This window comes from Elgaria multicarinata, chromosome 6 (genome assembly GCF_023053635.1).
Source record: "Elgaria multicarinata webbii isolate HBS135686 ecotype San Diego chromosome 6, rElgMul1.1.pri, whole genome shotgun sequence".
Taxonomy (NCBI): Eukaryota; Metazoa; Chordata; class Lepidosauria; order Squamata; family Anguidae; genus Elgaria; species Elgaria multicarinata.
In genome coordinates, this window is record NC_086176.1 from 56,799,091 (window position 1) to 56,871,179 (window position 72,089).

At 41.2% G+C, this 72,089-nt stretch overlaps 1 protein-coding gene across 2 annotated transcripts; it reads right to left on the reverse strand.

Moving 5' to 3' along the window:
- Nucleotides 1-16,900: 16,900 nt before the first annotated feature.
- On the reverse strand, nt 16,901-34,796 carry NFIL3 (nuclear factor, interleukin 3 regulated). 2 transcript variants are annotated; one of them, XM_063129451.1, is made up of 3 exons: nt 34,323-34,796; nt 32,745-32,849; nt 16,901-18,788 (listed from the first exon to the last, which is right to left on the reverse strand). In XM_063129451.1, the coding sequence occupies exon 3, from the start codon at nt 18,589-18,591 to the stop codon at nt 17,203-17,205; it is 1,389 nt and encodes a 462-aa protein (XP_062985521.1). In that variant the 5' UTR covers nt 18,592-18,788; nt 32,745-32,849; nt 34,323-34,796; the 3' UTR covers nt 16,901-17,202. The 2 variants fall into 2 exon arrangements, with proteins under 2 accessions (XP_062985521.1, XP_062985520.1); XM_063129450.1 differs by lacking the exon at nt 32,745-32,849.
- Nucleotides 34,797-72,089: the final 37,293 nt, after the last annotated feature.

Here is a 72,089-nt window from a genome sequence, read left to right on the forward strand (position 1 = left end):
CTGTTTATTTGGGCATGAATTTAATACTCTGAAATCTCAATGGCTGGGTTAGTGAATGTCCAGGGGGAATAAGCATGGAAAAAATAGTTTGAGCCTTACAATTGTTTCCCCCCCGCCCCACCAGATCTGAGAACTTTGCTTTCAAATGAAACCAAGTGTGTCATAGGTTGGCTAATGTCTTAACACTATGCTCACTCTGTATGTGTTACACACAGGCTTCCTCCATCAAGGATCTCAATGCTACAAGTTCTCCACATCTTTGGGAGTATTTCCATTCTTCTTTCTCTCACAGGATTTTTTTTTTTTAAAAAAAAAAACTCCTGAGCAGGGCAGTCCTCTTCTGCTGGTTTGAAAACTGGGGGCATGGTCTCTGTTTTAGTAAATTCAATAATCCTATGGTTAAAATCTTCTGAGGACTTGCCCAACTTCTTAGCTTGTCCTTGCTAAAGTGTAGCAGCACAGCATATAGACCACTACTTCTTAATTTTAATTTATTTGTATTTATTTGCAAAAGCCTTGCCTAATATTGCAATTGGAATAGGAAGAAAATTCAAAGAAGAAAGACTGATTTTAGTGTTCATGTCATAGACAAATTAGAAATAAATATTTACTGTTCACATAGCATCTGTTCATGTGTCACTATATATAGTCTGTATCCATAGCCCTTTGTCTGGGAGGTACAACGGGCAAGTTTGTGCAGCTAGCTGGGAAAAGGAAATTGTATCTGCTTTGCAAGAAATTAGATCATGTGCTTTGTTAGAGCTGGCAGCTGTTGGCAAATAAGATTTACACATCCAAACACCTCATTAAAGTTAACGAAGACTGTAAGTAATAAGTGTAGATTAATAGGTTTTTTCACATGATGATTTTGTGCAAACTTTTACTTTCAATATCAACATACAGTGTTTATCCACCATTTTGGGGGCAATTTCATTGTCATTTCCCCTCAAAAAGAATCTGCAGAAGTGGTTAGCTTCTGTTTAATAGGAATTATCCAACAAGAGATGCTAAGGCTAATGTGTAAAAGAAACATGCTATATATTTTTCTGCTGTAGAAAAAATGAGTCATGGGCATAATTGGATGAGCAAGACACGATCAGCTAGTGAGCTGAATATTTCGAATGTGGCTTTATAGTATTTACTCAGAGAATGTTTTGGTAAATTCTGATGTTCCAATAAATTAACTTATTCAGAAGAAATAACTGCTCCACTCTCAGCCTTGCATAGGTTTTAGTTAGGTATAGGGCCACTGCACTATGTTATATACAGAACGTACAGAATATTTCCTTTACACATTCGCCTTAGCATCTATTGTTGGGTGGTTTGCATTACACAGAAGCTAGCCACTTCTGCAGATTCTGTTTGAGGGAAGATGACAATGAAATTGTTCAAAAATGGTGCATAAACACTGGGTGTCAATAAAACGACACATTATACCCTACTTTCTCACCAAGGTTACCTTCATAGATGAGGGAGGACTTGGACCTGCATCTCTTGAGTCCTGGTATCACCAATCCATCTCCACATACCAGTTTTTTCAACAAGAAAGGTGCATTAAAAAAGCGAATTAGGTGCCAGACAAACATTAAACTGGATAAATTTGTAAGCAGCAACAAGAAATAAAAAGAGCAGGCAGGCCGTGTGAAGCATGGGAGAAGGTGCAAGCCAAATGACAGCCTTGGATTCACCGTCTGTCAAAAGCACTCTGAAAATGGGGAAGAAGGTGAGCTCCACAGGATACAATATTAGATATAAATATGTAAATATATTACACGCCCGCTTTTAAAGGTTTATCTTTATGTACTCTTAGGTTCAAATTCCTGCTCAGCCATGAAGCTCACTGGGCAAGTTACTGCCTTTCAGACTTCCTTACCTCACAGGTTTGGTGTGAGCTCCTTGGAAGAATGGCAGCCATAGAGATGTGCACTGCTCTTCATTATAATGTGCTGTTAATAGCCTTAGCTTCCACGAATGTTAGCTTCTGCCAGGAGAGAGTGGGATATGTTTAAATAACATAAATAAGTATTTGAAGTTAAAGTGGCAGTCTTGAAACCATTTGCTCACAAATTAATCCTCTGCACATCACTGAACCTGTTGTACTTTTTTTTCCTGCAGTGCAACTGCTGGTGACTAATTCTTGTGGGTTTGTGGTCAGGTTAGCTGAAGACTGGAGAAAATGTGTGTGTGTGTGAGAGAGAGAGAGAGAGAGAATGTGTGTGTGTATACGTGTGTGTGGTTTCTCACCACCCACTTCCCAAATTCCAGCACTCTTGAAGAAGATGAGACCTAATTAGTTTTGTCCTCAAATTTCTATGATTCATCCTGTGGAATTTAATCTATTTGCCTGAGATAGAATTCTATTTAAAATAGTGAGCTCAGAAAATTGCAAATACTTCAGAAGTGGTTTTTTTAAATAAACTTCTCAGTTTACAGTTTGAGATATTCACAAATTATTAAGGAGCTGACTCAGTTAATCTGCTTTAAAAAGAACTCTTTGTCATGCAGTTTAGCTTTTCACATAATAAACCGTCCTTAAAAGTATCACATTTATAAGCAAGGGCTCTATTTCATCTCCACATCTGAAAGACATCAAGAACCAAATCTCTCCTAACAACCTGCACAATGTATCCAGGAGAAAAAGAAGAATCAATCTAGAGCAGCATATGTTTTCTTATGTGCAGTACAATAGAAATATTAATTGATCCCAGCAAAGGCGGCAGTGAGTTTAGTGTCTAAATCAAGCTATGACAGAGGGCTGCTTTTTGGACAGGGGACAAATAAAATAATTATAGTGACATGGGTTCAAGTTTCGATTGTAACATCAAAGCTGTGTGGAGGAATCCTATTGCCTCCTGTGATTTCTAGTTCTTTGGAAACTACAAGGGCAGTGCAGGTTGGGTCCACTGAGTATAGCAGCAGCAGGGAAGACACCTATTCATCAAGGGTGCCAATCAACAAATTCTGGGAGGTTTAAACTGAAAGTTTCCTGCTGCTAACAATGCATTTACATCAGTTTCCTATCTGAGAGTGCAGACTGGTGTATATTAGAAGCTTTGAAGAATTAGTTCCTCTCTCTCTCTCTCTCTCTCTCTCTCTCTCTCTCTCTCTCTCTCTCTCTCTATATATATATATATATATATATATATATGATAATTTTGATTGTCAATTGATATTGTAGTATTGAGTATTTGATATTGGATTAAGAAAATTATGTGAGTATATATTTATGCAGATAATTTCTTTTGAACAATATTCCTATCCCGTTCTTAGACTTCGGGTGAAATAGTAAGACTCGTGACTGGTTAATTATTCTAGCATTTAAAAAGCTGAAACAAAATTAACATCCTCGAAAGCTAAAGATTTGTTTATATAAAAGTCTTGTGATTCGCATATAAAGCCCTAAACAACTTGGGACCAGGCTACCTTAGGGATTGCCTTACCCCGTTACGTCTCTGCCCAGGCTACTGCAATCCTCGGAGTCATGTTTAGTACTGCCACATGACTCCGAGTGTGACTACCAGTGTTGCAGCACCTTCCCTGTGGAATTTTGTCCCTGTGGATATTATGCAAGCATTTACAATTTTAGGCAATTACTTATCTTTTTACACTGGCTTTCCCTGAAGGGTAAGCCAGCCTTTTATCTTGTTGCTGATTACACAGTGATTCGTACTTTATACTATGATTTTTATGTTGTTCACCGCTTTGGTATGCTTTTAGGAAAGGAACCTCTCATGCAAGCACTGAGTCATTACTGACTCTTGGAGGGACGCCAACTTTTGCTGACGTTTTCTTGGCAGGCCTTATAGCAGGTTGGTTTGCTGTTGCCTTCCCCAGCCATTATTACCTTTCCCCCAGCTAACTGGGTACTCATTTTACCGACCTCGGGAGGATGGAAGGCTGAGTCGACCTGAGCTGGCTGCCTGAAACCAGCTTCCACTGGGATCAAACTCTGGCCGTGGGGAGAGTTTCAGCTGCAGAAACTGCTGCTTTACCGCTCTGCACCACATGAGGCTATATATCCTTTTATAAAGTGATATATAAATGTGTGTGATAATAAATAAAGTGTTTGTTAAGGGACCTGAATTCATTCATTAGCAAACAAGCAAACAAACCTGCACACATACATCAGCTTTGCTTGTGATTTTGTAAGATGTCTCACACGGTTTTTGACAAATTTGTTCTTTGGTGCTCTGTCTAGCTTTTTTGAGTCTCAAAGAAACATCTGGGAAACATACAAGATAAGCCCTTTTGCTAAATGATTATGGGAACATGGACATACACTTCCTGTGCCAGAAGATTATTTATTGATTTAAATACTTGTGCAACAGTTGGCAGATGATCAGAAAGTGTTTCTTCCTGATCTGTTGACAGCATTCTACATGCAAAGCAAAGGCCATCATCCATTGACATCTGACATATAAGCTAAATGCTCTCTCCCCTCCCTAATTCCTCCCCCTCCCCCATGCTGCAAGTGGTTGTGGTTACAATTTGACAGGACGTACTTCAAAAACTGGATTCAACATTTTGTAATGAAAGGGTTTTGTGAAAATAAAAACGTCGTATCTTCCTATTTTCCCTCGTGTAGTTTTTTCCCATGACTTTTCTGTTTACTTAACTTTCAGCCTGATGTTGTAGTTAATCAGCTATGCTGAGAGAAATTCTTTTGATTTCATTATATTTTTGTTGCCATTTCACCCCAGTTTAACATTAGTTCCCATAACCTTTAAGTGCCAGAATTAGTCAAACACCAGAACGGAAGAATTCCCATTGCACTAGTGGAAGCTGAAGAAATGTGCTGAGGCATAAAACAAACAGCAGACCATTTTCAGCAGCCGATGTAGATTTTCCGGGGTGCAGTGGGGGAATGACAGCTGGGAGATGCACAAATGCAGTCCAAGATTTATATATTATCTCAAACCATAATAAAACAGACTAGATCAAATGCTTAAAATTACTCTGTAAATATATATCCTCATCAATTCTGAGGAAAAGGAGGAAATGTTGGGCCTTAAATTTTGTTGTTGTTTTCATTTGCATTCAGTACTCAATGGCCTTGCTACATCTACATTCACAATTTAGACATTTTACATGTCATACAGGGCACCCTAAAAATGCTTGGATCACTTTCCCTGATATAAATAAACTAGGGTGACCATATTTTGGAAACCAAAAAGGAGGACAACATGGTTGTCCCCAAGGGGGCGTGTCCAGTACCAAGGGGGCGTGCCCACCTGAACATAGCCTTGGTCACATGTCTGATTTTACAGCACACATTTAAGACAAATCTGTTCTACATAACATCTTAATGTTAAAATCACTGAAATAAAGAACAAGTGAGAGATTCAATGTATCTGATTCAACTTCACTCACTCCTACTTTTGTAGGTTTTGCTGTACTTTGAAGCTTTTGCTATACTCTGTGTGTTACATTCTCCCTTCCCTCAAATATCTTTTCTGACTGGATCTTCACTCATTGCAAGCTGCTGTTGTTGTTAACAGGGTTTGCTACTGGCCCCAGATCTGTTTCAAATTTGGTATGGCTAAAGCTCTACCTAAAAGGTATCATGGTGCCAACTTTCAGCTCTTTATCTTTAAAAATGACAGTTTAAAAATAATAATTTTAAAACCTCATTTTTAAAAAAAATCCTAAAAAATCAATGGATAAACGGATCTGTTTCAAATTTGGTGTGGCTAAAGCTCTACCTAAAAGCTATCATGGTGCCAACTTTCAGCTCTTTATCTTTAAAAATGACAGTTCAAAAAATAATTTTAAAACCTCATTTTTAAAAAAAAATCCTAAAAAATCAATGGATAAACAGATCTGTTTCAAATTTGGTGTGGCTAAAGCTCTACCTAAATCCTATCAAGGTACAAAGTTTCATCTCTTTATCTTTAAAAATGACGATTTTAAAAATAATTTTAAAACCTCATTTTTAAAAAAAATCCTAAAAAATCAATGGATAAACAGATCTGTTTCAAATTTGGTGTGGCTAAAGCTCTACCTAAATCCTATCAAGGTACAAAGTTTCATCTCTTTATCTTTAAAAATGACGATTTTAAAAATAATTTTAAAACTTCAATTTTTAAAAAAATCCTAAAAAATCAATGGATGAACGGATCTGTTTCAAATTTGGTATAACTAAAGCCCTTCCTAAGAGCTAGCATTGTGCCAAGTTTCATGTCTTTATCTTAAAAATGACGGAGTTATAAGCATTTTTGTTAATTCCCATTAGAGCTTCCCTTTGTGGGGGGGGGAATCCGGATTTCCGCTCCCCCTCCCGGATTTGCCATCAAAAACCTGGGCAAATCCGGCCATATGGTCACCCTAAAATAAACAAACAGCAAAGTAGAGCATAACATTTCCAAGAAAAACACTTCATGTCCCAGTAACTTGCCCTCTTTCTTACAAGTTATGCAATATTATTTTCTCCCCTGCCCCTAGTCACTGCCTGCCCATCATTTAGTAATCAACGTGCTGTAGCAGTTATCATTTTGTCCCATTTTTCTTTCTTTTTTAAAATAGATCTCATTTCATAAAAACCTGACACCATTCCTGACCAGGCCTGGCCCAAGACATTTTGCTACATGAGACTGAGAAGCAAATGGCACCCCACCCTCCCCACACCAATGTGTATAGTACCCATTGTCAACCAAGTTATTTTGGCTGCCATGGGATGCATGGCAAAGCACACATAATCTGCCCAAAAGACAGTACAAAACAGAAGTGGAGTTTGCACCCCAGCAAATTAAACAACTCATTTGTACCCAGTTTTTGGTGCCAACAAAAATCTATTTCACAGCAATCCCAATTGCCAGTAAGAAAATGGGTTAATTAAAAACAAATTGGAAGGGGCAGGATTAGTGCCCCCAAACAGCACATTGCCTATCTCTGACTTAAATTATCTCTAACAAGGTGTTCCTTGGTATAAGCACTTGTTTTGATGTCTGCCAGGCTATCTGTAATTTAGTGTACCTGCTCTTCTCTTAAAACGTTGGCTGAATTTCTGGCTTCAAGGCTGGTTGACAAATGCAATGAAGGTCAGGATTTAAATACAATCTCCATACCTTCTTAAAGCCCTTTTCTGCTTGGTCCTGAATCTGGAGTGGACAACATGTAACTTCCCATATATTTGGGCCTACAACTTCTATCAGCCCTAGCCATCATAGACAATGGTGAGGGGAGCTGTGGTTCAAATCATCTGAGGGCCACAATTCGCCCACACCTGCCCTTAATGGTTACAAAAGAGATGCTTCTGTCCCTCCCTTTATTCTTGCTTATTCTCAGCCCTGCATTCCTTAACTCATACTTAATCCTGCACTCAGTTGGGTATTTATTTATTATGTTTCTATAGCGCCCAATAGCCAAAGCTCTTTGGGCAGTTCACAAAAATTAAAACCCTAAAATACAAAACATCATATAAAAACTTTAGAAATTTAAAATAGAATAAAACTAGAGTTAAAAACAAACAAACAAAAAACCACCAGCAGGGAAAGATGTTCATACACAACAACACACATTCAAAAATAGAACTGAAGGACTAAAAAGCTAGATGATTGCCTTTCACATCACCTTGCTGGCCCAGCTCACATTCCCTGCCACTCACATGGTGACCTTATTCCCTCATGGTACTATTGCCCAGTAGTTTGCTCCTGTGGAAAGAAGGCCCAGCAGTTTGCTCCTCTTAAAAACAACACCTGAGAGAAATATTCCAGCTGTACAATGAATAAACCATCCTGCTTCATATGTTCATTTAAAGTGAGGCCTTAAAACAAATTATATCAGTAGGTAGAGACAGAAAGAATTCTGTAGCGAAGGACTGACCCCTTCTTTGTCTATCCCTGAGCACAGATGTACCTGTATTTGAAACATACATCTTGGATCAGCTTTAAATGCTCTCTAGAAGTGGGGGAGTGAAAGTATGGGCTGATTCTTTCCACTTTATGGAAAATAATAGTAACATATGAAGTAAAACATTGGAGAATATAAATGTGCAAATACCAGACAGAAAGAGTGTGAGTGGTTAAACCGTACAAGTTTTTTTAAAATTTAATACATTGTTATGCTGTAAATGTGGGAAGTGAAAGCACAGCTGACCTTTGGTTCAGCTCTTCCCCTTTTAGATGTCTGTAGTGATTCACATACATTAAAATGGTAACTCTTCTGTTACACCTACTGTGGGATGTGCCTCCAGCTTGAAATTACTTAGACCCAAATAAGGACATTTTCAATATTTTGATTAAAGAATTTGTGCAGAATGATCCAGAAAATAATTGTTGATGTGAATAATCTGGGGAAGCAAGGTAATTAATTTTGTTCTAGGAAATACATGGTTTCAATGTAGCTCCCCATAACAATTTAGGAAAATTACATCAGGGAGCAAATGTATATTTTTAGATGCAATTTACCAAAGATTGCTCTCAGAAAAACAGAAATGGTATGGTTGCCCCATATTGTTCATGTGAATTTGTAATAATTTCCCCTTGCTCTGATACTCCTGTGGCAATGATATTTGGTGTCTTCCAGAGTTGCAATTCATAATTTGTTCAGTCCTTATTGAACACAAGTGAGATGCATGGTCCACCCAGTATTATCTGCAGTGACTGGCAGCGCCTCTCCATGGCTTCAGAAAGGGGTTCCCCCCCCCCCGAAAAAAACCTGAAGATGCCAGAGACTGAATTTGGAACCTTCTGCATGCAGACCTCATGCTCTTCCACTGAGCTACATAATCTGGATGGCCACCAATCTGGATGGCTTAAAAGGGGGGTTGGATATATTCCTAGAGGCAAAGGCTATCAATGGCTACTAGCCCTGTTGGTTGTGTGCTAGCTCCAGTATTCGAGGCAATAAGCCTGTGTACACCAATTGCTAGGGAACATGGGTGGGATGGTGCTGTTGCACCATGTCTTGCTTGTTCATCCCTGGCTGATGGCTGGTTGGCCACTGTGTGAACAGAGTGCTGGACTAGATGGAACTTTGGTCAGATCCAGCATGGCACTCCTTATGTTCTTATGTTCTTACATAAGACATTTAATTCTTTTGAAGACACAGTTAAATTAAGAATACCCGAACATGGCAGATGAAATAAATCATATAAATAAAGAAATGTCAGGAGCATTTTGACACAAAACTTCTGAGAACCAGTGGGTGTTTGCCAGAAGATCTGAGTAATGTATTCTATAGAAATTCAAAATTCTGCTGCACTTATATCATGTCGTTCCAATGAGCTAATTTGGATTAATGGGCATACCAACCACCCAGTAGCCTGCTTTTGCTATGATTTCTGCAATGGTTAGATTTCTCTGGCATTCCCAGGAGTGTTATCCTCCAAAAGATGCATTGCCCCATTTCTCGAATGAGAGGAAGTGCAGCACTATCTATGCGTATTTACCTGGAAGTAAGTCCCACTGTCTTCAATGAGGCTTACTCCCTAGTATGTGTGTTTAGAATTGCAACCTTAATGTCCTAGTAGCCTTTTGCTGTCAGAAAGCTCTGGAATGATGCCCCAGGTTCAGTTTTGCACTTTCTCTTATGCCACATAGCTCTGTAATGGATCTCCAGGATTAGTAAATCCAAACTCCCACATTCATACGTATAGGAGTACATTTAAAATAATATGTTGACACTTTTTTCTCCTAACTCCTCACTCCATTGTGCTTTAAAAAAAACCAACATGATTAGCCTGTGCTGGGGAGAGAGAGAGAGAGAGAGAGAGAGAGAGAGAGAGAGAGAGAGAGAGAGAGAGAGAGTGTTGGAGTTTACACCCCATGTTCTCTTGCAGTCATGGAACCAGTCATTTCAGAATTGTGCATAAAATAAGGATCTCAGCACTTGGCCTTATATCTTTTACCCTTGGACGTGATGTTCTGTACCAGAACACTCATGCTAGTTAAACTTTTGCAACAAAAATTGGTTTGTTGTAATCATGTGGTTACTTAGCTTATGTTGTGCAATGAGCTGTAAAAAGCATTTTAAAAACAATGTGGTAATAAAGGCCATATTTTTTAACTTCGTGCTCTGCTCATTTTACTGGCATTTCTCTAGCAGCAGTGTTTTGTTTTGTTTTCATTTTGAAATACATGTCTATATACCACTATGAAGAAATTAAATCAAACCTTTAAAAATCTGAAATCCTGAAGGAAAGTATTTTTTTTTCTTTAAATGTAATCAGCATGTGGTTGTTTCTATTTTATATACAGTGAAGAAACTGAGGTAATGGTTTGTTTCAATGACTAAAGGACTGAATAGGTTAACAGTAGAAGAAAGGATATGCCTTTTACTCTAGACTTCTGCCTGAGGAGCGTTAGGTAGGATGACCATATGGAAAGGAGGACAGGTCTTCTGTATCTTTAACAGTTGTATACAAAGGGAATTTTCAGCAGGTGTCATTTGTATGCATGCAACTCCTTGTGAAATTCCCTCTTTATCACAACAGTTAAAACTACAGGAGCCCTGCCCTCTTTTGCATCTGGTCAAGAAGGCAGGGCTCCTGCAACTTTAGCTGTTGTGATGAAGAGGGAATTCCACCAGGTGCTGCATGCATACAAATGACACCTGCTGAAAGTCCCATTTCTATACAACTGTTAAAGATACAGGAGACCTGTCCTCCTTTCCATATGGTCTCCCTAGAGTTAGGGCAGTTTCTTATTTGGCACTAGTGCTAATGTTTTAGTGGCATAAGCTACCTTTGACACAATGCAATCGGTTATTCCTGGCTTTCCTCAGAAAACCTGTCCCTCCAGAAAACACTATTGGCATTGTGCTAGAGATAATATATGTCAACACAATATAATTTACATTAGTACTAGTGCAGAATAGTATACTGCCCTTACACTGTAAATAAACTGTACTGGTAGAGTAGCAGTTAACTGTTACTATTAAGAGGTGAAAATGAAGCCAGGTTTCTGTCTTTATATATGGGAAGGCAAGATTGAAATCGGTACCTACCTTCCCATATATAATCCCATCTGATTGGAGAATAACTGAACATTCTCAAGATGTCAATTGGTTCTCCGTTGGCTACACCAAAGCTGATTGGCTGGAGGGTTCTGACTGGACTGGAGGGAATATAAGGGGCTATTGAGAGGCATCTGGGGAGAGTCTGTCAAGAGACAGTTTTGGCCAAAGAAGAGTCATTGTGAGGTGTCTTTGAAGCTGGGGAACCTGAAGAAGACATCAGCCAGGAACAAGATGTGCTGCAAGACTAGAAGTCCAATCTCAGAGCTGAGAGCATGTGAGGCAGAAGCTGAAGAAGGTCTGTAAGTGAAGAGGAAGAGTCTGAGGAAAGAGCTGAAGCCTGAGTGACAGCTGATCACTCTGAAGACAGACCAGCTGCTGGACCAAACTGAAGACTTTGGAGGAAGCCTGGAGAGCAGCCTTAAAGGTTCCAGGTAGAAGTCAAATCTTACCAGAGAGGATTGCCTTTCAAGCCCTTGTTGCTGGGCCTGTGAGATGGAGCTTAATAGGGAAAGTGGCTTAAGTTTGGTTAGAGTAAGGAACTGGGGCTTCTAACACCTGATTGGTGGTAAAAGTAGCCATGTAGAAACCCTGTTTTTAAAGTAGCAACAGCATTCCTAAATACAAACTTTGTTTCATTTTTAATAAAATACTGTTTGTCATTGTTTAGTTTCCAGAAACTCTGATCTGTTTTGTCTCATGCCTAATGATGAGCTACCTTAGGAAAAAAAGTCATATATTAAAGGTGAGTGGTTTAATGTTGGCAGCAGAAGTAAAGGGGAGTGCTTATCTGGTAGTGAGAGTGGAAGTGATGGGAGGGATTACTTGGGTGATTCTCCACATTTGGTGTGGGATCCTCTACCATAGGGCCAACCCACCACTAACACCAAATGAGAAGAATCAACCCTCACTACCAGGTCATCATGAGGTGTCTAGCATCACTTACCCTCATGTCATGACATCATGTTGATCATTTCCATATGCCATCCAGCAAAGCAAATTTTACAGAGTAGGAGCTGGGAAATGCAGAGCCAGCCTTACAATTATGCAGGAGGAAGGAGGTGCAGTGGGCTGAGCAGTTGGTATGGGCTAGAAAGAGCAGTGAATTTCCCACCCACACCCACCCTCTCCCTCCCACTGCTGCCACCTCCTTCCCTAGCTGCCTGCTTGCTTGGACAGCCGGTGAACAGTTTGCAGCTGTGTGGTGGCAACTCCTCCCTCCCCTGGCTGGTAGCTCCCACCTTCTGCTTATTTTGGCAGAGTGTCCCAGCTGGATGATGAAGGGAGGAGGAGCCATCTCCCCACAAGAGTGGGGACCCATGAGCCAGAAGTCCCCACCACAGCACAGAAGGGGGAGCCAGGAGCTGGAGGAGGGGCAAGCTAGGAGCTGCTGCTGCCACCATGAAAGTGCAGGGAGGGGGAGGCACCAGGAGAAGTGGGATGGGGCTTGCTTGAGGTGGCAACTTTGGTTGGGCTGGGCCTGGGGAAATGTATAATGTTGTCACGACATGAAGTAAACATATTACATATTACTACATATTACAGGGGCAAAAGGGCAAACAGTTTTCAGCAGCAGCCCCAGCCCTAGGGCATTCACATGTTGAAGTGGGAGTGCTGCTGTCCCTATCCCTCCCACTGACATCTACATGTTGATCATGGATATTAGGTAGGGTGACCATTTGAAAAGGAGGACAGGGCTCCTGTATCTTTAACAATTGCATAGAAAAGGAAATTTCAGCAGATGTCATTTGTATATATAGAGAACCTGGTGAAATTCCCTCTTCATCACAACAGTTAAAGGTGCAGGAGCTATACTAGAGTGACCAGATTTAAAAGAGGGCAGGGCACCTGCAACTTTAGCTGTTGTGATGAAGAGGAAATTTCACCAGGTTCTCCATATATACAAATGACACCTGCTGAAATTCCCCTTTCAATGCAACTGTTAAAGATACAGGAGCCCTGTCCTCCTTTTCATATGGTCAGCCTATATTAGGAGTGAGGCAAGCCAAGGCAGACAATGTCAAAAACAAAGTCACCAACACATCCTCATTCCTATTTCAACAGCTGAGTGCCCTAATGCATGAACAGGGCTCCTATGTCTGTTGTAACATGCAGTTATGACCTCAAGTGTTTGTGAAGATCAGATGTCCATAGAGCTTTTGTTCTTGGCTGACATAGCAATGTAATAAATGAATGATTAAATGCAATGATAATGTGTTCTTTAAGCACCTGTAGAGGCATCAATTAATACAAGAAAAACTTAGGCATGGCTGAATGGTAACTTCAGTGCAATTACAGCTAGCTGTAATGATGAAGCCATTGCCAAAGTCCTTCAGGTTTAATAAAAATATATATTGTTTATAGCATATTTACTCAGAAGTAAGTCTCACTGGGCCTTTTCAGACAATTCCCTAAGCCATGGTTAGGCCACAGCAAATGATTAGTGAGCGTGTTTAAACCATGGTTATGTAGCCACTATGGTTAGGAATAGTTCATATGACACACTAAGCCATAATGTTTAGCTCAAAATGCTTAACCACCATGGCTTAGTGTGTCATCTAAACAGGGTCACTGTAATTCAGTGGCGCTGATTGCCTGGCAAGTTTGTTTAGGATTGCAACCTTAAAGTATAAGATCTATATGAATATGGATATTTTGTGGTAATTATTAGCATTGCCTATTGTTTCTTTGTTAGGCTGGTATACTGTATTTTTAGAATGTGAAATTATAGCTATACAATTTAAGAGAACGGATATTGCAGAGCTCTACTATTAGAAAAAACAGAGTCTGCTGTTCTATTTACTTATATTCCCTATATTTAACCAATCTAATTACATTATCAGGGGAAATGCATACATTAAATGTTACACTGTATCTGCACCTGTGTCTCTCAATTTTGGTTTGGGGTGGGTGAGCTTCCCTGGACTCAGTTCAGAATGGGCCCATCTAAAATGAGCTAATTTGGGCTCAGTTCAAATCAGGCCCGTATTAGTTATTTTTAAGCTTGGGTCCCTTCTAAATTTCAGGTATTCTTGCATCCCCAATTATGTCAGATTTACATATGCCCAGGCGAGTACTTCTCTTATTGCCTGTTTTGCTGGTAGTCACAATTAATGCACCATGAATGACTGCCAGCTGGATGTGTGAGGTGATTCCATTGAAATGTGTTGCATTTGAAGTGATATGAGGAAATACAAACACACTATCAATGGTATTGGTATTATTTAGGGTGACCATATGGTAAGGAGGACAGGGCTCCTGTATCTTTAATAGTTGTATAGAAAAGGGGATTTCAGCAGGTGTCATTTGTATGCATGCAACTCCTGGTGAAATTACTCCTTCATCACAACAGTTAAAGCTACAAGAGCCCTGCCCTCCTTTCCATAACATTATACTTCGACCAGATACAAAAGAGGACAGGGCTCCTGCAGCTTTAAATGCTGTGATGAAAAGGGAATTTTGCCAGGTGCTGCATGCATACAAATGACAATTGCTGAAATTCCCTTCTCTATACAACTGTTAAAGATACAGGAGTCCTGTCCTCCTTTTCATATGGTCACCCTAATTTACACATGCAAGTAAAAACTTGGTGTTACAGTTAACAAGTGGTGAACATGCATGTGAATTAGCCCTTAGACCAGGGGTGGAGAACTCGGGCATTAGCTAGACCTACCTGAACGTCCGGGGGAGAGGAGGGGAGACCTCGCGGTGCGATTAACATGAGCTCTCACCCCCGTTTACACATAAGGCGCGATGTCCTCAGGAAGAGAGGCGTCGTGCTCGCCTTTTTAAATTTTTTTTAAAGGGGACAGAGCACACTAACGCTCATGCACAAAGGTAAGGGTATTTTTTTTAAAAAAATTAACTACTTTCCCTGCTCCCCCCACCCTACGCCCGATGGGTGTTAGGCCCTGTCCGCAGCTCCCGGCTCCACACAAGTAATCGCGCGGAGCCGGGTAAACATCTACCCAGAGATGTGAACCGCCCAGAGAGCTTTGGCTATTGGATGGTATAAAATGTAATAAATAAAAATAAAATAAAATAAATAAACCCATGGAAACGGGCCACATGCTCCGTGGTCTTGGGCTCAGCCCGAGAACATGGAAAAACTGGGCCCAAAGTGTAGGGCTGTATCCCAGGGCAAGGGAGGGATGATCCCTCCCTGATACCGGGATCCCCTGTGCGTCATCTGGATGCACAGGGACGATCCTGGGGTTCGTGCCGGGATATAGCCTGGTCTTGCTAAGGCCTCAGAGTCAGGGACCAAATACAGCTGTACTGGGAACCAAATTCAGCCTTTTAGGTCCCCCTGGATCCCCCCTTCCCCCCCCCCATCACCACTCATTTCATGGTTTCACTACTTTGGTGCAGGTTTTTTTCCCCATTCTAAGGTTTTGTTACTGGCATTAAGAGCTTTAAGCTACAATACACTGATATTTTTTTGTATTTTTTAATTCTTCCATCCTTTCTGCCTTTGGTACCAGCCCCATTTGGCCCTGAGAGCATCTCCAAAGCTGAACTTAGCCATCAGGATGAAACAGATTCCCCAACCCTGCCTTAAATGCTAACTTTTCTGGGACGTAAAAAAATGGAGAAGACCTGCATGTGTGATTTTGGAAGTACTCAGTGATGGGCAAGGCGAGAGAGCTAGAGAGTTGAAATGAGGTGCCTGCTGGTGATATATTTTCACATAATCATTTTAATATATTTGCAAAGGACAAAAGCTGTTGATATTGGTTGAGAAGGGAGTGATTAGATAAAAAGTTCCAAAACATGGTAAAGTAAAACACATTCCAAAACTTCCAATAACCACTACTAGTGATAAGGAAGATGATGGAAAGCTTAGTACATATTTTATGAAGTGCTGGAACTTCTAAAAACTAGAAAGTGGAGTCCAAATGACATTTAGTGCAGTCTATGCACATTGTTTTCAGTATTTACTTGTACAAGTCACACAAAAATCAATGTGCATGTGGATATATTTCTAATCCATTATAATTACAGTTAATTTGATCACATGAAATACCCATAATCAATCAGCATAGATCATTGCCTCTTTCCATGAAACAAAGGAAGCCACAGGGAAATAAAATAGGCTTCTCATAGGCTAGTTCTCAATGACTACCACTTAAAATAAATTTGAAAATTCATTCTGTCATGATAGGACATATCAATGTTCATTGGCTCTCTTGAAAGAAGATGTAGTGGGGACTAGAGACTGCAGAAAGTCATGCTTGTTTATTATAAAAAATTCAAGTTATATTTATTTATTTGGTGATGATGAGTGTATTTAATGACTAATCCTTTCAAAGAACCATGGGTAAAAATAAGATATTCGCCAACTATCCTGAAGGCTTAAGGTTTGAGGTTCACAACATCTTAAACTACAAAGACATCTCTAATCTGGGAAATAGCTGAGACTCCCATAGGTTGGGGAAGTCAAACACTGATTATCTAATCAGCAGTGTTTGCATCATTCCTATGTATATAATAGATCTTTGTCACACCAATTTGATCTGACAGGTTTTGATTGATATCTATTGAATGAGAATGTCTCCATTCTCTTTATCAAGTCTCTATGAAAAATCTACGATTTCAGTTTTCCAATATCTGTACATCATAAACTGTACTTATTTTTAATTTATATATAAAACTTTTTGTGATCACAGTGGTATAATTTTATACACTTATCTAAAACACAATGACCACAATCCAGAAAGATCCCTGTAGCTTTACCAAGGTCTTTTGCATGTCTTTTGTTCTTGTCTTGTAACTTTCCTCAAGATGTCTCATTTACCTTTCAAACTCTCCTGAGTTTCAGAAGCAACTTGCCATGCAGCACAGGGTTTGGTGGGAAAACGCCCCCTTTAACTAATCCATAATTAGGAACTGTGGTGAGCATTTGTTGTTCAATAGAAATGGACTGACAGCGTACCAGATCTGTGTTTGTCACCAATTGTTTATTAGAACTGGCAACTTTCACACTTTATAGTAACAGAACAACAGAAAAATAATGTTCACTATATACAGCCTTTGCACAGGCTACTTGACTATACACAAGGCATAGTGATCATGACAATCTAATCCCCTTTGTCATCTGTGCACAAAAAGACACCATCCATTAGACATTATGTGAACATTACAGTGAAATGACATCACAAGTCCAGTGAAAATTCAGCATAATACAAAACATATCAATCTACTGCAAATGACATCCTTTAAAACAATAAGCATTTCTTCAGTAGTCATTTAGCCAGAGTCCGAAGCAGAGATGTGTTGTGTACTTATAAGTCTTTTAAGTGAAGCAACCTCTGCTGACAAATTTGCTATGCCCTGCTTCAAATACAAGTTCTCTGTCTCAGACACTTTGTAGGAATTGTCTTTAACATCAGCCACTGCAATTTTGCAAGCAATCTGATTTTTTTCAGTGAGTTCTTTTTGATTTTGCCAGTGTTCTGGCTTCAGAGACCAGTCCTGTATATTAGTTACTTGAACAGAGAAAGGAGTGTGAGAAGAATGTACCAATTTTTGTACATTGTGCTTTTCAAGTTCAAAATGTCTTTTAGATGACATATCAATTGGTGATGATAGTTTCTGGGTAGCATCATACTCATTTTCCAATGTTTCTACTTTGATTTGCATGGCCTTGGCTTTAATTCTAAGCTTATGAGGCAGTGCAGAAGAACTCACTTCTGGAACTTTAACTATAGCATGAGTATTTTTAAGTTCAACAGGAGAGTGGATTGGACCTTTAGGGACTTGCTGTTCATCTTCTCCATCTGACGACTTTCCTACAACACCATCATCAGCCTCTGAAGTTCTTGGAGAGTTGCTGGAGGATCTATTAACTTGCAACAGTGGAGGGGAATGTGAGTAGCCACTAAAGTTGCTTCCAATGAAGTTTGGATACATGGATGTTGTGTAGGAGCCTCTTTCATCTCGTGAAACTCTTGCATAATTTTCCAATTCCATAGGCTCCTGTTTTATGAGCTGGAAATTATTTTCAGGATTTCCGCAATTATTTTGTATAGGGCTTGCTTGAGTATGGTCTACTGATGACACTTCAGATACATCAGATAAAGAGCTCTGTGGTGAGTGCTTAATGACAGATATACAGCTACTGCCCACCAGAGTTGGTTCATGCTCATCAATGAAAGTGTTAATACTTGATTTGGAATTCTGATACTCCTGAAAATAAACAGCCGTTGAATTGTTGAGCTTCTGAACCTCTTGGGCATATACTGAAGAGCTAATTAAACCAAACTTTAGCTTCAGTGAAAGTAACTCAGCTTTTAAAGTGGCATTTTCTTCTCCCAGTGCAATTAGTTTGTTCTCCAATACAAGGTCATTCAGACGCCGCTTTTCACGAGACCTTTTGGCAGCTTCATTATTTTTCCGCCGTTTTTCCCAATACATTGCATCTTTCTTTTCATCAGGAATAAATTCCCGCTTTCTCCGGCATGCTGAAGATTTGTTTTTTGCAATACCTCCTTCAGTGAGTATCATTTCATCCCCAGTACCTAAGTCATCAGACACATCTGTTAATGTAGAATTAAGTACCATAATTTTGTCCACATTGCTACTTGTATCAGCAGGTGCCTGTTCTGTCTTAATGGACTGCATTTTTCTCAGCTGCATCAGAAGCAATTTTTAGTAGGTGTGCAAAAGTAACAGGGAAAATTAATCTTGCAGGACTTCTTGAACCATAACAACTGGGTAAATACAATAATTTTAAATCCATACGCATTCTTCCATTTATTCCATAGTCTCAAGCATCAAGCTGCCTTGGTGAAATTTGCTTCTGAGTAGATTCAATCGGCAATCTTCTCAAAAACCTGTGGCACACAAAAGAATAATAATTATTCAGTTATTGATTTTACATTCCTCTTAAAAAAAACATTTTAAAGAATCTTTTAGTCATTAACTCTACAAAGGGAAAAATACAGATCATAAATCATTGAGTCACTAAGTGATGGCTGATAACTAGCCTCTGCCCCATCAGTCTGATCATTACTAAGGTGGATTGTTTCTTGCTGTAGAAATTTTTTTATACTTCATAAAAAATAGTTTAGACTAAAAACTGTAATGCGTGGCTATCGCGTTCAGTAAGAGAATGGGATTCTATATGTGAATTTAGCCTGAATTGCTTTTACTTGTCATTAAAGTTTTCCATTTTAAAAATTGTTAGTAATACAATGCATAGGTCAATATGGTGGCCTAACTATATTTTCCTTGGCTACCTTTCACATTAACTTTTGGGGACTGGCTGATATCAGAGGACACAATTCACTAACTTTTTCCAAGCCACCTCTTTGTTCAAAATACATCAGCCTACCTCCACACTACAATTGTCAAACAAGAGATAAGGAAAGAATGGCTAAGAGCATAACTACACCTCCAAGTATTGCACATGTAATTTAAAAAGGAAGGTAAGAAGAACAGCATTCTGATGAGTCCCTAGAAGATAAATTATCCTATGTAAACCACCCAGAGAGCCTGGGCTATGGGGCAGTATACAAATTATATTATTATTATTATTATTATTATTATTATTATTATTATTATTATTAGAGTTTAAATATCCACATTCCACATGCCATTGGTGAGACAGAGTATGAATATAAAAGTATCCCCAAAACCCAAGAAATATGAAGGTATCTTGATTGAATATGCTTATTTTGTATATTAATGTTATAGCTATCTTGGCTGGGGGGCAAGAGTAATCATCTCAAACGCCAGGTCTGAATCATGTCAAAAGGTTATGCTTTCCTCACCAAATTAGTTCCTATGCTATATAATGAAAATATTTAGCATCCTTGTTTTATGTGACCTTTTGAACTCCTGCTACACTGTCAGACATCTATGTCAGTATCCTTTCATCTTTATTAGGATAACTATTATCCTAATAAGATTTTAGTTAGTCACTTCCATTACTGTGCTCCCCCTCTGCATTTCATATGCTGATAAAAATTAAATCATTTTCCACTGGAATTTTTTAAAATAGGATTGTGACATCACCAAAGTCCTCAATGATTAAGCCTGTTTGCTTAACTGGGGTTAGTTTGCTTCTCTGCTGATTCATCATTTCTATGGATACAAGCTGTATGTCCACTGCCAACAGACTCAAGAGAGGTTTTCTAGAAGTCTGGTCTGTTAATTCTATTGATGTGCATGGAAGGCAGGGCAGCATAGTTCCATGTTTCTCCTCAAACCACTGCCCCTCAACTCTCTACTTTGCACTCAACACAAGTCCAGTCAGAGCGCCAGACTGTTACAGGCAATATAATCCCCGTGCATGCCTCCAATAACCCAGCCAGCCAGCCTCCTTCATTTGGCCAAAACAAGGAATGTCCAATCAAATATATAACTGTGTCACAATTCCATATGGGACATAAACTTTCACTAACAACCTATTTTAAAATTTTCAGTACAATTCACACACACACACACACACACACACACACACTACAAATGAAGCGATAGGTAAGGTAAGTGACTAATATCTGAGCAAGTAAGGATTGGGCCCTAAATATTTTTCTATGGTTTAGGTTATGTAGGACACAATCCTATGTGATCCACTTTGGGTACTTGTAAGCCTCCAAAGCTAGATGGGCCTTTTCTTCGCCTGTCTAGCGGAAGCTTCAGTGAGGGTCCAGGAAAGAGGCTAGGGTGGCCATAGAATCTGTTGTATGGCTGTCGTCCCAGTCTCCTTCTCTTGCCATACCTCCCAAGAACAATGTCTCCACATTCCATTTCCCCCTGTTTGTGTGAACCCTTTCCCCCCCATCTCCAAACTCAGTATTTGGCTATGAGGGGGAGATAGGAGCCTGCAATCGTTCCCTCTATGCAAGTGTAGCAAGGTGTGAAACAAGCCAAAATAGTCCCCAACCCAACCCACAACTGGGCAGTTTTGCCATTATTGCAGTTGCATCAAAGCACTTTATCTTGGCAGGCCCATTCCTGTAAATGGGGAACTCTCAATGCCCATATCTTAGCACATCCAACAGCTCAACCCTGATACTCAATTGTTTCTAGTAAATAAGAGCAGATCTACATATGGAGGCCTAAGTAATGGCAGCCTGTTGAGAGCCCTGATGTGTGAAGAATGGACTTTCTGAGATGCAATTTGCTCAACATGTTAATGGCAAACTGTGTGGAGTCACTCTGGTGAGGCATGATTGCATCAGCTTTTTATGAAAGGCCCCTCTGTTCCACTCACAAAGGTGGTATCTTGTAGCAGTGACTGCAGATGTTATCTCAATAAGACATTACCATGAAATATGACATCCCATGTCTATTCAAAATTACCTTACTGCCATCATACCATAGTGATGGGTATGTAGAAATCTAGTCCTGTAGAAGGGGAACACTTGACAATGATATAGAAATCCATATTTTACACTACTACAGGTAGGAGCAGATTTAAGATGTTGTTTCAAAGACAGAGACACCCTTTTGTTATGCTACACCTTTAAAAATATAATTTGTATGAAGGAAATGGTAGATGAAGTGACACTTCCTTTGTATTCTTGAGGTTAGAATTGGATTAATTTTCTGATAACAAACTTAATATTTACACTAGCCGCAAAGCTACAGTGGTTTTGTTTCTCACATTGTGTGGGGTTTTTTTTTTAAAAAAGGTCACTATTGTACACTACATGCTTCTGGTAAATCCACCAAAACCCCACAAGACTACAATTTCCTTACCAATATCTACCTTGAACAGTTTGTTATCCAGAAGTTATCCAAATGACAAATACAAAGCCCCTCTCTCTCTTTCTTTATCCTCAAATTCCATCTGATGATAATGGCAAAATGTCCATAAAAAACAAGCTATTTTAACATTAGCTGTTACTTATAATTTCCCTAGAAAACACGAGTATTTACATATAAACTAATGAATTGAAATGACACCTATTACTGTATTTCAAATTCTACCATTTCCCCTTATGATTAATTTTGCAATTACTTTATCATTCCCTCATAAAATAGTCTAAAGCCAACCCTTATATTAGTCACTCTTGAAAGGTCTGAGGCTGTAAAAAAAAAGTGCTATTAAAGTTGTTTGCTGTGCTGAGTATCAGTTCAATAAAGTGCCCTGTTCACATAATATTACAATCCTGCCAACAGGTTTGCATTATTATGATGATGGTAATAATCTGTTCATGGCTGGAGAGGTCTACATCCTCAAGTCATTTGGTGGGGACCTGTTTCTATCCAGGGGATGTAAGAGATGCCAAAGATAAATGCTGGGGCTGTAGTATGATTGGCTTTGCAACAATAGTATGTAAGGCTTTGCTCTGCTCTGATTTGGATAGTGAATCCGGAGCGGACCAACCCAATCTGCCTACTCCAAAGGCAGATCCAGATCAGGTCGGGGGAGCTGCAGATCGAGGTGAAGTGGTTCACCTCCATCTGGAGCTCCAAACACAGGTAAGGGGGGGCTCACCTGGCACTGCCAGCACCGCCACCGTCCTTCCAGCAATGGCGGTGGTGCCAGGTAAGGGGGCAGGGGAGCTTACCTGTGTCTGGCGCAGTCCGGCACAGGCTTCAACTGAGGCCCAGACCTCAGGCCTGGGCCTTAGTTGAAGCCTGTGATGGACCATGATGGAGGCAGGTAAGTGGTGGGAAGGGGGCCTTACCTGGCTCCGCTGCCGCCGCAGTCCATGCGGCGACGATGGCAGAGCCAGGTAAGGGGGCAGGGGGAGGGGGGCTTATTCAACCCCCATTTTGCCCCCCTTTCCCACTTACCTGCCTCCGCCATCCGCTGTGAAGGCAAGTAAGTAGGGAAGGGGGCAAAATGTCGATCCGCCCCTCCAGATCTCGTTCCGCAGAGAGGGTTGGATCGGCCTGAAGTGGATTGGCCCGATCTGAAAGTTGATGATTGGGCCACGAAGTGGTTCGGGGGGTCCATGCACAGCCCTAATAGTATGTTCTCTTGTTTTGTCTTTCCCATAATGCGCAGGTTTGAGGGACCATTGCGTGAAGTGTAGTCTGGTCTCCTATTTTTTACTCTGCTACACATCAGGCAGGAAATTCAGACATAGTTGTGTAAAAGTTCAAAAGCTACCCACAAAACTGAACCTATGATTGGGAAAGAGATTAGGAACATAGGAAGCTTCCTTATATTAGGCCAGACAATTGATCCATCTAGCCCAGTATTTTCGACACCATCTGGCAGTGGATCATTGGGTCATAGACAAAAAAAATTCAAGCCGTATTTGGAGATGCCAAGGACTGAATCTGGGACCTTCTGCATGCCAAGCATGTATACTACCAACTGAGCCATGACTCTTTCCTATTAAAAGCCATATTATCAGACTTTGGTTACAGGCAACAGCCATCAATCTACAACAGCATATGCTTCATATCATCCTCCTACCAGTTTAAAAACCATCACACTTCTGTCCCTGCCATCTATTTCCAGACCATTTGTTGTAATGGCGCTTCAGATTATCATCATCCTAGCTTTGAATGCTGCTCTCTGTTTTGTTCTCTCTGTTCCTACTGCAGGCAAAATTAGAGGGACAATACTACTCCTATTATATACCATTTCCCAGTAAATCAGTTGTGAGCAGGATCAGATTTATAAAACTTGTAATAAAATGAAATAGAAACCAAGACTATCGAAGACCAAAGTTTTCATAAATAATTGATCACCAAGAATTATTAATGGGGCTGGTCTTACACCCTTTACTATTTCTCCACTTCATATTTCCCAAAACATTAGAAGTATTACCATTCCTATTTTGCAGGGGAAATGAGTTAAGTATAATGCCTAGGTTTCAAACACAGGTTAGGTTGCAAACACAGCAGAGACATGCCTAAGCAAGAGGTTTCTCATACCTAATACGGAGACCCCATGCTGTTGGGGACAAAAGCTGATACAGACACAAGAAGTAATTTGCAAGACTAAGTCTATATTAAGTAACAGAAGTTCCACTTCTATTTTACCCAGCTGTAAGATTCAGAAGGTGATGCATTTCCATCATTATGAATAACAATGTGAATGAATATTCTAATACCTGCAATGTAACTAATTGACTGTTAGAGCAATACGACAATGGAACCAATTACCTAGGGAGGTTGTGGGCTCTCCCACACTAGAGGCATTCAAGAGGCAGCTGGACAACCATCTGTCAAGGATGCTTTGAGGTGGATTCCTGCATTGAGCAGGGGCTTGGACTCGATGGCCTTATAGGCCCCTTCCAACTCTACTATCCTATGATTCTATGGGCATGTCTACACCATGCCTTATCCCAAGGATTGTCCTGGGATCATCCCTGTGCATCCACATGATGCACAGGGGATCCCGGGGGCAGAGAGGGATGATCCCTCCATTTTCCCAGGATAACTGGGACAGCTTTTAGCCCAATTTTCCCCATGGTCTTGGGATCATTCCAAGACTGCGGGAGGTGTGGGCGGCTGTCCCAGCTTCATCCCACCTCCTCACAAATAAACATGAGGAGGCAGGAACCGGCATGGGGCACAGAGCTCTTCAGGTGCTCCGTGCCCATTGTGGGTGGGAGGGGGAAGCGGGATTGTTTTGTGTTTTTTTTTAACTTACTTTTGCATTGGAGTACTCATGCGCTCATCTTCAGTAAAAAAAAAATAATGGCAGGCGCAGCATCCCTCATTCCTCCTGGGATGTCATGCGTGCTGATACTCAAATAAAGTTTCTATTCTATTTAAAACAAATGGCTCACTGGTGGATTAAGCTTAGCATATTTCCATCAGTTCAAAAGGCCATGATTAACATGCATCAAACACTGATCTCATGATTCCAGTTTATTTACATCATGGCTGTATGAAAGCCACACCTGATGGACTGTGTCCAGTGCTACCTGATGGACTGAATCCAGTGTTAATTGGTGTGTGCTCAAATGGCACACTGAAGTCAGTCACAGTATATACAAAGCTAGAGAGGTGTCTTCTTCTTTTAATGCATTTATAGTCATGCTAAATGGCAAAATTGTACTAGGACGTGTGCATTTTATGTTAAAAAGGACCCTCCCTGTGAGAACTTATCATCACAAGAAGCTCTACTGACTTCATTAGGTCATGTAAAACTTGTGATCCTTCTTCATAACTTCAGATAAAGTAGCTGTTGGATATCCATTTTGGCCATTAACAATGACAAAATATATCAGCCAACTCTACTGCTTTCTGGGTAATCTATTGGATTGAGTTTCTATTACCTACTGGACTGAGTTTCCATTATTCACTATGGAAAGTGAATAATGCAACTTGCATAACTGAATAACTTGATATGGAGCTATCCTGGATCAATCAAACTTTCAGATCATATCATCCACTTCTCAGAGGCCAGATAACAAAAACCTCACACAAAAAGTTAATTTATGACAATAGCAAGGGAAAAAATAATATTGACAATAGTTTGGTACTGAATTATAACAGTAAAATCTAGAATAGCTACTAAATAAAGCTACTTAAAAACAACCCAAAAAGCCACCTATGCTTGCCTATACTGTGTACTAACTATTCTTTCTTGGAAGCAATGGAATTCAATTTCCCATTCCTGTTATTGAGGCCCTAGCCCTGATGAAGTATTCATTGCTTGATAATAATTGAAGATAAATAAGAGAAATGAGAGGGAAGCTATTCTGTGAATGGAAAAAATCTTTTTGGTTGATTTTCCTAATTACTGCTGTTTTCCATAGTCCAAATTCGAGGAGATATGAAATTGACTGTACCAGGTTAAAAGCCAACCTTAGCCAACTCAATTTCATTCCTATAGGAAATATTTTACTTCTTTCTGGTTTTAAGGACTACGCAAGCAAAAGTGTGGGAAACAAATACATCCCCAATAAGAGTCAAACAAAAATGTACACATGCCTGTTAGTCATGCTACTGGGGGCTAAAGTCAGTTTTTCAGGGTAGAGATTGAAAACCTGAAAAACAAGTTTGATCATAGACTAGGGTGAGAATGTGAGGAATTCTATAGTTCCATCTACAAGTTCCCCCAAATGATCCCACCCATGCAGCTTCAGACTAGAGACTGAAAAACTCCTAATTATGCAAGAGTGTGGTTGAATTACTATCAACTTCCAGAACAAAATACGTTAAAAACTATTATCTCAAAGCATACTTTATCATTTTCAAAAATACCAAAGTGCATGCTTCTAATTATTTGTTAGTCAGTTTCTTTCCCTACCCCTTTTCAGCAAATGGATAACTGTCACTCTATTTCATAATAATCCACTCAGTATCCAACAGTGAAATATTGGAAAAGTACCCTTTTCTGGAGCAAAGGTCTCTTACATAATATCCATGCCAAACGGTGATGCTAATCTGGTCAAAGACCAATACAAATGCAATTTACAAAAACAAAAAGATATAGCACATTATAGTAAAGCTGACAGCTTGTGACAATTTCTCAAAAAACAAAAGATGCAAAGGTTTCTGCAATGCTTTTTGATACTATTGATTTGAACAGAAGCTGAATGTAATTCCACTTTTATGGTGTCTTATTTTTGGCTGTCAAACCTGCCACCATTGTTGTAAATTGCAAATATGGCAATTAAAATGCTTCTACCAAGTGAGCTTTAAACTGAGTATATTATTGATTGAAAATCATTTGAGGTTTTGCCTGAGGACCTGGAAGATTTATGTCTCACAGAAGACTGCACAACCATAGCAAGGTCATCTAGAAGAATCTGTTAAGCTGATGAGTCAGATTTGTTGCTTAACATTATGCAATAACCCTGAAACAAAGCATTTGTTGTTCAGGTTATTGCATCACAGTGATGTTATAATAACAGTACATCAGAACAATAATTTAACAAGACAGCCATCTGGACAAAAGAATGTCATTACATAAATGAAGTTTGCACAACCTTTTGCAACATAAGCCCAGTTTAAAACAAGCTAAAGGTGTATGTTTTGTTTCAAGATAAAGGCACACAGCAGTGATTTATGTCCTGTAGAGATTATATATGCATTGCTAACACTATTTTCCTTCACAAGAAAAGATAAATTCCAAGAAATCTGAGAAAGCTCACATTGCTCATGGGCAGGCTGTAAGCTTTTTAACAATTCTCAAACCATTGCCTTAAAAAAAATCAATTCCCAACAGAACTCTGAAACTATAACCAAATCCAGGAAACTAGAGAGTGTAAAAACTAGTAGGTAGCAATCCTAGAAGATTAAAAATAGAAGGTAATTAAAAATGGAAAGGAGAGACTAATTGTTGTGAAAGCTATTAACACATTAATGACCAATCAAAAGCACCCTCATTGTAAGCATTATTTTATAAATATCCCATAGTACAAAGGATCTCCCTAGGGCCAGAGAAAGTGAGTGGATGGAGGGTTGTAAAATCTTAAATCCATTTTCTTCTCTCAGTTATCAACTCTGACATTTGCCTTGGGCAAATAATTATATCTCAACCTCAGTGTGTGTGTGTGTGTGTCTCTCTCTCTCTCTCTCTCTCTCTCTCTCTCTCATACTTGATGCTTGTGAAAATGAAACGAAGAAAACATTTCAAAGCACTTTGCATAATGAGCATTCTGAAGATTATAAATAATCCTGATTATTTAAATCTTGGAGCCAAAGTCTATAACCATTACTTAGGAAAATAATAATAAATATTTATGATAAAATAAGAACTGTGTTGCTCCTATGGAATAATGGAGGGGTCTGAATTAGAACTGCAAACTTTGGCATGGAGAACTCAGGATTAGAATTCAGTAAATACAAACAGGAATACACCAACCAATAGTCATTCAGAAGTCACAACAAGATGTAATATTAAAGCACAGACTGAAATGCCTGATCAGGCAAAGTGATATGTAGATCCGCCAAAGGACTAGAATAGTAAATGTGACAGCTATGGACAGGTAGGTAGAGGAACTCAGGATGGCAGCAGACCACAAAATAAGAGAATGAGCTCCAAAGATATTCTGATTCTTCCAAGTTTCTCAGGAATAATCCCAGTATTCAGTATTTTATCTGATGATAAAATAAATTAAACCAGAGGACTCTAAGAAACAACTAATGAATAGCCTTTTTGTATAGAAAGGATTGCCCTACATGAAAAGGGTACCTGTTAAAAGGTGCCTGTGAAAAGGGTACCTGTTCAAATGCTATTTAGTACCAGATGATAAACCTCTGTGTGGTTTTGGGTTCAGAGGAAAGGTGCTGAATTGTGCCTAACACTCCTCATGTGCTTGAACCTGAGGAAAATTTCTTATACATAGTTCCTAACTAATATCTGAGGCTTCTGTATACAAAGGTGAAGGGTGTATTTTTAAACTACTGAAGCTTTTTTTCTTTTGTGATCTGATTGAATTATTATGGAAGGAAAATAGGGAGGTAGCATTGTTAGTAGAGTTAGTATTGAGTAAGTTTTACTCTGTTGTTTATATGCTGTCCTCTTTTTTGTGTGCATTTTAGTATTTTTATGCTGTACACTGACCTGAAATCTGATATGCTGAAGGATAGTATTAAAATGTTTTAGATAAATAAATTAGCATGGGCTAATTTATTTCTGTTTTTTAAATTTATCTCTGAGTATCCAGATGCATCCTACACGCTAGTCATCTCTGATTTTATTATTTCCACCAACTGATGTAATGTATTTACAATCCAATTATTATTACTTTTGCTTAACTAGATTGTGATTCATCCTTTTAGTGTACTACTAAACTCCAGCACCCTAGCAATTTGTGGATACCCTATTAATGTCCCAAGGTGGCACAGATAACAATGTTGATATTTATACAATGCACTATATAAGCAATAGAAGCATGAGGTGGGGAAAAGCTGAAGAAGTTTATTAAATCATTCAGTGCACTAGAGTAACTACAGCCATTTAGGCTGCAATTCTACACACACTTGCCTGGGAGTAAGTCCTATTGAACTTAGACATGCATAGGATTGTTCTGTTAATTATCTGATAAACTGCGTGAAGTGCTATTTAACCTCACCACCAGCTCTGCAAGCAAGGTATATAGTGTCAAGTGTGAAGGCATAGTTTGCCAAGTGAGCACATTTTGGGAACTCACTGTCAATCTTAACTTCCTATAATCGTTCCAGAAATAAATATTAAGGAACCTAGATTTTTTTTAACTAAGTTTGTTAATAAGCAAATTCAGTACTATGGCACTACACTGCTGTATAAGAAACCTATGTTCACAGTTTGTTGTCAACTCAATTGATAAACAAAGCCAAAGCTGCATTCCTGCAAGGCTATGCCACTGAAATAGTTTGCCACCATGTGATGAACTTCCAAGAGAAACAAAATTGGAAAGCTGCCAATCTTTTGATTTTATTTATGATACCAAAAGTTAAAACAAACTTCTTAAGCATTTTCTCAAAAGTTATCCTTATGATTACCCAGTGAAAGAGATTAAATTTTAAATTCAAGAGTCCTGAAAAGTACCATGACCAAGATCTTCTGTTATCTCAGACCATTCAAGAAGCTTTAATAGGGATGAGAAGTTGTCATATTGGCTTGGGACAGACATATGGAGTTGGACAGTGTCCCAAGCTCATGTGGAGAATCTTCATAATTCTTGTCTCTGGCCAAACTGTTTATGTGGCACATGAATAAGGTCATCCTTAGCAATGGAACCTTCAACCTCATGCTGTTGCTTTGCTACTTCGTTGCTTTTTTAAGAGCCCATGAAACATTATGAACCATTAAAATCAGATTTTCCAGCACTTGATGATATTTATAGGATAAATGTATTTGCCAACACTGGGAATGCCATGTTCACAGATTACATGAAGTTATACATGTAAAACATTTTCATGTACACATTTTGAAAATAACAAGTGAATGTAACCTTAATCACATGATACTGAGAGAGTCACACTTCCTCTCTCATAATTCCAAAAGGGTTGGAAAAATTAATCCTTAAGTCTTAAGGAAAAAGGCATAGTTTTAAATAGCAACACATTAATGTTTGTTTCAATGTCATTATTTGGGTGACTGACTCAGAAGTGCAGCCTATGTGTTGGCACAAGCACAATGAAATCAGCAGTGAAGCTGCCTACTCAGTTTCAGTGGGCTGTGGATCAGCCCAGAGACATAAATGGCAAAGCATTTAATAAGTCAATACTTCTTAAACTTCTTTACAAGGTTATCAACATTGCCAGATTTTCAGAAAAATTAGGGAACTCACAATCCATGAAAACTGCCAGAAATCCCCACAACAGTATCAGGGAAAGACAGACAGTGGAGGGAAAGATAACCCAAACATCTTCTAATCATTGTAATGTGCTGGGTGGGGGGGGACACATTAAAGGATATATAAACTAAACATTCTAAGTATAGTGTCAGTGGAATGTTTCAGTTTATATAGCTAATAAACTGTCACCAAGTAGTTATTTTCTGCTTCCTCATGTGGTAATAACTACTTTGGAGCTACAATAGCTAATTCTACCTGTGAAGTAACACCTGAGGTAATTAGTTAGGATTGGCTATGAAAACATTTGCCACTGGATTTATTCTCCAGTACCACCATTGGCATATAATTTGTAAGACATAGAAATATTATCAAGGGACACAACTATTATTAGCACAGCTAATAGTTGTTCCCAAGTTTAGGCTTCAGTCCTTTGGGACTTACCTATGGGATTAAAGCTGCAATCCTATGCACACTTACCTGGGAGTAAGGCCTACTGAACATTGCGGGACTAACTTCTAAGTAAACATATATAGGATGGAACTGCAAGTCTCACGTACTTCTGAGTAAACATGCATGGAATTGCATGCTGGATGTTAATGTTTGTTTTTTCAGGCAGCAGTTAACACTGGTGGAGTACCAATTAATTTATAACCACTGCACAAAACAACACTTTCATATATGCAAGGCCTGGAAATGATAGAACTAGTACTACTGGCTGTAGCAGTTAACCTTTTCCCTTCTGAAAATGCCACCTGCAGGATCAATACCTCTTCGCTAGTAAGAACTAGCATTGGATATTACCCTCACACTATGCAAATGTTGTTTTAAACCCTAGTAGTAACTGTTTTGCTTCAAGTAACCATCCCATAAAGCAGATATTTTGGATGTCAACTGCCATTAGCTCCAGCCAGCACAGCCAATGGTCAGAAATGCTGGGAGTTGTAGTCCAAACTATCTGGAGGGCATCAACTTGAGGAAGGCTGCCTTACAGTAATTACCCTTACCCCAATTAATCCAATAAACCGCAGGTTTATGAAACCTCTGAGGAAAGGTTTGGGCCTAGGAGGGAAGAAGAGTGAGCAAATCTGTCTGGTTGTTGCTTAGAAGCAACTGTGTGCTACGTGGGAGACAAACGTCCCTCCTTTATACATAGTCCAGGATATTTTTGGCTTCCACTTCCCACACAGTTTACATTAAAGATCATTTTAAAAATATAAAGCAAACAACCAGGTCTTGGCCGTGTGAAAAGTGAAGGCACGCAAGCATTGAAGTAGGAGAGAAGTCCTGGCCAGCCCGCCGGGCTGCAAGGAGAGGCTGCATTCCAGCCGGCCAAAGCGAGGCTCGCAGGGGTAGGGTCCCTCTGGTTGGCTCGCGAGGGGCCGTGAGAGCCGCCTAACTGGCTTAACCCAGTTCCATGCCGGAGCCAGAAGGAGCAGAGCGAGGGAGGGAGGGCCGAGGGAGAAGAGGAGCTCTCCAGCCTCCCTCCTCGCTCATGCCCGTGTTGAACAGCGCGAGTACACACACTACGTGACTGGAGACGCATCCCTCCCTCTGGCCAGCTTGTTCTGCTCTCGCTCCCTGTCAGTACAAAACAACTGTTAGCCAGCTTTATTTACTCCTCTTGCCTACCCTGCTCGAGCCAGCCCGTCTCCCTCTCTTTCTCCACCCCCACCCACAGCCCACCCCCGCCGCCCCGCTGGAGCGCTGCCTCGCCTCCCACCCCCGCCACCCTCCGCAGAACAAAGGAATGCGAAGCGCGGCGGCAGCGCCATCCATCCAGCCCCTTCCAGCGCGCGCTCCTTTCCCAGTCATAACAACCAGCGCCTCAGGCTTCTGCGAGCCTCCTCAGACTCGTGCGGCCCGCAGCTCGCACTCCAGCCCTCCCACCCGCGTCGCCCTCGGCCACGGCAGCGTGAGCCCCGGTTGCCCCGGGAAGGAACGACGCGCTCCGGAATCCGAGAGGACTTCTCCCATCCCGGCTCAATCGTTCCTCACGCCGCCCCTTCACAGCCCCACTCCTCATTCAAGCAGCAGCAGCTTGCTTGTCCAAAGGGGTCGAAATGCCTACATTTTAAGTCTGTGGAACAGCGTTCAATGTAATTAATACCTCGCCGCTCCACCACCACCCTCTCTCACACACACACACTCCAAAAGAGCACAGCGATAGAAAATAAATAGATGTTAGAATCCGATGTACCTACCCAAACATAAACACACCACAGCCTTCTGGCTCAGGTTCTTCCCCCCGCCCCCAAAAGACCCCGGCGCAGATGGGTTTCATTGTTGTAAAAGTAAGGGCAAAAAATGTGAAGCGGGAGAGACTGTGCGAATAACAAATGTTACGATCACACGTTAGAATTATGGCTACTTCAGATGTAATACTGACCTAGATGAAGGGTTTTAGAAATATGTTACCCGGCCCGTAACATATACGGATACAAAAGATTGCTCGCCTTCATCTTCCGCGTCAGCCTGACTTTGTCATTCTTCATTACAATTGCAGGGGCGAGAAGATGATAGACACTCACTTTCCCCGAAATGCGTAACCATCTCCTAAAAGGTCTCCCCCCCCCGCTTCCCCCCCCCTTTTGCAGAGAGCGAGGGGAGGGGGGATCATACACGAAAGCCAACACCTACCAAACCACTTGATGTCTGGGCGAAATGCCTTCCTAAAAATACCAGCCTTATCAAAACGTCTCCGAAGGCGTGGAGTTCCGAACGCCAGCAAGTGCCCTTGAACGTCTATTTGGAGAAAAGACCAGAAATAGCCCATGAAGCCACAATTGCTCAAATGTGATAGGACTAAATATAGTCGTGCATGATTTTCATTTTAAGGGACATGGCACACATTCAACAAGCCGAGTTGCTTCCCCACTTTACACAGCGATCTACTTTTCTGGAGGGGGCGAGAAGGGCGGGGGGGGGAGGGCGCACGCAAGAGGAACGACTTTGGAAATCTGTTAGCCTGACATTTCAAAGGCCGAGATTGCTCTAGTTTCTTTGTGGCGAGATTTATAAAATCGCGTAATTAGCTTCCTAGCCTGACTGCCAGCAAATTCTGTGGTTACATAATGCAACATTTCCAGGAACGATCAGGAAACGCATTGCCTGAAAACCAATTGCCAATACGGAGCAAAAGGCATTGGCTAGAGTTAAACACACACATACACATAGAAACACACTCACTCACTCACACACACACATACACACACACTAAAATCTTGGAAAATCAAACGATTTGTTACGTGTATTCTTTTTATAGCTGTTTATAAGTGGAACGTAATGTAAGTATTTTAAAAAATACTCTCGCGTGTAGCAGCCGAAACTTAATTAATCATGTGCCTTTAAAAAAGAAGACGCATTTCCCCCCTATAAAATATCCAGAATGAGTAAAAGTAATGACAGAATTCCCTAACGCTGCACCAAAATTATCAAAGCATTGCACGATCACGTCCCATTTTAACGCTTGCCAATAATTCACAGCGGACGGATTATGCAATATATGAAATAATCCCCACCAATGTCCCCTCCGGCTGTTAAGGCATTCGTAAGGGGCGCGGGGACGTGTCTGTCTGTGTTTAAAACAAAAACAAAAAACTCTTGACGTTCGCGTGCAACTTGCAAACCTGACATTTTCCCCTCAACCTTTTCCCCACCATCAAGCATGTCTTTAGCCGTTCCCACCCCTCTCTCCGCGAAAACACAAAATACCAGCTCTCTCTGATTCATTTCCTTTGCCGCCACCCCGACTCAAACAACAAGCGTCCTCCTCTTGCCCCCGCGGGAATGCTCGGTGTCAGGATCAAGCCCTCCCCTCTGCCGCTTTTCTCCTTCAAGACATCAATTTTCCTCAAACAAGGAGACATATTATGCAACAACAACGGAGAGCCAAGAAGAGCCAGCAAACAAGCAGCAGCCACAGCCACAGTCAGCGCTCCGAGTCGAGGGGCGCTGCAATCAAAGCAACCACCTTAAGGTGGCGAGTCCCGAGTGTTGACGTGCCAGAGGGTGAAAAAAGTTACTAGATAGAGAGAGATGCAGACAAATGTGCTTTAAAAAAAAATAGGCAGGCGCGTATAGAGATCTAGCTAGGTTGAAAAATATATACTATTTTTAAACAACAACAACAGAGAAATGTTCAAAAGGAACAGAGAGAAGGTAGGAAAGCTTTACAATGTCCAGCCCCCCTTCTCCCTTCCCCGGAAGATTATATACCTTGGCAATGTCCTCCGGTGGCGTGCGACAGTGCTGTGAATGCCTTCCTAGAAGATCCTTAGGGCATCTGCGCGTTTCCTTCTCCAGCTGATCACTTTGGATGGGGGGGGCGTAGGCGGAGAGGTGGAAAGGGCTCGGGGCTGTAAAGCCTGGAGGCAGGGGAGACCCTCTGAAAGACCCCCTGGTCAATAGGAGCGCTGCTGCTGCTTTCTTCCAGCAAGAGCCCAAAGCAGTTCCCGGGTGAGGAGAAGATAGAGTGAATAAGCCAGGCGGAGCAGAGAGTGTGTCTTCTGCCTTCGCTGCTAATGCCGCCGCCGCCGCCGCTGGAGAGAGAACTGTGTTAGTAGGTCAATACTGTACACTCCTCACAACGTACAATCCTGATGCCAGCCTTAGCGGATGACTGGCGGTTGCTCGGTCCCAATCAGAGCTCGGCGTTTCTCTCGGAACAGCCAATGGAGGCCTCCAGGAGGGAAGTGACAAGGGCAGGACCAGACTTGAATTGAACCCCTCCCTCCCCGTTCCTTTCCTACTCTTCCAGCCTCCCCCCCTCCCCATGCACTTTCCCCGCCCTGTTGGAGCGGTGCGTGTGGTACAGTAGATGTATGCGCTGGGTATTGCATAACTAGGCGAAGCAGGGGGGAGGAAAGAGAAAGGCTGCTGACATTTACGTAATTGCCCAATGGAGAGCCAGAGAGGCCAGAATTAAGGTGTCGACTCTGCTCCCCGCAACCTCCCTCTGGCTTCCAGACTGTTAAACACGCTCGGCAATGTGTAGGCATAGTGTCGAATTGACATCACAGACGGGCAGGGTGTTGGAACGAGGGTTGAAAATAACACAGTGAGACAGCAGCGCGCGCGCGCGCGTTGGCCTCTTCCCACCCCCAAATGTAAAAAAATTAAAATAATAATAAAAAGAATACATTAAAGAAATCTGCTTCGGGTGCGTTGCTTTTACGTCAGCCTCCGAGGCTTACAGAAACTTACGCACACGCCTAGTACACCCGCAGACCACCAGGTATTAAACCGCAGGGTGGGCGAAATGGTGAAGCACAGGGAGAGATTAGCAACGCGGAAAACGACGGTTGTGCTTGTAAACGAGGAGGACGTGGTATTTTTGGAACTGAAGGGGAGGGAGAGGCTTAAGTCAAGTGTACAGGAGGGGTACACACAAAATGCGTTTGCAATGGGGAGATATGGGGTGTGTGGGGAAGGATTAGTGCAGTCTGGGTGTGTCATTTTGAGATGAGAACTGGTTTGTTTGCCATTGTGTGAAAGAAAAGTTTACCTCAAGAAACCAGAGTGAGTGGTGCTCCCCATCATCATCATCTTAGCCACTATCTTAAACCTCTCAGTTGACTGAAAACTACCCTTTTAAAAAGCAAATGGTAATTCAAAATTCAAACCGGATGTTTTTTGTAGCATGTGTCTGTAAATAATGTAAGTGGTCTGGGCAGTGTTCCTTTTGAGAAACCGTATTTCACAAGCCTTTGCAATATATTTGTTAATGCATATGTGCTCCCACCCAGTCAATTCATGTGAATTAGTCTTAACCTGTGGATACCAAAGAAGTATGCTGGTTCCTTACTGGGTTTCTTTCCCACTATTATGACAATTGGCATCTTAGGTGCATGAGAGCCTATACCACATGCATGAGAGTAGGACTAGTGCCTTCAATGAACATAAAGGATTCTGGTAGTTTAACTTCCACTGGCAAGAGACAATTTGGAAGCCACCTGGCATCAAAAGGACATCAGATCTGGCAGGGCATTATACATATGAGTATCACAATGGAGAAGTCTCATTTTCTGGTCAATTTCAGAAAGCAGTGGACTCAGAGGAGGGCTTCTGAAAATGACAATAAGATTCTGGCAGTATTGTGGGAGTGAAAAGACATTTGTTCTTGCTCTAAGCTTAGCAAAGCAAGTGACAAATATATTCTGCTAGTGATCTATATGTATCCCCTAGCAGTCTACTCCCATCAATGGGTGAAAGCCTTAACCTTAGCAGCAGTTTGGCCCCTCTAGTAAGTGAAGCTGGGTCCCTTCACGGGCAATACTGTCCCTTCATTCCACTTTCACATTGTTTGACAGTTGTACCGGTTTTAAACAGGGACACATTATTGTGGCAGTCCAGAAAAAAACTGATGTGAGATGGTGTCCTCCTGACCCTAGATTAAATGCAGTTCTAGAAAGTCAGAAAAGAGGGTGCATAGTGAAACAGAAATGTAATGCAATCCATTCTGCAAATATTTACCAGGTCAAACACAACAATACCATCAAGCTGAAATTGTGTGTGTGTGTGTGTGTGTGTTTGCTTGCTTTTATACAGAAATAAATATGCAAATCATTTCCTGATGCCCTTTAATTTTTCTACACACACAATATCCTAAAACATAACCAGGTAACTTCATGTATTACTTTATGTCTCAGATGTCTGGGGTATTAAAATGATTTAAGCTAAGTACTTTTTCCAATGATTTCTGCTTAAGGAATGCTATTGTTCAAGGCAACTAACATAATTAATTACTATAATTACTAAACAGGAAGACTAGAAATTGCATTCATTGTCCAATTCTAAGAGTTCTTAAAAGTATTAAACAAAGCAGCTGCTTGCAGCTGCAACACTGGTTGAGCCAACTGGGTACTTACTGTTTGTACTCTAATGTACATTTACCAAGAGCAAGCCAAAATAAATTGATGGTTACATTGTAACAGAAACCAATGAGGCAATGTTTACTGGAGCTGCTCAGTGTGAAGAAACACCAAACATTGCACAATCACTGCACAGAATGAAAAATGAAAATTTGTGTGTATTGTTATGATCTCCACTTCCTTGGGACATGCATTTGATGAAGTGGATATAGTCCACAGAAGCTTATATCAGAATATATATTTTTAGTCTTTAAGGTGCCACAAGACTGTTGTTTTTCCTGAATAAACAAACTCTGGAAACTTCCCTGAGTTTCCTTTGGATAAGAAAGCACTAGAGATGTACAGGCACATTGTGATATCAATTTATTCACAAAATATGCACATGTGAAAGCATCCAGACTGATAGCACTGATTTGCACTGATTTCCCCACCCCAAAACCAAATCAGTATTCACTTAGCACTCAAGCTCTCCTCAAAACTTAGATGTGTTTCCTCCTTGCTGGCTACATTGCATCTTCCCACTACTACTCTACCACTCCACTCCACCCAGCATGTACCTTAGCCAGCAACCTTAATAGGTTGCTGAAGAAATGCCTTGCATAGATTAGTGTCCATTGAGAAGAACAACTGATCATCAGCAATCAATCAAGTACCAAAGATGGTGACTTAACAGCCATTACAGTATTTACTCTGCAGCAGGCAATTTAAGGTGAATTCATAACATTTGCATTACAAGCAAGAGTAAAGCAAGCTCAATGACTTTCAGTTCCAGAAAACAGAGATACAAAGGCCTAAATAACTTTTTTTAAAAAAAACAACACTCATGGTACTATGGGAATTACAAAATATTTTAAAAATTGAAGCAACATTTACAAATTGTGGTCGCAATCCATAACTTGGCTGCAGTGCATGACACTGCACTGCACAGATATCTTCCCAATCAGCAGAGTAAACAGATTTAAATAAAGACAATTTAACTGGTGATTTAAAACATCAAGGGGAAAATAGACTGGATTGAATTTATTTCCCATTTTGTAATCATGTATTTTGCGAACAGCTGTGATAGAGAGAACAACACAACAAAATAAGGTATTTCTCCAGATCTCTTGTAAAGAAGATCCATAGTTAAAATAAAATAGTATTAGGGCTCATCACATTTTTTAAAGTTTACTTGATTATTCATCTGCCTATTAACAGATCCAATTAATTAAATAATTCATTCCGCATGCATCTGCAATGGGAAATCCTAATTCACCAGCTTTTTGGTGTTCGGCAAATGTGTGGATTAGATGAGCAAGAAGACATTGCTGATTGTGCCCAATTTCACACTGGTGGAGTTCAGTTCATAGAAGGCGACTTCGCTTTCCCCTGGCAGCCCCCAGAACTCCCCCCAAAGAAGAACATCCACAGGGGGTGATTTCCCCACCTTTCTCGCTCTTGAAGGCCAGGGACCCTCCTGAATGGTTACGGATCTGGTATGGGGGAGACTGAAGAGGAAGGAGAGATTCCCCCAAAATCGCACAGAGGCATCTTCTGTGTGTAGGAGCTTTGTGCTTCTGGATTTGATGCCCAATTTTGATTATGTCAAATTATTCAAGATGCTGAAAACTAAACAACATTGCAAAGTGCCCCAAAATGATCTCTCCAAAGTGGGTGAATGTGCAACAGAATGAGAAAGGAGTCTGAAGTAAAAGTTAAGCAGCCTCCCCAACCTGATGCCCTCCAGATGTTTTGTACTACAATTCTCATCTTCCCTAGCCTTATCCACACTGGCTGGGGTTGCTAAGAATTGTAGTCAAAAATTACATGACACCGGGTTAGGGAAGGCGAATGTAATACAGTTCATATTGGGCCAAAAAAATCCTAACTCAGCCAATGAAGTTCACTGGATGACCTTGAGCCAATGTCTCTCCCTCTCTCTCCCCACGCCCCCCTTACACAGAGCCTGACTATTTATTTATTTATTACATTTATTTACCGCTCCACAGCCAAAGCTCTCTGGGAAGTTTACAAAAGTTAAAAACAGTAAACATTAAAAATATACAAAATTTAAAACCTTCAAAAACATAAAAACAACAGTATAAAAACAACAGTATCCATTTAAACACAACAGTTCTGGGGTCCGTTACTACCTCACAGGGTTGTTGTAAGAAAATAATGAAGCAAGAAGCATGACCTCCTTGGAGGAAAGGGAATATAAATGGATTAAACAAGTGAATAAATTATATATATATATATAGGTTTGTGATAGTTAACTTAATGAAAATATCCATCCCTACGAGGAAAAAAAGAGGCTACTATGATTGTTGTTGTTTTGTTGTTGTTGTTGTTGTTTTAGTTTACCGAAAAGGTGAAGAAAGGATGACATGATAGTGATCCATACAATTAAACCTGGTGTGGAGGATAGAGAAAATTTTTTCTTCCTCCCTCATGATTGAGTCATCCTTGCAGCAGATTCAGAACAGGCAAAAGAAACAGCTTTTTCACACAGTGTGTAATTGATGGAATTCACTGCCACAAGGTGTCAAGATGGCCACTAACTTAGATTAATTTAGGGTACAATGCTATGCATGTTACACGGAAACACACACACACCCCTACATTTCTGACCATTCCCCAGGCAGCCATGCTGGTTGGAGAATGCTGGGAGTTGTAGGACTTTTTTTTTCACTGTCTACATATGCATAGGATTGCAGCCTTAAAAGGTCTTAGACATTAGACGTGATGGCTAAATGGAACCTTTCTGAGATACTGTAACTCAACTTACAAATTCACATGCAAAATTACCTCACTGTTAGAAAGAACAGATGTTCAATATTTTCTTTTTCATTCCTTCTACTAACAATATAGAATTATCAGCAATAAGTAGTCTCAGAAATAAATAACATACATCCCCACTGTTCAAAGCTGGTCTTCACCCATTAATCTAGCTTTAGTTGACTCATCTAAACTGATTAAACTGATTCAAACTTGCAGTTCGGCTTTTACATTTGCAGAAGCGGAGATTAATCTTGTATGCACAAATAGGTAGAGCATTAGATCAGGTATTATTGGCTGGAGATTTAGAGCTCAGTCGTCTTCAACCAAAACACCTATTTCTCAAAGTTGTTCAGTGCCTGTGATTACTATTACCTCCATCAGTGAGTCTGCAATTCAGCCTTGCCCAGCTTGATTCCCATTGGTCATCCTGGTTTGTTGATGATGGGAGTTGTAGTCCAACATATTTGGAGGGCACCAGGTTGAGGGAGGCTGCTGTAATATGGCAGCAGTGAATTGTGTCTGATTATTAAAGCTCTATTGGCCAGATCTACACCAAGATAGATCTGGTGTAGATATGACGCTTAGAAAATGGTTTGAAAAATGTATATGGAGTGTGTCCTGGGCCCCGACAGTTGTCATTACTGCTATAAACCATTTTAAAGCAGTAGTGTAGACCCTGCCTATGTTTGCTTTTCTACTTCGTTTGGTCCAACCATGTAAACCTTGCAAGTCTTATTCATTTGAGTAATTCCTTTGGGATTATAAATCATTATTCATATGAAGAAGAAAGGTTTACAGTACGGAGCTGTGGTAATTAGGTGCCTTTGCACCAAAGGATTTGGATTTCTGTCATCCTTGACCACCACAGTAACGAAAGCAATTTACCTAATGATAGTATTGGAGCACTAATTTGTAAAAGCAAACAATATTTGTTCAGAAGTCAGTTAGAGGAGGAAAAGCACAAAGATTGGTTGTTAAACTACAACACTTTGTTGGAGTATCATTTGCTGAAAGCTATAGACATGATCTAGCAGGACATTGTCCTGTACAACACTGGAGGGCTCACCCATGGCGGGATCACTCATTTTGAGTACTAGCCATGAAGATGCCATCCCTGACACACCAAGGCACATGTCCCCTGATTTGACCTTCATAGTACTAACCTGATATGAAGAAGCACAGCTACTATTTCTACCACTACTTTCTTTTTTTTTTACACAGGTGGTGTTCGTAGTAATGTAATTAATCGAGAAATGGCACAATCTTCGTCCAAGGAGTTTGCAGTTGGGATTCGGAATAAGTCATGGATGGATGTGTGGAGATGCATTCGACAGGGTAAGTCAGATGCCAGTGGAGAAGCCGGTTAGATGAGACTAAGGGGCTATCTTCATGATGACAAGATGGCGCTGCATTCCCCCTAAACCCTGTAGTTTTGAGTAATCCCCACGTCAAGGAGGGAACACTGGGATTTTGGTAGTCATCTGGGTACTGGAACTGCCCCCTGCCCTCTTCCTGGCTTCAGGAGACCAAGTGTCAGTTGCCATCTGCCAGGACTGGCCAAGGATTGGCCATGGAGCAAGGTCAGATGTCACAAGAGCTGAGTGACCTCATTCCCACCAAAAACGTTGGGGTAAGTCCTTGACTTTTTTTTTACCGTGCAGCTTTGCAGAAAAGCATTCAATGGCTGTGAATCTGCAGCTGCATCATATAACTGATGCAGAGCAGTTTCACAGCCACCACAGGGCTTTGAGTGTGTATAGACAGCCTCCAAGGTGGTTCTGGATAGACTTTCCCCAAAGGAATCAGTCTAGAGGAAAAGCTTGAAGGAGCAGACAGGGCTGCCTGATAAAAACAGATGGGAAAGCTAGTTCCATCCAGAAGTGGGAACGGGGCTACAATAGATACAGAAGAGATTTGGCAGACTTGTTTTCTTTTTTGGTTTAATTGATGCATTTAATTCTGTTCAATATTTTGCTGGGAGTGTAGTGGCACCACTCCATTCTCTTCAATCTGTGACTACAGGGAGTACTGGAATACAAATGGCGGGGGGGGGGGGGAGTACAAGTACAGAGTTGCTGGGTTAGAGATAGACGATTACTGGCATTTTAGTTAGAGCCTGTCTTATTTGGGATGCATATAAATGGCAATTGAGTAACCCCATTCTGTCTTCTTTTCCTTATTCTTGAGTATCTGTAGATTTCTTAGTATGTCTTATATCTACTAGTAGCCAAATTGTATTTCTGACAAAATGTATTTTCAAACTCTTAAAAATTGTATCTCCTTATTTTTTTAAAAAATCATTTCTTCTTCTCATCTTATTCTGTTAGTCTTATCATTTTTGAAATTTCCCATACTTTCAATAAGACATTTTTAACAGTGGGTATTTCATTATTCTTCCATTTGGTGTCTTTTAATACTTTGGCTGCTGAAAATAAATTCCAAGCTAACTCCTGATAGTACTTAACACTACCTCTTTCACGTATTCTATTTATTTATTTACTGATATTTATGACTTACATTAAAGCAAAATTTCTAACTTATATACAGATAATACTGTATAAAACCATACTAAAGTACTGTATAAATCTTGGAAGAGGCAGTAGCATGGCAGTAAGGGAGAGAGGTCACCATTCCAGGAAAGCTTCTTGAAACAAGTAAGCTTTGAGTAGGTGCCCAAAACTCAGGAGAGTTGGTGTCTGTATAATTGAATTTTCTGACTGAAATGAATTTTCACAGTAACAACATATTATTTCCTCTCGAAATGTAAAGTATTTTGAGGTGTTTGCTCTAGAGGAGCAATTAAGCTTTATAAAAGACCTGTTCCTGATAGAGATAAGTGTTGGTATGGATCAACACAGTTGTGTGAGTTTGGGGGTGTGGCTATGATGAGTACCTGCACTTCAAAATGTACCACTACACTATCGCCTACCATTGGTTACAATAGGAGGAAAACTCATTCAATTAATTTTTAAAAACGCAACAAGAAGAAAGGGAAGAAAACACTGCTCCTCTCTTCCTTCCACTCTGCCAGCATGAGCCTGGGAGGGCTTTAGATGAGACCACTTGTCTACCTTCAAGTCTCCCCCATTGCCATATACAATTTCCCACATAAGAACTTCCCATTTGGATTAAACTGAAACATTTGTTTCTCGTGGCGCATAAGGAACTGTGTTAAATAGAGAGCTGGCACAAGTGGGGGGTGGGGGAGGTCTAGAATGAATTGACATATTAACAAGTCACAAGTGTCTGATGCCAGATGGCATTCAGCTGAGAGTTCATAAAGAACTAAGATATGAAATTGTGGAATTATTCATGGGCACTGCTGCAGAGCAATCCAAAAGTAGTGGGGGAGATAAAAGAACTCAACATGGAGGACTTACCAGATACAAAGCTCTGCTGAGCTCATGACTGATGAGATTATTAGTATTGCTGCCTCCTGTTAAAAATGCAGTTAGCAGAGAAAAACAAAAGGCAAAACAGAATGAGCATTCCCACATGTACACACAATGCTGAAAGGAGAGACCACACTTTCTTTAGTAACTTTTGTAAATTTATATGTTTTAATTGTACTTGTTTTAATCTTGTAAACCGTCTTGAGTCCCAGTACTGGGAAAAAGGCGGGATATAAATAAATATACTACTACTACTAATAATAATAATAATCATTTAGTGAAGGAAAAACAGTTTTACTCACAGGTATTCTTACACATACAAATGCAGGTACAGCATAGAATAGTTGAGCTGGAAGGGGCCTATAAGTCCATCAAATCCAACCCTCTGCTCAATGCAAAAATCTACGTATAGAATCATAGAATAGTTGGTTTCAAAACAGTTTTTTTTCCAGTCCATTTTTTGTTCCTTTACACAGATAGGAGCAAGAGAACAAGCTATGTGTGCTCCCAACAAGGAAGTCTGAGGGAGAAGGAATGAAAGGGAGGAACAGGAAGCTCCCTTTAGGCTATAGAGATCTCAAGGCAAGGAATGCACCAAATTCCCATGCATTAACTAGCTAACTGCAACACTGCCCCCTTCCTGGAACTTATTTATTTATTTATTTATTTATTTATTACATTTCTATACCGCCCAATAGCCGAAGCTCTCTGGGCGGTTCACAAAAATTAAAACCATAGTAAGACAACCAACAGGTTAAAAGCACAAATACAAAATACAATATAAAAAGCACAACCAGAATAAAAACCACGCAGCAAAATTGATATAAAATTAAAATACAGAGTTAAAACAGTAAAATTTAAATTTAAGTTAAAATTAAGTGTTAAAATACTGACAGAATAAAAAGGTCTTCAACTGGCGACGAAAGGAGTACAGTGTAGGCGCCAGGCGGACCTCTCTGGGGAGCTCATTCCACAACCGGGGTGCCACTGCGGAGAAAGCCCTCCTCCTAGTAGCCACCTGCCTCACTTCCTTTGGCAGGGGCTCACGGAGAAGGGCCCCTGTAGATGATCTTAAGGTCCGGGCAGGTACAAATGGCATTGCAATATTCCCAACAATTATAGCTGTGCAAATGACGGGGGTGGGGTGAGGGCTGCTGGAAGGGGGTGGGGGAAACTGATGTAATTTCCCCAGCCCCTATTCATGGGGTGGATGTAAGGAGAATGGGAGGGCTTTGGATCCAGAAAACTCAAAGCCCCCCCCCCCCCCAGTGGTCCTCAACCAGCATACCCACTTTTACCAGTACCGCTGTTGAAGTACTTAGAGCGACAAGGGCAGGGAAGATTTCCATGCTTGCAATGAGGGAGTGGGGGCTGGGAGGGCAGACTTTCTCCTCTGCCCACACACCTCATTTGCCACAGGCAGAGAGAGGCAGATCTGGCAAATTCTATTACCCCGCCCCCCGCCCCGGACACCCTCCCAGGGACCACAGGATTGTGGCCTTATCACTGGAAATTAGCATTACACTGATCTCTTTTGGTAAGAAAGCATTGATTGCAGTGATTTTACAGATTTCAATTCATAATTCTGCAATTTCATATTTGAGTTCTTTATGTTAGAGAACGCCATCCAGCACCAGGTGCTTGTTACTTGTTAACATGTCACTTCATTCTAAAACAGAATTCTTATTCAGTTCTAATTTAACACAGATCCTCATGCATCACCAGAAACAAATGTTTCCATTTGAGTATTCTGCTCACATGTTCTACAGTAAAAGACTGATGTAATACATTTAGCTTCTCTCTAATAATTTTCTTGTCTTCTTTCGATACTGCTTTGGCAAATCGGTCATCTAATGTACTCCTCTTGGCTGAACCGCTGATTGATTTTTATTTTTATTTTAATCTATTGTTTGTTGGTATCAGTAGCAATCTGCTTTTCAACTTCCATAAGACTTCCACTTTTAAAAACAAATCTTGTCTTTTATAGCTTCCTTAATGTTTTGCCCTAATGTTTGGTAGATTTTGTTTGATAAGCTATTATATTTTCTTTACCAAAAGCACTCCAAAACTTCCTGTAGGGAATTAGACCCTCCTAACCACATCCTGCTACTTCTTTTTAACTGATTCACTCATTCTTGAGAAATTGATTTCTGAAATCCAATACAACTTTTTGGGGAAATTTCCCCATACCTGTTCATTACATTTGATAGGATTATGATCTCTATTTCCAAGAAGACTTGTAGACAATGCCTTTGCTCCTCTCCTCTTGCCATTTCCATAAATAACTGTTCAAAGTTGCAATCAATTAATGTACATTAAAATATGTATCTTTGTTATGACCCAACTTTAACAAGTAAATTCAAGGATAACTGGATATACTCACTATTGTTATATTCTCTACTTTTGTTGCCTTCCTTGTTTCTGTCTGCACCTCATGATCACAAGATGAATTTTGCTTGGATGGTTGATAGCATGCTCCTAATATGATATCACTTGTTTGGCCTGGACTTTATACTCACAAGAATTATAGTCACAATCCAATTACATTAGCTATATTTAGGTCCATTGATTTTCAGCAGGCTTACTTGTGCTCAACTGTGTGTGGGATTGCACTTTCTATGGTTACATTTATTTCTTGTAAAAATTCGAATCTTTTGGAATCAATGACATGGATCCAAACTTAGAGCATCTGTGCCTGAGACATTTATCATGCACTTGCAATTGTTTCCTCACAGAAGTCCGCGGGTCCTTTTCATGACATCATCAACCTCCGATGCCTCTTGCGTTGTTTTCAAGGTATAATTTGCCATTATAAAAGTCACCAAAAATGTGGTAATAAACCTAAATAACACGATAAAACAATGCCATCTGCTGGCAGTATCAATGAAACACATGGGTGCTAACTGGCCAAAATGGGGCGGGGGGAGGGAGTGGGAGTGGAGCATATGTATTTTGCAGATTGTTAAAGCATGAAGACTCCAGAAGAGAAAGCCCTGGTAAGGCTGTGGGATTTTCACCAAATATAGAGAGCCCTTAGCCATCCTCAGAGAAGACATATTAAAATCAATGAGACTTGGTTTAGTTATGACTAACTTATGTCCCTTTGATTTCAATGGGTTTACTCTAGGTTTCTCTAAGTCTAGATCCAATTGTATGCCTTTTAAAACAACAACAACAACATATAATGCATTGAGCCCTACTTGTCCATGTCCAGGAATAATAATATCTCATTGATAGTTATGGTTTCAGTTAATTTAAACCCACTATATCTTCTTTAGTTCCAGGAACTTTAAGTCACTCATCTTGGCACTGGGGATTCTGGTATTTGCATATAAACACCTAAATATGTTATGCTTCATTTAAGCCCCCCTTGGTGGGTAATTTTCCCTTTGAGAATTTCCATGTGCTTATTGCCAGAGGACACATAGAATTCAGGAACATCATCTCTAATTGATGAGTCATTTTGAACCAGATGTTCATCAGCACCTATCAGTTTTTCTCCAGAGGTCCACAGAGTCAGGAACTTAATTTAAATTGCCATGTGTCGTTATTCTGTTATTATTAACAGAAGTCAGGACCAACCTGTCTCAAGTACGCTAGCAAAATGTATTAGTTTTTTTGTGAATTCTCCAGATTGTGCCTGGTGCATTAGGGAAGTTGATAGGGGCTATTTCTTCTACTTAGGCAGAATATGTGTCTGCGTGCAATCCTATGCATGTTTTAGACAGAAAAAAGTCCAACATGCTAGCAGGGGAAAGCTGGGAGTTGTAGGACTTTCCCCCCCCCCTGTCCAAACATGCATAGAATTGCATACTATGCATGTTTGGACAGAGTTGTAGTCCAACATATTGGAAGGACACAGATCCTTTTTTGTCATCATCCCCAAAACTCCAAAACAAGACAGTAATAGAAGACAGAATTCAGGAGTCCTTCTTCTGAGAACATCTATGACATTTACAGGGTCAGACCCAACGATACTGTACACCAATATGCTTAGGGCTATCAGGCATTGGGGGTTCAAGGACACTGTCATATAGCTGGAAGGGATCAAAAGTTATCAATTACCTGCTGAAAGGTAGGCCAATATGCTCCACAATTACCTCCATAAGTGAGCAGCTTCACTCACTGAATCTCCACTCTCTGCCCATATTCATACACCAACAGATAGAGGTGGACGCACTGTGTAGAGTAGTGGTTAGAGTGCTGGAGTAGCACTGGGGAGATCTGGATTCAAATCCCCACTTAGCCATGAATCTCACTGAGTGACCTTGGGCCAGTGACTATCCTTCAACCTAAGCTTCCTTGCAGAGCTGTTGTGAGGATAAAAGCAGGGGAAGAAGTATGTTATCCACCCTGAGCTCCTTGAAGGAAAGGCAGACTATAAATGCAATAATAAAATAAAATAAAATAAAATAATACTACTTTTCCATTTCTTTTCCATCTCTCCTGCAATGTGAACTGGGCTCTCTGCACAAATGGCCAAACAGGTTGCATCCCCCCCCCCCCCCCGCTTCAAAAACACAGGAGATCACCCAGATCAGAACCCTGAAAATGGCCATTAATGTGTAGGGCTCAGGTCACACTTACATGGTACCTGTATTGTGGACATTTGGTCTTGCACCTCTCCTTGGCCACACTATTGCAGCAATGGCTGAATGCATGAAAATTGGCACTATGTAATCAAAGAAGATTGGCTAAAGCTTTCTGTTAATGACTGCTGTTATAATGTCTCCCAGGACATAGATGTTGGCAGTTTTGAATAGCATGGGCTGTCACTCTCATGCCCAAACAAGTAAAGTGCCATAAGAACACAAGAACAATCCTGCAGGATTAACCCACAGAGGCACCTGTGAAGCCCCCCACACCTTTGGAGAAGAGCGAGGGGGGCAGGAGAGCAGTTCTGATGGGAAATGGGTGTAAAGAGAAAGGGAGAGAGAGAGAGAGAGAGAGAGAGAGAGAGAGAGAGAGAGATTATCTAACACTTAAAAAAATGTCAATATTGTTGCAGAGGTGCAGAAGGAGAGGAAATATATATTTTTAAATTACTAGAAACATGATTATTTAACTTGTATGATCTGGCAGATGTATTTTCTGAAGAACAGATGTTATCTGTCACTGATAAATAACATCTTGCCATAGAAAAATACAGCATCCTGTGGGTGGGCTGTTCCCCACTAAAAAATATTCCCGTGAGCATGAAAGCATTAATATTGAACATGCACAATGTGGAACAGTGTGACATTACCATAAGGATAAGGGAAATATGTGCATGCATGCACACACAAGCATCTTCTATGGAAATAGCCAGAGTGCCGGTATGAAGGGGCTATAGGGTTTTTGAAAGTGAAATGGTAGATTGTGCATCGATGTGAGGTGTAACACTGTTTGCATTTACAAGGATTGTGTACATACCATGGCCAGAGAATAGCTTATTTAACTTGCATTGATGCTTATAGACTCATGTGGTCTTCGTTTGTAAGGGTAGAGCTCTATTTTCCCTTGGCTATTTCTAAAATCAAATATTTTTTAAAGACTCCTTATAAACCTTGCCATAGTGACTGGATACCCAGAGGCTTTTGATTCCTTTTCCTTTGCCATTAGTTTAATTGTCAGGGTCCCTGGCATTCTGTATTGAAGACTAAACCTTGAACCTATTGGTCAAATGTACCTTCCTACTAAACAATTTTGCTCTAGCCCGCCTCTTCCACCTCCCATTGCATATATTTGCTACAGACACAAATCCACAGGCTTAAGACTCCTGAAAGAGATGCAGGCTCCTGGTTCTATGTTTGCACTGACAGGGCTGGCCCAAGACATCCTGTTGCCTAAGGTGAAGAACAAGGCAGTGCCGCCCTCCCATTCCATGTACAAAGCTGACTGGACTGGAACTTTCCTCAGCAGTGAAGGGACAATGTCCTCCACTGCACCTGAAGACAGCAAACTAGCTTACGTAACACAGAATTGCCCCACACTCTGCCTAATGATAGGCCCAGTCCCAGTCCTATATACTAGGGCTGTGCATGGACCCACCCACCCCATCCACTTTGTGGCCCAATCCAGAAAATCCGGATCGGGCCCGATCCTCTTCAGGCCGATCCTCCCGTCCCCTGCTCCGCTTTGCAGAGTGAGATCCGACCTCGTCGCCATCGCCTCATGGACAGCGCTGCCGCCAGGTAAGCCACCCCCACCCCCTTACCTGTGTCTGTTGCCGCAGGCTTCAACTGAGGCCCCGGCTTGAAGCTGGAAAAGGCCTTGGCCTTCACTTCCAGCTTCAACCGGGTCCTCAACTGAAGCCCTCGACAGACCATGATGGACTGCGACGGATGCAGGTAAGCCTCCCTCCTCCCTGCCCCCTTACCTGCCAAGAGTGGAGGAAAGGAGAACAATTATATGCAGTTGCTGGAGCAGGTAAAAGACATTTTTCTGCTTGAGGGAAAATACAAAATGGCTGCCTCCCTCCTCCCCCCACCCCATTCCATGTATAAAAGCCAACCAGACTGGCAATTGAAATTTACTTCCACAGGAACTGGACAGCTTCCTCAACATACAGTTCTGTCCTCTAACACTTCTCTGCCAACTCCCCACCTCTCAGCATATGTGGTCTGAGGTGGCCCTGGCATTTGCTCAAAGATAAAGTTATCTGCTTTAGGGAGGGAGGCCTTATACTGAGCTGGATCAATGGTCCATCTAAACTAGGCCTTTCAAACAAAGCCATACATGATGCTTCACATAAGAACCTATGGCCTGGAATCAGTAAGGCTGACTAGGGAGAAGTTGAACCCTCTGCAGATGCCACTGAGGCCCAGTTCAAATGTGACATTGCTGTAGTAGCCACTGGAAATAGAGTCCCTGTCACACAACTCCAAAGTGTCTGGTTTGTAAACAGGGATCTATATAGTTCAACAATGCTATCACATGCCCTCTGCTAATGCCCTTAGAATAGAGACCACCTGATGGTAGCACTAAAGCAGGTGGATCATTGTTTAAAAACATATCACTCAAATTATGCCAACCCACCTGTGTGTATTCAGCATCTATCTGCCACTAACATTCCTTTTGATTTGGGACTGAGATTAATTATGCTTCTCCAAAGCACCCATTCTAGCACTGAGCTCTACAATTCTCCAGTTGGGCTACATTTTTTAAAAAGAAAGAAACGCAGGGCGACCAGGTAGCAGAAGGTCATCAACCACCTGCTCTCAAGCAGCAGCATCCTTCACACATCAATCCAGCCTGATTAAACTACTTGACCCAGATCACAGTGTAGCGCAAGCAGGAAGCAGAAGTAAACAACATACATCATCACACACCAACTGTGAACAGTGATTAGTTTGTATGGGCCATGCTGCTGTAGCTCCACAGCTGAGTTAAACACTTTCTACTGTCTCATTTCGACTGAAGAAAGGATCTAAATTGGCTTGTGGCTCCTGTTGTTTTCTGCTTCCCTTTCAATGCATGCAGAATCAGTTCTTCCTACTGTAAGTTATCAAAACCTGAGTTCAAGATACAGGAAAACAAATTAGATTCTCTCCCCGGTTTTGGAGGCTTTCTTTTCCCTGCCTTCATAATGCTTGTTTTATAATGTTCTGCTTGAACTATTGCTAGCGTCTATATTCAGGATGGCTGTTTTTAGGCTTAAAGCTCCATCTGACAAGCATTTTATTGCATGCTCGTTACTGGGCACATGACATTGTCTGCCTCTCGCTCCCCTTCCACCCCTTCTGGCCTTTCTTACGCAACAAAACAACAACAACCGCTCTTTAAGTCTGAAATTTTTTAAAACTTGGAATCGCTGCCCTCTCCTGCTGTGTGCAGGAGAAGCAGCGCCATTAGAACAGCGGACTCAATGGGCCTCGTGCTCGTACTGTACTTCCTCTTTTGAAAAGATGAAGTAATTGAGGGACAGAAACACCAGCGGAGAAGCGAAGGTAGGGAGTGGGTTAACCCCGGTGTGATGGAGCTTTTAGTAAAGACAATTACTATTCGGAGGAACATCAGATGGGGGAGAGGATTGCATTTCCCTACCATCCCATACTGTTGCTCTGCTCCCTGCTTCATTTCTGCATTGGGGATGAGCTCAAATTACACAGGGGACTGTGCAGAGACCATGTGGCCCCCATAGAACAATGGGAGCAGTGCCCTTTGTAGCAGAATTTCCCTGTACACAACAGGAAACCCCAACAAATCCTGACTTATTTCAGAAAAGGCAAGTTTTTTGTGGCTTATTTTCAAATGCGAAAACTGGGAAATGGAGTGGGAGATGCATGGCAGGATCACTGCGTCGTCAAAATGACCCACAAAGATCCATGACTGGCCAGTCGTGAGCATGGGGTAAAATGCTAATCTTATGAGTGTTTAAGACTGTAATACTTAATCCACTTACCTGGGAATAAACCCCATTGAACTCATGCATAAGATTGCACTAGAAACTGCTTGGCCAGCATTATAGCTTTGGGTTGTTGTTGTTTTTAATGTAAAATAATTCTTTCCTGATTAAAAACTCTTAAAATGGGATTTGATAAAGAAGGGAGGCGGAGAAGGAATATTCCTTTTTCAAAAAACAGAATGCTTGTTTACCCTCTTTATAATTTTTTGACTTCCCTTTAAGCAGTCGATCATGTTGGGAGGAAAATGTTGCCATTAAGGAAAACAGTTATTCTGCTACCCACATGACTGTTCTACTATTAATTCCAAAAGGTGGCAAGTTTCGTTTGATGTGAGCAATGCAAGTTACAAAAGCAATCCCTGATCTGGAAAAATAAAAGTGCACAAGAGCTTGGAACTGAGGCACAGAAAAATAATTTTGGTTAAAGAAAGGAAAAGTCATGACTATATCTGTAGTATTCTACTTTTTGCCATTGCCAAGGTACAGTCAAGGAGTGATGACTCAGCGCCGGAGGGGTGGGGGTGGGGGTGGGGGTGGGGAAGCAGCGTGTGTGATTGGAGAATAAACTCACCTCATCTTTGAAATCATCCACACTGCCAGTGGCTGGATGAACATCTGCTGCATAGCGCTTGTTCCACTATGCCAAAACCCCTTTCCTTTCCTTTTGTTTCCCCCAGAGTGGTAGCAGGGGAAGATGAGTGCTCTACATATGTATCTAAGATTGTAGTATCATTTAATAACGCTTGTGGGCAAGCAAAGCTGCCAATATAATTTTAGCAGGATCTTAGCCTCAGACGTGCTGTCAATCCAGAGTGATTCACACAAGGACAATGAGGCAGGGGAAGAATAGTAAGGGAGGGCAACCGTGCCCTCTTATTTATGGCATTTGATCCTGTTTGGAGAAAGCTGCATCTTCGCATAGAGTCAGCTCTGAACTCTGCATTCAGAACTGATGTAAAGTCTGTTCAACAGGACTGGCTGAAAGAATGGCACGATCATCATAATTTTAAGTATATTTAGGATACTTATCTGACTCTTATAGCAGAGAAATTGACTGAACAAAAATGCAGCTGTAGCCAAGGGCTGCATAGACTCTTTGCCCTTAGAAAGGAACAGGAGCCTTCGGCACAGAGTAGCCCAATCCTTTGCCCCAAAAATGTTGAATTGTAACAAGGTGAATACATTATGTAGATCTGCATATATGTACTTGTTTTGCTGAATTCTGCTAGTCAAGGGGAAAGAGAGAGAGAAAGAGAGAAGGAGCTAGGCAATAAAATTATTGAGGCAGGCAATAAAATTCCTTTTCAACCCTGTACCTGTTTCTGCTATTTTATCAGGCATCACTCAGGACTTTTACAGCGCAATCTTATACATATCTAGTCAAAAATAAGTCCCATCGCGTTCTGTAGGTTTATTCCCAGATATTGCAGCCTAAATGGATCTTAGTTCTGAAAAGACATGCATAGGATTATATTCTTAGACTTTTTTGTAGGCTTACGGGCAAGAAACCCATTTTTTAATGAAAGCTCATGCTGTCAGGATTCAAAAGCACAACTCATAAAAGTAATTTTGGATTTTTTAAAAAATAGAATCCTAAGTCTATTTGCAGCTCCTCCAGCCCCTTCGCTTTTCAACATTTCTTAAAACATCTCACATATGCATATTGATACAAAATTTCAATTTGCATTACTATAATACATGAACAATAAGAATACTATGAATTAATATAACCAAAAAGCTGAGAACAAATTCAAATAATCAAGATCTAGAAAAGTTGTTGAAATGTTTTTATACCCACCCCTGATCTCCAGCCTTCTATTCATTTAAAAAACAAACAATCACATGACACAAAATTTCTGGTATACTCTTAATTTTGCCAGCTCCTATAATCAGCTGCCAAGTTTTCCTTATGCACTCTAATTTTGTAAGATCTTAATTGAACTTTTTGCCTTAGAATCATTTGGTGTTAGAATACCTATTCGTGTTTCCTTGTTCACTTCCCTCATATTCTCTCTCCCTCCCCCCTCTCTCTCTCACACACACAAACAACCCACCCAAAGCTGATGAATCCTCACACTCCTCACCTGTCAATTCTGCTTCCTTGAACCTACAGTCATCGACTACTGACCCTAGCTATCTTTCTACAGAATGCAGCGGCAAACCTGGTGCGCCTTACTGTGTGTGTGTGCTAAAGGATCTACAGCGGCTGTCAATCTGCTATCAAACTAGTTTCAGTCTTTAGTATACCATATATGAACCCCTATACAATTCTGGACCAAGTTACTTCAAGGAGCGTCTCCCCTTACACCAGCCTCCAAAGCCATTACAGTCTTCAGGGGAGGCCCTGTTGTTGTCCCTGCCAGGGCCTATGGATTTCTGCTTGGCGATGCCGCCCTGTGGAATGATCTCCCCTCTGAAGTTCGTCAGGCCACAACTCTGAGGTGCTTTTTTTTTTTGGAAAACATATCTGTTTGATTTGGCTTCCCCCCAGCCATGTACAAGCCTCATGCTACTACTGTGTGTGTGGTCTTTATTGTTTGTTTTGTTTTTGTTTGTTTGTATTCTTTTGTAAACTGCTCTGAGGTTTGTTTCAAAGGAGTAGCAGCATATAAATATTGATGATACTACTACTAGTAGTAGTACTACTGTCAGTTCTATCATACTCTTGAATCCAAACAGTGCTACTTATCAACGAAGTAGAAGGATATATGGGTACTACTATAACTACTACTAATATTAATTCTACTAATAATAGTAATGTCAATTCTGCCATACTCTTGAATCCAAACAATGCTTCTTTTCTCCGATGAAATTTCCTCTTGACTTGCTGTAAAAAAGTTCTCTCATTGTTGTACACAGTGTTAGCCAAGAGTTAATATAACTCCTCATGGTCTTCAGTACTTAAGAACGTGATAGGACTTCCCCCGGTACAAGTAATATACCATAGAAAACAGTTATGAATGGCTTAACTCGTGAACTTAATCAGATATGTTACCTGCATCTTAAAAGCACTTATGACTCATGTTGATAAACTGACTATTCGGGTTTTAAAAACATCTTCTCAACTTACGTGGTTCACCACATTCTTTTTCAGTCTTGGTTTTGAATTATTCTTAGAAGGAGGAACAGAAATCAAGAAGCAAACAAATTGCTGGTACTAAAAGGTAAACATACAGTGGTTATCAGATGTGCTTTGCTTTCACTCCCTAACTACTCAACACAGGAGCTTCTTGGCACTCCTCTCACTGACCCACCCAGCACCACTGACCAACACATATCAAATCACATGGTGGCCCTGATCTCTGTTGTTATTGATGCTGAGTAGCTGGTTTTTCATTCTTCTGTGGTACAGTTCAGTGGCTTGGGCAAAGACCAGCTCTGTCAGGTTCCTTCCACTGTCACCTGGCAGCAGCCATTCCATCAGGCTGCAACTGAGGAGGAGATGGGAAGCAGGGACTCTCCATCAGCTCAGCTGGGAGAACAGCTACATTTGGCTCCTCATTCCCTCAATGGTTTCTATTCCAGCTGGTCACTATAAGAACTACTATTAAACTTTATGAAATGGTGCCCGAATTTGCTCTGTTCCTCTCAGCCCCCTTCCCTTTTTCATTTTGACACTGTTCAGACGACATGCATGGTTAAGCATTTTGAGCTAAACATTATGGTGGCTACGTAACCACGGTTTAAACACACTCACTAACCAATTGTTTCAAATAGTTTGCAGCCTAACCATGGCTTAGCATGTCTGAACAGGCCCACTGTGTCATTTCTTTAAATTGTAAGCTTGCGGGCAGGGACTATCTTCTTTTTATTCATTGCATATAGACTGCAAGCTGGGCTGGCCCTCCTATGAGGTAGGGTGAAACCTCCACCTTAGGTAGCAGAGCAAGAGCAGCAGTAAATCGTACACCTCACCAGGAAGACCTGCCACTGCTGCACTCCCTTTCTTTGCTGCTGCCGCCACTGCCACCGCTATGTCTCTCCCTCCCTTTCTACCCCTCCCCACCCACCCCATTCCAAGCGCTGCCCACTCTTTGGATCCTCTCAGAGTGAGCTGGCAGGCAACCCAGCTCTCTGATGAAGGACGGGTGTGTCTGGAGCTCACCCACAATATAGGCAGTCTCCAGGGACCCTTTCCCACAATGCTTGTCTCTGAGAAAGGACCCTTCTAGCCAGGCATTTGGGCATGGCCACCTCTCTGAAGAGCTCTGCTGCCTAGCAGAGCAGGCAGCGGCAGTGGCAGCAGTAAGGTCAGTAGAGGGAGGGGAGAGATGGGGAGGAGGGAGGCAGACCAGCTGGGGGAGAGACATCAAGTGGAGGAGAAGGGAAGAGAGACACATGGGAGGGGAGGGGAGGGGAGGGGGCGGCAGCAGTAGCACATATGTTTTTCAGCCTCACACGTTGGGAGAGTTTGTGCCAGAGCTGACTGTGAGCCTTTTCAGGTGAAGAGGGGGGTAAACATGTTTTAAATAAGTACATTTGCACATGTTTCACTAAGCATACTGCTAGCCCTAAATGACCACCATGGTACATGATGCATCTTGCTGTCCATTTGTGCTTCCTTATATAGCCTCTGTTTTGTGGAAGTACAGACTTTTGTACTCGGGGCAAAGATTAGCATTCCAGTAATATTTGTTTTCTTTTTCTTTTTCTTTGTTATAATGGCAACAAATATAGGCTAGAAATTGGTTCTCTGAGACCATTTAGCCTCCATTCTGCCCTGCCATGTTAGGACAGAGAACCATGTGTTCAGTTATGTATTGCCAGCATACAATACTCCTATGAATATCATGGTCGTGGTTGGAAGCCTGTTTTAAAGAGAAACCAGCCTAGTAGATCGTGGCCAGACATACACAGATCTAGACCTGGAGGATGGCTCTCCAGCTCAAGTTTTTCAAGGGGTTTGTCCAGATGATGGGATTGCCCCAGGGTGGATTTGCAGTAGCGGTAGGTCATCTACATGACGCAGCTGCCATTGCAAAGCCATCCAGGGGCAAACCCCAGAAACTCCGCTGAAAAAAAAGTCAGGCACTTACCCCGACTTTTTTGTCTGCAGAGGCCTGTCACAGCCGATGGCACCCCCTGATTGGTTGCCATCGGCTGGACAGGGAAGGAGGCGGACCTCCAGGAGCTCAGGAGAGCCTCATGGTAAATAAAAAATATGAAGGGGGGAGGAGAGGAATGGAGTCCATTCCTCCCATTTTTTATCTGTATCTGCGAAGCTGCGCAGATACAGATAATAATTTTAAAAATGCGGGGAGGAACAGGCAGCCAGAGGGAGGAGAGGTGTTTCTGGCTGCCTCATTCCTCCCCCATCCCTCCCAGTGCTCAGCACAGTGGCAGCAGCAGCGGAAAGTCCGCATTTGCGTTACTTCCTGGGCAGATGCCGGGCAGGAACCCAAGTGCAAGAGCTGGAGGCCTTGCAGCGCCAAAGCGGTACCGTCAAGACGGGGGCAAGGTCAGGGTTTGGATAATGGGGTCAGAAATGAAACAGACAGAAGGCTCAGCCGATCCTGAGGATTCATACTACCTGTTGATTCTAAAGAGTGCATAAGTAGACCTAACCATTGGTCCAAATCTCATGCCATGAGCAGCCTGGAGACCCCATGCTTGGTACGATCATCCCCAGTAGTCTTGTGATTAAGGAATCCTGAAAGAAACTGAAGCAGAGCCTAGTTGCTTCGTGTTTTATCTATCCTTTCCGATGCTTAAAAAAATTAAGCCTGGCACTTCCTTCTTGATTTACACCCAAGAATCCACTGTGCTGGTTAAGACAGGGGCATCAAGCTGAGTATAACCCACTTTGCATCATTTTAAACACAGACTGGTAGGCTTAATGCAGTTCTAGTGAAAATAGGGGGCAGCACAACTAGTGTTCCTGGAATGTAGCCTACTTCCCTCAGGGTTGGCTTTGGCCTAATCATTTTATTTGTATTTAAGAGCCCTGAATAAACACTGATGCAATGCATGCTTTCTGGCAGAGGGCTGCTTTTGTTGGCACTGGCACAAACGTTCGATGCTGAGTGTCTCTCAGCATCTTTCTATCTGCAGAATTAGACCGGTGGTGACATTTTGTAAATGCGACATGGGTGGTTTTACATTTGATTCTGTATGTAGGCCTGTAATTGAAAGCAGAACCAGGTCCCACCTTTAGCACCCCAAACACGGATTTGGGGACTGACTCCATATATATATATATATATATATATATATATATATATATATATACATACATACATATATATATATATATATATATATATTATATTATTATTATTATTATTATTATTATTATTATTATTATTATTATATATTTGTATGGCAGAGCTGCTGTTGCAAGCCAGCATAGGTTGGGCTGCTTTTGTTTCCATCATTTTGCCTGAGGAAACTCTCTTTGGATCCCGTGCCATTGGCATGAAAATGTATGTTCTTGAATGTATATTATTGGAACTTTTTTGAGCATCTCTATCAAGTGTAAGGATTAGAAACAGACGATCTTGTATTTTATATTTAATGCACCCCCAACCGACTATTTCTCTATCTAGCTTTATCTTGACTCCTTGAGCGTCATCAGATGAGCATTTTATAGCACACTTGTTACTGGCCACTTACGGAGGTCCCTGGGTCCTGCTGATGATGTTGTCCGCCTCCCATGCATCTCTTGCTTCTTCTGCTCTTACAAAATAAGACCTGGAAAATCTGACTTGTTTGATTGAAGCAAAACCTGCCGCCATTTCCTGCTGTGTGCAGGAAAAGCAGTGCGATAAGAACGGCCACTGAATGGGCCGCATGATCATTGCTTGCTTCCTCTTTCTTCCCCATGTGAAGAAAAAGGAAGTTGCTCATCCCTATTGTGAGACAGAAAAGTGACAGTAGGGAAGCATGATTTCTCCCTGTCCGAAGATGCTCCTTAATTACAAATGCACTTTAAATCGGAAGACTGGAGTTGACTGTGTACTCCGCTTACCCCAGGTGTGGGAAACATGCAGCCCATGGGCTACATTAGGCCTGCCATAGCCACTTGTGCAGCTCCTACCCAGTTGCTGCTGCCATTGCTGCTGCCACCTCCACACAAACATCCCAGCCATTTTGCTGGAAAAGAGGGCAGGCATGAAATGTGCACCTTGTGTCCCAAAGCAAAATTGGGCTCCCAACACAGCTAGCCAAACAGTTCTCCAAGTGGTGGGGAAGGGTGCAGTCCCTTCAAGGTTCCTGGAGGAACAATGCACCCCTCCTCAAGCCCTGGCCACTGGCCACCCTAGATCTAGTCACAGGATCATCTCACACATTATTAAGGAGACTTCTACCTCCATTATAGTTGTTATTCCTAAATATGCATCTCTGCATATAAATCAGTGCCTGAAAATCCAATGCACTTCTGTGGGTGCAAAAAACCCTCAAAAAACTGAATCCTCTGCGGCTTTCTACTTCCAGCTTTTTTGTAAATTAGTATGGCTCCTTTATACAGCAGATGTATGGAGTTTGAACCTAGGGAGCACCCCTCTCCCTCCCTGTGCAAAGGAGAGAGGGGGAGTCTTATTTTTATTTGGTTAACTTTTGCTGTACTGCTTTGTTGCAGCCCCCAGGACTTACATCTGAGTGCACCCCGAAAACGATAGTCTGACTTCCCTGTAAAAGAAACGAGGAAGAGCCGTCCATGCCGCCGCCGCCGCCAAGGAGAGCTCTCCGCCGGCGAGGAAAGCTCGGCAAAAGAAGGCGGGGTGAAGAGCGGAAGAAGCTCTCTACCCCGCCTTCTTTTGCCGAGCTCTCCTCGCCGGCGGAGAGTTCTCCTCGCTGGCGGCGGCTGCTGCGGCGGCATGGACGGCTCTTCCTCGTTTCTTTTACAGGGAAGTCAGACTATTGTTTTTGGGGTGCACTGGGGTCGCATAGAAGCGCTCTGGGAGCGACGTGCGGATCCCCTCTTAGTTGCAGGGAGGCATTTTACCCTCTTTGCTCTCTGATCGCAGACACGGAAAGTCCTTCCTCTGCAAGTTCATAATATGATGCCAGCTGTACACACTGCCAATTTTGTGTCACTAAGAATTTATTCCAGCTTATCTCTGACCTTTTTAAAAACAGAATAATGTGGGCGGGGGGTAGATAACTTAGAGAAACGTCCTGTTTGTTGACAATGTCATGAAATCAACCCATAAATATCTGTTTTGGGGCCAGTCACAGGTGTGCTATAAATTGCTCGTTTAGAGAAGCCCTGTGGCCTTCTCTTTTTTGGCAATGCAAAATGGCCACCTAATGAGAACTTTTCAGCTTGTTTCTGCCTCATCAGTACAGTGGTAGTGTATGCCTTCTGCTGCAACGGGTAGGAGCGACTGTCCCTAGTCCCCCTCCTCTCGTATAGACCTCAGTTAGTGTTGCAGGAAGTGGGCAGGAAGAAGAAACAGGACATTGCTTTTACAATAAGTGGTTTTGCTCCCCTCCTTTTTTTTCCTTTTAGAAAGGCTGTCATTTTACCATTTCATTTAAAAGATGAACTTTTTAAGTAGGCAAAGATAAAATGTCTGTCAGTGTTGGCAGAAACAGCTCTCAGGTTTTTTGGGCTCCCATGCTTAGGAGGAAGGGCTGTAGCCTAGTGATAGAGCACATGCTTTGCATGCAGAAGGTGCCAGGTCCAATCCCTGGTGCCTCCAGGTAGGGCTGGAAAAACTCCTACCTGAACCCCTGGAGAGCTGCTGCCAGTCAGTATCAACAACACTGGGCTAAATGGACCAATGGGCTGACCTAGTATAAGGCAGCTTCCTGTATTCCTATGACTCAACCAACCAGTTAGACTGATCATCTTCTCCCATACAATCCACCCCACACGCTCAGGTCCTCTGGGAAGCATTTATTCCAGTCAACCAAAACAAGGTTGACAACCATGACCCAGAGGACCTTCTCTTCTGCCAGTCCCAAATTGTGGAATGGCCTGCCGGGAGAGATTCGTCAACTGAAGAGTCTTCTGGAATTTAAGAAAGCCACAAAGACTGATCTCTTCTGATCTCTTCTCATCTCTTTAAGATGCCTTTTAATAATGTGCTGCTTTTTAATAATGTATTAGTTTTATATGTTTTAATCAATTATATGTATTTTATGGTGTTTTGCATTTGTGTTGTACCCCACCTCGATCCAGAGGGAGAGGCGGGTAACAAATAAATAAATAAATAAATAAATAAATAATAATAATAATCCTACACTGAAATTTCCCACACTTTTGCAAAAACTCCCCAAATTATGAGATTTCTGGTCTAGTCTTCCAATTCTCTGGAAGCTCAAATAAATTTGTGGCCAGCCTCAGTTTTGAATGTGAGAATGTCAAACTATGGATAGGAAGACAGGTCTTTCCTAAATGCCTTTGCTATTCCTTGGACATATAACTTCCATTCATTTGACTACAGAAATGATTTCACACCTCAATAGTCTACAAAATATGTGGATTCAAATATTACTTGCTGGATGCTGGTTCCACAGATTTCAAAGTCATTTTTGGAGTATGGTGATGTTAGCTCTCACAATGAGGTGGTAGTTTTTTCTAGATTGTACCACTTCAAACTACAAGATATATATGTATCAAATGGTTGAATTCATCTCTGTACAAAAGTATGTGCTGCACACAGAAAACTAGTTATCAGAGAGAAAGATTATAACCTAGCCTTCTCAATGACACACAAGTTTTCTATATGCAGGAAATTCTCTTGTTCTGTGGAAGCATAGTTATGACTGTGACACCCTTTCACCTGCAGTCAGAAAAGGTCAAGTACACCAAAACAGGGTTGCCACTTCAATGTGAGAATTAAGCCTAAGTGTCTGAAGCAGCCTTCCCCAACCTGATGCCATCCAGACATTTTGAAATACAGTGTCCAGCATTGGCCATACTGGCTGGGACTGATGGTTGTTGAAGTCCAAAACTTCTGGAGGGCACCAAGTTGGATAAGAGCCCACAGGGTCAGAATCTATCTGTGATGAGCACCACCACCTAGTCTATTTTTTCAAGCTATACACATCTAGTAGTGATTATTTGAACCCACAGTTCACAGTTACTGGACCCACCACAAGTTAGCATTCTCAGCTCAGCCCATAATGCTTTCCCCCTTTTTTCTTTTAGGCTTAACTAGTCCAGAGGTTTCCCCATATAAAATACAAATCCTTGTCTCCTCCTGTATACATTTTCTGCCGCAGCATGTTCACATCCTGCTTGCAACAGATTCTCTTGCACCTTTTAAAATGGCCAAGTTTCGCTTTGGCAAAAGCAGAAAACCTGTGGCTCAAGCCTTCCTTGTGCTGGATCAGAAGGTTTAGATTCTCAGCCCTGCCAATGTTTTATGTCAGCCACTGCTGCTGGATTCACGTAAGGAGCAGCAATTAACCTTTAATTAAAAATGGTGTTGTGAAAGCTGCACCTGGGCGAGTCTGTTGATTGAATCCATTTCAGTTCAGACTGCCCTACTTCCTAAATGACACAGATGTGGTAGGCAAATAAACACAGCTCACACCAATGTGTTTCAGGGTGCCTGAAAACCATCAGACCCAATTTTTAAGATCTTCCAGGCAGCATCTTGCCATTTACCATCTTGGCTAGGACAGGGAGAGGATCCACTTAATGAGAGAGACAGCCATGGGAAATCCACCCACTGAAGATGAGAAGTGGTGAGAAGCCACCTTAGCCTGTTGTACAGAAAGTGGGCCCCTTAAAACTAACATCTTTATGGTGGAATACACTCCACTGCAATGGATCTGAGGGTACATCTCTGAACATAAAGTGTGGCTGCTTGGGACAGCAAATGTCTGAGTATATCTGGATTGAGATATATCCCTGCAAAATCATGGTGACTGCATACATTTGTCATGTGAACACTGTCATTTTTGTTTAAATGGATTCCTCCCTTGTTTGGCTAGTCAGCACATGGGCAGTACAAAAGAGAAGGTGAACCAGAGTTGGGGTAGATTTGTAACAGGGTGTGGTTGACAGAGAAGCCTGAGCTCAGACAGGCAGGGCTGATGTTAAAGCAGTTCCCCAGAACAACAGCACACCCAAGGCTACTTCTTACCAACCAGATGCAAATTGTGGCTGCTCTCTCCAGCCTGGTTCAGCATGGCAGAGCTGTTTCTTTCAGACTACACTACATCTAGCAAGTGGACTGTGACCCAGATTCCAATGCCTTGAGTAGCCATCAAGGCACCTTTAAGCAAACACTTCTTTTAAAGGAGAGAGAGAGAGAGAGAGAGAGAGAGAGAGAGAGAGAGAGAGAGAGATTTTGCATAGCCAAAGAACATGCTTACAAGAGAAAACCACTCTATTTAGAAATGGGATGTAAGAACATAAGAAGAGCCCTGCTATATCAGACCAAGGGTCCATCTAGTCCAGCACACAGTGGCCAACCACCTGTCAACCAGGAACCCACAAGAAGGACATGATGCAACAGCACCCTCCCACCTATGTGCTCCAGCAACTGGTGTACATAGGCTTTCTGCCTCTGATACTAGAGGTAGTAAATACATAGCCATTAGGACTAATAGCCTTTGATAACTTTCTCCTGCAATAATTTATCCAACCCCCTTTGAAAGCCATCCAAACTGGCGACCATCACTACATCTTGTGGTAGTGCATTCCATAGTTTAACTATGTGCTGTGTGAATAAGTACTTCCTTTTATCTGTCCTGAATCTCCCACCAATGAGCTTCATGGGATGACCCCAGGTTCTAGCATTATGGAAGAGGGAGTAAAATGTCTCCCTATCCACATTCTCCACATCATATGATTTTGCACACCTCCATCAGGTCTCCCCTTAGCCTCCTTTTGATTACCTCACAGACATATATCTTAGGGGGCCTGAGCAACTCCAGCTATATCAGCTAGTTATGGAATAAAAAATAAAAAATAGTTACATTATAATAGGAAATGTAATTAAAGTGTATCACCCAGGATTAAGCATCACCTGTAGCTAAAAAGTGTTAAATAACCTTCTCTGAAGATGTGTATAAAAGGACTAATAAAGTACATTGATTTGAACTTCTTTCAAACTGGCTGTAGTTTGTGCTTATTGCCACCAATACTAAATGCTGTATTGCCACACTTCCTCTATATAAGGCAACTTTGTTGTAAATCACACCAGACTTTCCAACATATTTAAGCCAAAGCAATTTCATCTTAGTTATCTTACATCTTAGTTACCTCCAACTTATTTAGAGGCTAATCATAATATGAGGTCCTAAGCCATGGCTTACTTGGCTTGTTCCTAAATCCGGCACTGTATAGAAGAAACGTAGCTCAGGAGTATTTCATTCAGTAAAACGTTCTCCAAGGCCTCACCCCTTTCCCACAACTACCTGTAGTTTGGTGGTTTCTCAGCTTTTGTGCACGTTCTTCCCCATTCTAAAAGGCTGAAAATCCTCTCCTAAAGCTTAGTTACTGGCAGTAAGAACTTTAAGCTAAACTATGCTGTTATTTTTTCACCCCACCTCTTTTGACTTCAGCCCCACCCACCACTGGAATCTGCCCCTCAAAAGCTTCTCTGAAATTGAATTTGGCCCTTGGGGTGAAAGAGGGTTCTATACCACTATCTTAAACCAATGGACTTTTTTTTTTGTGGGTGGACGACAGATTTTCTGCAACATCACAAATCCCCAGTGCTCTTTCCACTGGAGGAGACTGCTTCTGGAATTCCTAAGAGACAACACAGGAAATAATTATGTATCTTATGGAAAGCATGTTTTATAGATGTGAGATCTGCTGCTTTTTCTTCCCATGCAGCTCCTTGTTTTTCTTCTTGTTTACAAGATCAAACTATGCTTTGTGGGTCAGACTGTAATCTTGGCTGAACTGCACCCATCACTGCCTACCTGGAAAGGGTTTTGTAGGGCAATGTGTGCTGTAGGCCAAGAGATAAGAAAATGGCTCCGGACCAAGGGTTAAGAAACCAGATGCCAATCCCAAAATATTTTTTTTTAAAAGAACAAAACATGTCCTCATGAGTCATTCACTATTTTATACACAGTGATAAGAAAAGGAAAACACTCCGCATTGATCTTTAGTCATGTGGAAACCAAAGAGCAAGTTTACAACAATATTATTTAGAAATGAGATGTATGGAAATAAGGCATCCTGGCCTTAGACATATTTGCTCATAAAACTGAATGATTTCAGTGAAACTTACTTTCAAGTCCGTGCATCCAGGGTTGCAGTCTAAACACCCATGCGGTTTTGCAATGCTTACGTCTCTGCCTAGGAAGGATGAAAGAAATGTTGAGGGCATTGTATGCTGAAGCTAGTCTAGACATCCCCCCTCCCCAATCCCATAAACTGTTCTTCGTTAGTACACAGTGTACTAGAGCTTCTATGACAAATCCTCTATCAGCATAAGAATCTTCTATGCAATTGCTCCTACTGTTTCAGACACTTGTTGACAAAGATTATTTTTTTCTGTCAAGCAAAGACTGATCATTAGTATAAGCTTATTCACAATTATAATCATAAATGGGTCATTACCAGCTAGATGGAAAGGTCCACCGGTTAGCAACTTTTCAGATGCCTATTAAGTTCAATTGTCTCAAACTGAGACCTGAGAAACAGGCACATAAGCGCCAAATTGAATGGAAGGCCCAGTGGAAGTTCTTAAGGCTGCAATTCTAAGTGCACTTTCTTGGAAGTGCCTCTCTACACTCTCTGTTTTTTTAATGGTAGTTTTTTGCCTAAAAGATGTAATGAATAACCCCTTTTTCCAGTAGTGTTAAATGAACATACGGGGGAGAAACTAGCATCATAACTGCTCACCAAACCTGTGTACAAACATACACGGTTTATTTACATACAAACCAGTGAATGTGTGTAGGATAGGGGAAGACTCTGCCCCTAAAATGCCAGCCCCCACCCCACCCCACATGTTCACTTAGCTCCAGAATAATGCCTGTAAAAGGATGCTGAACAAGTTTGGAAAGATAAGCATCATACAGATAACACTTATCAAGAATAACACTTATCTGTTCCAGGAAAATTAACAAAGAGTTTTAATTTAAGGCATCGTAAATCCTAACAGATTACTGTGGCAAAAGCTTTTGTGTATTCAGTGGCAGCACCAGAAAAAAACTATGGACCCATTCACTTGTATCAGTGGGAAATAATGGATTAATTAATTAATTAAGACATGATTTTCTGCAGTGCATGCCTAGCACATGCTGCTTCCACTTTTCATAATCAGCTCTTGGTTGGCCCAATCAGGGGCTAATTTGTGACATGTGAACCCGGACATACTGGCGTTGTTTCCATGTAACAACAACCCATTAGTTTAAAAAAAGGGGGGAAAGGATGAGTTGTTGTGCACAAGTGGATGCATTGCCTGCACTGCATAACAACCTCTTGCCCGTTTACCCCACAACCCTTGATCAGCTCCCTTGTAGGTTGTGGATTACCATGGACTGGAGAGCCCTTCAAATAGACAAGGTATTCAAAATAGAGGATGGTCCTTTAGCAGTCCTGTAAATATAGAGCTATCTTCTGTAAAAGAGGACATATGGCCACCCTAGTTGTGCCTGCAGGCCCAGCCCTGCCATTGTGTCCCTGCTGGCCCTGTTCCCCCCACCCATCACAGGGGCAGCATATAGGTTCTTTAGACAATATTGTGACCCTCCAATTTTGCTTCTATGTCTAACCAGAACCTTCGGTGAGATTTTTTAGGGCAGGGAAAATGCAGCATTTTATTGTGAAAGTGAAAGAAAGAGTGATTTCCTCATGTATATTTGCAGTATTCCACTGCACCACAGTGCCACCTAGATGTTATGTGGTGGAATAGCATGAAAGGAAATACTTTTTGTGTAGCAGTCACATCTCAATTCTGTGATGAAACTGAAAGTAGATGCAGTGGCTTCGAAGCCAATTAACAGCCTCATGTAGAAAAGCTCATGTACTCGAATGTGGTGGATTTTGTGTGTTGCAAAGGAACACATGAAGACGCTCTAGGGTAGCCACTGCTGTACTCTTCTCGTGGAGTGTACAGGGAACAACATCAAATTTAAAAAGACAACATAAGCCTTATTCAGGCATTCCTTGTTGAGGGTACAATGAAAATGGAATGGGGGAGAGCAAGTATGAGCAAGCTAGCATTACCCCCCTCTGTTGCCATTTTCATCTCCCTCCACATGTCAAGGGTGAGCTGTCTGCAGCGGATGGGGAGGATGGCACTTTCTCTTTCCTTGGAGGCTACCTGTATGATTCAGACCCCTGCAGAAAGCACTCTCCCGCTTCATACAGTTATAGTTGCAAGAAGAGCTATTATGTCACACAAATTGGGTGTTGTTTTTCCATGTTCCAAATATAGCTTGAGAAAGAAGTGATGCCAATAAAAACTTTTGTATTTGCCAGTTAAAAAGATCTTCCCGCTCTACTATATTGGTCTCTTGGCAATGTAGTTTGTTGGACATAATTACATTATAACATTTAGGAACAGAAGATTTATTACTCTGCTCATACACCAATAAAGAGCAATCAGGGGACATAAAGTGGCTAAGAATAGTATTTCGGATACTATTCTAAGAAATACTGTGCTAAGAATAGTATCAGAAGAAGCAACATACACAGTTGAAATTATATAAGATTTCTCCCTGTGCAGCAGATATTCTGACCATGGTAAAATGTTCTGACAAGCATAGTTAAACTTTAAAAGATTCACACTGATTTTCAATACAATTTTCTAACAACTCTTCTGTTTTTGTCCCCTAACCCCCTAAAATTCTTAATAATAATAATAATAATAATAATAATAATAATTATTTATTTATTTATTACCCGCCTCTCCCTCTGGATCGAGGCAGGGAACAACATCAAATTTAAAAATACTATAAAATATATTAAACTGATTAAAACCTATAAAACTACTACATTATTAAAATAACAGGCAGACATTTTAAAATTCAACATTTTAAAATGTACATTTATAAATGAAACTGAGATTTGATGAATGGGGTCATCATAACAAATAATATTTGCAAAACTAAAGATGCATGGTCATGTTTATTTTCTTTTTGGACAATGGGTTTTTAAAATATTATCAACATTCTTTTTATACCACTTATAGCTAGCATTGCCATCTCCTGGCTTTGAGAGAGCACTTGTCTCATGACAAGGAGGTGATCAGGAGATCCGGCTTCTCCTGCCCTGGTATTCCTGTAGTTTGGCTGGGAAATTGGTGGCCACGTAAATTAAGCACTGGGGATGGGAATAACAGGTCTGATCAACATCTTTCAATCCCAGAGGTCTTAAATTAATGGAACTACCTAGTCTAGTTTGATGTTCCATTGCACTGTTTTTTTATTATGATACTTGCATACACCTTCCTTTCTTGGACTTCACAGTGTTTTGTCCAAACTCTACCTAATACCAACATCTACCTACCAGCAGTAGGTGAAGAAAGGATGAACACAGAACTGCATAACAAAATGCAATCTGAATACACAGCTCTCAGTGTTTAAACCCATGTCTAGTGTTTTAACTACATACTCAACATTGTGTATGACAAGAATGCTGAAATGCTCAGTGATTCCTTGTGGGAAAAACAATGCCAATGGGTTGTATCCAGTTGTGTCCATCCACCAGTAGAACAGATAGTGGTGGTGGAATTGATTAATCCTGCAGCCCCCCTCTCTTGCATCCCCCAAATCTGCTCCAAAGGAGCAGAAGGAGATGTCCATTTCTGTGGAAGTGAATGGAATAGTCCTTTCAACGGGGAAGCTCAGTGCAATATCAGAACACCCATGAAGCTCTGGATGGAAGGCACTGTTTCTCTTTGAAAAATAACAGGTATACTTTCTAGGTTCAATTTCTTGCTCATCCAGGAAACTAGATTGCACTTTCCCTAACACTGCCATTGCATGGAGAGAAGCGCCAAATTCTTCCACATCTTTTCCCTTTCAGTTGGCCCAGCATTCATTAAATAAGCTTCTCATTTTGACTGAGAGAAGACGACTCCAAATTCAATAGCATGGCAATTCAGCTCATTAGCCCCACATATACCATTTATCTCTTTATTCCTCTTTTCCACTCATCTGATATGAACAGTATCTTTGGCTTGACACACTAGCCATGTCTTTCAGATAATATTGTGTAAAATAAGAATTCTGCTGGCAACATCTGTCCTCAATATGAAGCTGGTGTGAAATACTCAAGAATAGTGGCAACAGACTAGAAGAAAAAGAGCCTAATTGTCATTTCATAATCGTCATTTTAATATGACTCCATGCTTGCTTGTAACATGTCAACATCCTGCTACCTGGCCCTGTAATTTTCAGATAATTATGTAAGATCTACACTTTGATACACAGGCATCTTTGAAGACAAGGAAATGCTTTTGTCTACAGACTGTATAGAAGAGATGTTAACATATCAGCATTTACCAGAAATGCCTACTTCTGCATAACGTAAGCAGTTTTATGGCACTATATAACTTTCTTCAGTCTTGGCACAGAAGATGCTTACAATATCAAATACAATTCATGATATCTATTCTGCCTAATAGACTGAAAGGGATTCCCAACCTCAGATTACTCAAGCCTCGAGCACTTGCTATAAATATCCCAGCAGGGGACAGAAGCAACAGTTCCAAAGTTAGAGTTGATGGGACAGATGCAAAGAAGACACTCATCCCCTCACACCATCAACACACTGGAGATAACAATGATGGGAAATTATTAATAACCTCTTCCTTGAGATTCCCAGTTTAAAAAGAGTCCAGCATATGGCTAAATTCCAAGGGTAGCCATCTCCAACCTAGTATTAGTCCAACGTATCAGTGGTACTGCTGCCGTCATTGGTTGTCCTATGCAGTCAGACATGGAAGAAAGGTTTTATTTATCGGCTTCTTTTGTTTCTGCATTAAAATAAAAGACACATCACTACTAGGGAAAGCACTGTCAGTACCTCTGCACAGACAAAATGGCATTGCATTGGAGTTGGATCACGGCACTAGCCTCATCCCAACCTCCACTCATTATTCAGAACTTTCAAATGGAATCTACATGAAGCTGTACTGCATAAGCATTATTTAGAACTGTGCTGAAGAATAGGGTGGGCATGATTCCAACCACACCTCGTCTACATCTGCTTCATAGGTGCTATGGCTCTGAAGTTCTGATAAATTCAGAGAGACTGGACCCACTGGTGTGATCCTGATTCCCCCCTCCACATGTTCACTGTGCCACCATGTGCCACCCTAGTGCTGCCACTAGGGTGGCCATGTGTCTTACATTACAGAGGACAGTCCTCTGTTTGAAGGGTTGTCAGATGGTAGTCCTTTATTTTGATGGTGCCCTCTGTTTGAAGGGCTATTCAGGCCAAGTCTGGTTTAAAGTTTAAGAACTGTAAGAAGACCCCCCTTTGAAGATTTCTTATATGTCCAGGAACAGTTGTTCTAAACGTTGATGGGGATGTGATATGGTGGGGTCGCATATGTGGTGGGATTGTAAAAAAGTCTCAGATTTTTGGGACCAAGTATTTCTGAAAATTTCAAACATAATTAATAGAAGTATTGCTTCCAAATTGCGCAAGGAACTGGTTCCCTTCTATTCGACACTGGTTAGGCCTCAGAAGAAAAAAGAAGATATATACTCTGGTGCTGAGTAAGGTTTAAAATATTTAATGTTGATTTCCTCAGTAAAAAATAATACGTAGATTTAAAAAAGACAAATTGACACGTCCAGTTCTGGGCACCACACTTCAAGAAGGATGCAGACAAGGTGGAGCGTGTTCAGAGGAGGGCAACCAGGATGATCAGCAGTCTGGAAACAAAGCCCTATGAAGAGAGACTGAAAGAACTGGGCATGTTTAGCCTGGAGAAGAGAAGATTGAGGGGAGACATGATAGCACTCTTCAAATACTTAAAAGGTTGTCACACAGAGGAGGGCCAGGATCTCTTCTCGATCCTCCCAGAGTGCAGGACACAGAATAATGGGCTCAAGGTACAGGAAGCCAGATTCCGGCTGGACACCAGGAAAAACTTCCTGACTGTTAGAGCAGTATGACAATGGAACCAATGACCTAGAGAGGTCATGGGCTCTCCCACAATAGAGGCATTCAAGAGACAGCTGGACAACCATTTGTCAGGGATGCTTTAAGGTGGATTCCTGCATTGAGCAGGGGGTTGGACTCGATGGCTTTATAGGCCCCTTCCAACTCTACTATTCTATGATTCTATGATTCTGTTGGGAACTATAACTAAATATACAGAACTGGCACTTCTAAACTTATTCCATGGACGACACAAAGCTTTATTACATAAGAAACTGGTGGGATACCTCTTAATAGCAGCGTGAGTGCTTATTGCCAGATATTGGAAAGATTTACAAGGAATTTCAATAACAAAATGGTATAGCAAGTTATGGGAAGTAGCACTAATAAAAAATTGACTCAGAAGTTACATATAGCAAAAGGACCAAAAAAAACTCAGATACGTTTGCCGCTGAGTGGGGGACTTCTATTACATATATGAATAAAGACAGTAATACATATTTAGTCCCAAAAGCCTTCAGTAATATTTGGTTTACTTAAGATATAAACATTCCTTTAAATACAATGTCCATGTTTATATTTGCATTTGTAATACCCCGTAAGATTTTTATTTTATCTTTTATGACTATGTTCTGTACTAAATCTCCATATGTTGTTTCAATTACTGTGGAATACGGTTTTATTTATTTATTTTTCTTCCCCTTTTTCATTGTATTTTTTTCCCTTTCTCTTTTCTTTTCCCATTCCTCTTTTTTTCCCTTTTGTCTCTTTCTGTTTGTGTGCATGTGTGTTTTCTTTCCTGTGTGATGGATTTGTTGGCTATTTTCATTGTATTTCATGTATATTGTCTATGAAATTAATAAATAAGTTTATATTTATATATTATTGCATCTATATCCCACCTTTTTCCTTCCAAGGAACCTAAGGTGACGTACATAATCATCCTCCTTTCCATTTTATCCTCACAACAACAACCCTGTGAGGTAGGTTTGGCTAAGATTCTGCGACTGGCCCAAAGTGACCCAGTGGATTTCCATGGCCGAGTGGGGACTAGCACTCAGATCTCCAGACTCCCAGTCCAACACTTTAGCCACTACACCACACTGAATAATAACAATAATAACAATAACAATAACAATAATAATAATAATAATAATAATAGAACCTTAAGAAGGGAGAGCAAAGAGGGAGCTTGAAGTTGCCCCTCAAAACTTAGCACCTGGACAGCAGACTGAGCAGGCACACAAGTTACCTGGTCACAGTCTTTCCCCCTATAATGAGATGTATTGTACTTCTATTTACATTATAGAAATTATTTTCAAATCTGCATCTTTACATATAAATTATGCATATGCAAATTCTATGCAAATTTCTGTCCTGTCTTTTGGCGATGCATAAATGGCCACACCGTTTGCATCTCTTCTCACTCCCAGGAGCCATCTTACATTCTGCTTCCAGACTCATAGCTATATATTTTGTTATAATTGCCATGCCATACAAATAAACAACAAAACATAGTGCCTGGTCTCCCTGGTCTTGCCAGGGAGATTAACATCCCAGTTACCAGGGTGGGCTGAAATGTAGCCAAGA

What these genes read in the sequence shown, in the direction of transcription:
- NFIL3 (XM_063129450.1), bottom strand. Translation starts at nt 18,591, where the DNA reads ATGCAGCTGAGAAAAATGCAGTCCATTAAGACAGAACAGGCACCTGCT.